The sequence below is a fragment of the Oncorhynchus keta genome, unplaced genomic scaffold (genome assembly GCF_023373465.1).
Source record: "Oncorhynchus keta strain PuntledgeMale-10-30-2019 unplaced genomic scaffold, Oket_V2 Un_contig_28345_pilon_pilon, whole genome shotgun sequence".
In the NCBI taxonomy this organism is placed as follows: domain Eukaryota; kingdom Metazoa; phylum Chordata; class Actinopteri; order Salmoniformes; family Salmonidae; genus Oncorhynchus; species Oncorhynchus keta.
In genome coordinates, this window is record NW_026285989.1 from 31,927 (window position 1) to 92,874 (window position 60,948).

The 60,948-nt window shown below is 44.3% G+C and overlaps 3 protein-coding genes, 3 long non-coding RNA genes and 1 pseudogene across 29 annotated transcripts; 3 read left to right on the forward strand and 4 right to left on the reverse strand.

The window, feature by feature from the left end:
• Positions 1-25,352: 25,352 nt before the first annotated feature.
• LOC127923100 (zinc finger protein 239-like) lies at positions 25,353-26,250 on the forward strand (annotated as a pseudogene).
• Positions 26,251-26,337: 87 nt separating this feature from the next.
• On the forward strand, positions 26,338-27,484 carry LOC127923101 (zinc finger protein 16-like). The gene is made up of 2 exons (XM_052507010.1): positions 26,338-26,345; positions 26,390-27,484. Exons 1-2 carry the CDS (start codon positions 26,338-26,340, stop codon positions 27,345-27,347), a joined length of 966 nt encoding a protein of 321 aa, XP_052362970.1. The 3' UTR covers positions 27,348-27,484.
• Positions 27,485-36,890: 9,406 nt separating this feature from the next.
• On the reverse strand, positions 36,891-37,686 carry LOC127923108 (uncharacterized). Of its 2 annotated transcripts, none has more exons than XR_008113341.1 (4): positions 37,642-37,686; positions 37,359-37,526; positions 37,135-37,302; positions 36,891-37,078 (listed from the first exon to the last, which is right to left on the reverse strand). It is a non-coding gene; the product is annotated as an uncharacterized LOC127923108 (long non-coding RNA). The 2 variants fall into 2 exon arrangements; XR_008113340.1 differs by lacking the exon at positions 37,642-37,686 and adding an exon at positions 37,585-37,635.
• Positions 37,687-37,735: 49 nt separating this feature from the next.
• Positions 37,736-40,243, forward strand: LOC127923106 (uncharacterized). 23 transcript variants are annotated; one of them, XR_008113327.1, is made up of 6 exons: positions 38,130-38,250; positions 38,288-38,361; positions 38,399-38,435; positions 38,473-38,694; positions 38,957-39,252; positions 39,290-40,243. It is a non-coding gene; the product is annotated as an uncharacterized LOC127923106 (long non-coding RNA). The 23 variants fall into 23 exon arrangements; XR_008113331.1 differs by lacking the exon at positions 38,399-38,435 and adding an exon at positions 38,767-38,803 and having other exon boundaries at positions 38,233-38,361; positions 38,547-38,657; XR_008113332.1 differs by lacking the exon at positions 38,399-38,435 and adding an exon at positions 38,767-38,803 and having other exon boundaries at positions 38,233-38,361; positions 38,584-38,694.
• Positions 40,244-40,558: 315 nt separating this feature from the next.
• Positions 40,559-44,871, reverse strand: LOC118383118 (zinc finger protein 420-like). Its single transcript, XM_052507011.1, has 4 exons — positions 44,704-44,871; positions 41,860-42,069; positions 41,559-41,775; positions 40,559-41,393 (listed from the first exon to the last, which is right to left on the reverse strand). The coding sequence occupies exons 1-4, from the start codon at positions 44,801-44,803 to the stop codon at positions 40,559-40,561; spliced, it is 1,362 nt and encodes a 453-aa protein (XP_052362971.1). The 5' UTR covers positions 44,804-44,871.
• Positions 43,550-44,630, reverse strand: LOC127923109 (uncharacterized). The gene is made up of 3 exons (XR_008113342.1): positions 44,586-44,630; positions 43,984-44,107; positions 43,550-43,832 (listed from the first exon to the last, which is right to left on the reverse strand). It is a non-coding gene; the product is annotated as an uncharacterized LOC127923109 (long non-coding RNA).
• An 871-nt stretch (positions 44,872-45,742) lies between the features above and the next one.
• On the reverse strand, positions 45,743-59,530 carry LOC127923102 (zinc finger and SCAN domain-containing protein 31-like). Its single transcript, XM_052507012.1, has 6 exons — positions 59,334-59,530; positions 58,668-58,878; positions 56,025-56,072; positions 51,874-52,026; positions 49,872-50,066; positions 45,743-46,038 (listed from the first exon to the last, which is right to left on the reverse strand). Exons 3-6 carry the CDS (start codon positions 56,068-56,070, stop codon positions 45,743-45,745), a joined length of 690 nt encoding a protein of 229 aa, XP_052362972.1. The 5' UTR covers positions 56,071-56,072; positions 58,668-58,878; positions 59,334-59,530.
• Between the last annotated feature and the right edge of the window lie 1,418 nt (positions 59,531-60,948).

A 60,948-nucleotide genomic window follows, 5' to 3' on the forward strand; every position in this document is an offset into this window, starting at 1 on the left:
TATACTGGGGGCTGAGTCTATATATAGTGTATACTGGGGCTGAGTCTATATATAGTATATACTGGGGACTGAGTCTATATAGTATATACTGGTGCTGAGTGTCCCAAATGCGCGCTATTCACCCTGAAGTGCACTACTTTCGACCATGGGCCCTATTCTGTAGGCACTACATTTGACTATGGGCCCTATTCTGTAGGCACTACATTTGACCATGGGCCCTATTCTGTAGTGCACTGCATTTGACCATGGGCCCTATGGGCTATTCTATTGAATACAAAATAAATCCATAGACTCCAGTAGAATTCAGTTGTGGATATTTTTTATACCTGATTAAACTCAGTAGAAGGGCTGGTTTCTATTGACATAAAATGTATTGTTATGTCATGATCTGGATGGAACCGGTGTTTTTTAGAATATTGTTCTGTTCCGGAACAGTATAGATCCCTTTCGTTGTCAGTTCTGGTTCTGTTCCTTGAAATTCCGGTTTTCTTTTCTGTTCCCTGAACTGGTTCCAACTCCTGGTTTAGAATATTTTAAAGTATCCATTAATTAAATAGTAAATGCTAACAAACTGTAATCTTCTTCTTCATCAAAGGTGGATGATGTTGGTAGATTGTCTTTATCCATGAAAAGTCAGTATTGTATCATGGTGATGATAAATCACAAGAATAAAAGATGCCAGACATTAATTGTTGGAATAATATAACATCACACTGCAGGCCTGTGTAGGATGATCTACATTACACACGGTCTCTTCTCTACTCGTTCATCTGCCCAGAGAAGAGGCTACTCTGGTGAATGTCTGTGATGAATAAAGAGTGGTGCTCGTTTAATAAAGTTAGATCAACGCTTAATAAAGTTAGATCAACGCTTAATAAAGTTAGATCAACGCTTAATAAAGTTAGATCAAAATCACATTTTCGAGCTCTACCCAGTAGATTTTGCGGTGACGTAGTGTCCCCATGAGTGACAGAACACTGAGCCAATCACGGAGCAACTAGAGAACATTACCAAACCCCTATGCTTCGTATTTTCCGCTGGCTGCCCCACCACCACAGAAGGCACTGAGCTGAAACACCTGCATTTTGGAGCTGCCTTACTCAAGAAAGCAAAACAAGAGACCAAGTTTGTACGTGGCTTTATTAACTCAATGTTTTATTTATGTATTTTACATTGTTTGCAAACTGAAATGTGACATGTATTTAATGCCAAAATAACATGCAAAACAGGCAACAATAAAAACAAATATATATACATACACATACAGTACCAGTCAAAAGTTTGGACACACCTACTCATTCCAGGGGTTTTCTTTATTTTTACTATTTTCTACATTGTATAATAATAATGAAGCCATCAAAACTATGAAATAACACATATGGAATCATGTAGTAACCAAAGAACTGTTAAACAAATCAAAATATTTCTTATATTTGAGATTCTTCAAAAGAACGCAGCACAACTATGCAGTTACCCATACCTGGGACTGGGCAAAAACTCCCTATTTTCAGACACAGACTAAAAAAAGTTATATATCTGTCAGATGGCCAAAACATGTACAACTTCAACAGCTGATATGACACTCACAAACATGTATCGCAGTGCTCCATTAATCCAGACCAGACACAGTCAGCAGGGTTAGGGGGTCATGGCAGCAACACACTAGCTGTATCCTATCCACATTAAGACTTCAGGTTTTCGGAATTTGATTTCAAAATAAAAGTCCCGGGATAAACTTTTTTGCAGCTTTGCATAGGACATAATGTTAAAATGATGTTCAAATAAAAATAATTAGTCCAGCAACACTGTATTATTCAGTGCCCCATGAAATGACACCATATGTACACTGAGTGTACAGAACATTAGGAACACCTTCCTTATATTGAGTTACATCCCCTTTTGCACTCAGAACAGCCTCAATTTGTCGGGGAATGGACTCTACAAGGTGTCGGAAGCCTTCTATAGGGGCGGCAGGGTAGCCTAGTGGTTAGAGCGTTGGACTAGTAACCGCAAGGTTGCAAGTTCAAACCCCCAGCGGACAAGGTACAAATCTGTCGTTCTGCCCCTGAACAGGCAGTTAACCCACTGTTCCTAGGCCGTCATTGAAAATAAGAATTTGTTCTTAACTGATCTTGCCTAGTTAAATAAAGGTAAAATTTAAAAAATGCAGAGCCATGTTGAATCAGTTGTGTGAAGTTGGCTGGGTGATGGAGCATTCTTTATCTACAAAGTAGAGGGGTTTGGTAATGCGTTTAGACACTTTTCCCCTATCCCTAGCGTTTAGACACTTTTCCCCTGTCCCTAGCGTTCAGACACTTTTCCCCCTATCCCTAGCGTTTAGACACTTTTCCCCCTGTCCCTGGCGTTTAGACACTTTTCCCCTATCCCTAGCGTTTAGACACTTTTCCCCTATCCCTAGAGTTTAGAGACTTTTCCCCTGTCCCTAGCGTTTAGACACTTTTCCCCTATCCCTAGCGTTTGACACTTTTCCCCTGTCCCACTTTAGACACTTTTCCCCTATCCCTAGCGTTTAGACACTTTTCCCCTATCCCTAGCGTTTAGACACTTTCCCCTATCCCTAGCGTTTAGACACTTTTCCCTGTCCCTAGCGTTTTGACACTTTTCCCCTGTCCCTAGCGTTTTGACACTTTCCCCCTGTCCCCTAGCGTTTAGACACTTTTCCCCTGTCCCTAGCGTTTAGACACTTTTCCCCTATCCCTAGCGTTTAGACACTTTTCCCCTGTCCCTAGCGTTTTGACACTTTTCCCCTGTCCCTAGCGTTTGACACTTTTCCCCTGTCCCTAGCGTTTGAACACTATTCCCCTATCCTAGTTTAGACACTTTTCCCCTGTCCCTAGCGTTTAGACACTTTTATTCCCGTTTAGACACTTTTCTCCTAGCGTTTAGACCCTTTTCCCCTGTCCCTGGCGTTTACACTTTTACCCTATCCCTAGCGTTAGACACTTTCCCCTATCCCTAGCTGTCCTAGCGTTTAGACACTTTTCCCCTATCCCTAAGCGTTTAGACACGTTTCCCCGTCCTAGGACACTTTTCCCTATCCCTAGCGTTTAGACACTTTTCCCTGGGCAGTCTTTTCCTGTCCTAGAGTTTAGAGACTTTTCCTGTCCTAGCGTTTAGACACTATCCTGGCGTTTGAACACTTTTCCCCTATCCCCGTTTGAACCACTTTCCCCTATCCCTAGCGTTTAGACACTTTCCCCTGTCCTGAGCCAGCGTCCTAGACACTTTCCCCCTGTCCCTAGCGTTTGAGACACTTTTCCCCTGTCCCCAGCGTTTTAGACACTTTTCCCCTATCCCTAGTTTTAGACACTTTTTCCTAAATTTTGATACTTTCCCCTGTCCCTAGCGTCTAGACACTTTTCCCTATCCCTAGCGCTAGACACTGTTTCCCTATCCCTAGCGTTTAGACACTTTCCCGTTTAGACACTTTTCCCCTATCCTAGCGTTTAGACACTTTTCCCCTGTCCCTCAGCGTTTTGACACTTTTCCCCTGTCCCTAGCGTTTAGACACTTTCCCCTGTCCCTAGCGTTTTGACACTTTTCCCTGTCCCCAATCGTTTAAGACACTTTCCCCCTGTCCTAGCGTTTAGACACTTTTCCCTATCCCTAGCGTTTAGACACTTTTCCCCTGTCCCTAGCGTTTGACACTTTTCCCCTGTCCCCAACGTTTAGACACTTTTCCCCCTGTCCCTAGCCCCGTTTGGAGCCACTTTTCCCCTATCCCTAGCGTTTAGACACTTTTCCCCTGTCCCTAGCATTTAGACACTTTTCCCCTGTCCCTAGCGTTTAGACACTTTTCTCTATATCACCCAACTAAACACAGGGTATTGACCCTTTTCTGCTATTACATGGGGGACTTTATTTTTTACGTTTCCGAATTCCGTGACCCGGAAGTACTTCATTAATGTTGCTGACGAGACGCTGATGTCGAGACGCAGGTGGATGATTGATTCTCTTGCGCTCTCACTGGATCCCATCAACCAAACAAGTAGCCAAATCCAATATCAAGTAGCCTACTGCTAACATTTTAAATTTGACTTGTACATTTGGTCTGTAAACTAACGCTTTCCGTTAATCGTTAGTGGTTGCCGCGGCCTGGCTTTGTTGTTATGCAAACTAGCCCTCCAATCCAACCCATTTGTGTAGCTTGCTAACTAGATTCAGTCAAGAGTTGAAGTGTGTCTTTTATTTTATATTTAGTCATCTATCATTGCATTGTGGGTAAAATATCTAGCGAGGAATAAGATAGCTGGCGACTAGCTAGGTAGTTAGCTAGCTAATAATCTTGATCAACCGTTGCTAAACTAATTGCCAACTTCGGTTTGTGTTAATCCCTGTTGGACGGGATGAGTTGTTCATATTTTAGCTACATATATATTTTGGAACTATCGCACGATCAAGGTTAGTGAAAACCAGAACTTGTTGAGGTCTCCTCTTAGATCCACCTCCAGCCCGACCATGTCTGAACCGGGATCTGGCTGTGGTGTTCCGGCCCAGAGTAGTCACAGCCTGGTCCAGAGACGGTGTCAGTGAAGCTGGAGGGACTGCGGTCAAACACTGGAACTCAATGTGATTTGAAAGAGGAGGAGGAGAGAGAAATCAAGGAGGAAGAAAACAGTGACTCCGGTGACTCGGGTAAATTCAAGCTAACAACATCTTTGTTTTAGAGTGCTATACAAATCAGGGATCAATGAGTTAACCAGCTAATTTTGATAAACAACCCCACATTACAGTAGATTTTCTGGTACATTAAGAAATCTATACTATATATGTGTTTTGGGTTGTTGAGTCGAATTAGACCAATATGAAGCTTGGAAGTTATTTCTGAATATTTAGGCAAGTTTGTATTTATTATGGATCCCCATTAGCTGCTGCCTTGGCAAAATGAAGGTAGTTACACAAAAACATTAAAATACATTCATAAGAGATTTCACAACATATGACGCGTGTGCCCTCGTGCCTCTACTCCACTACACACATATCTACAACACAAGATACATGTGTGTAAGCGTGTGATTGTCTATGATTAACTGCGTCACAGTCCCAGCTGTTCAATAGGGTGTATTTGTATCCGTTTTTTAAATTCTTTCAGTACCTGGAACCGTTCCGTATTTTATCTAACGGGTGGCATCCATAAGCCTAAATATTGCAGTTACATCACTACAACCTTCAATGTTATACTAAGTAATTATGTAAAAATTCCGGCAAATTAGCTGGCAACGAGCCAGGCGGCCCAAACTGTTGCATATACCCTGACACTCTGTGTGCAATGAACGACAAGAGAAGTGACACAATTTCTCCTCTCAAATATTGCCTGCTAACATGAATTTCTTTTAAATATGGAGGTTTAAAAATATATACTTCTGTGTATTGATTTTAAGAAAGGCATTTATGTTTGGGTACATTCATGCAACGATTGTGCTTTTTTTCGCAAATGCGCTTTGTTAAATCATCCCCATTTGGCGAAGTTGGCTGTCTTTGTTAGGAAGAAATGGTCTTCACACGGTTCGCAAAGAGCCAGGCGGCCCAAACTGCTGCATATACCCTGACTGCTCGCACGGAACGCAAAAAGAGAAATGACACAATTTCCCTAGTTAAAATAAATTCATATTAGCAGGCAATATTAACTAAATATGCAGGTTTAAAAATATATACTTGTGTTTTGATTTTAAGAAAGGCGTTGATGTTTAGGTTATAATATTATCATTGGTACAATGACAGTGCTTTTTTGCGAATGCCGTGCTGCCCTGTCAATTGCAATTTTTCGAAGTCCATTTTGTGGCACCTGAACAGTATTCAGGTGCGACAAAACTAGGGCCTGTAGGACCCGCCTTGTTGATAGTGTTGTTAAGAAGGTAGACACTAGGCCTGTAGGACCTGCCTTGTTGATAGTGTTGTTAAGAAGGTAGACACTAGGCCTGTAGGACCTGCCTTGTTGATAGTGTTGTTAAGAAGGTAGACACTAGGGCCTGTAGAACCTGCCATTGTTGATAGTGCTGTTAAGAAGGTAGACACTAGGTCTGTAGGACCTGCCTTGTTGATAGTGTTGTTAAGAAGGTAGACACTAGCCTGTAGGACCTGCCTTGTTGATAGTGCTGTTAAGAAGGTAGACACTAGGCCTGTAGGACCTGCCTTGTTGATAGTGTTGTTAAGAAGGTAGACACTAGGGCCTGTAGGACCTGCCTTGTTGATAGTGTTGTTAAGAAGGTAGACACTAGGGCCTGTAGGACCTGCCTTGTTGATAGTGTTGTTAAGAATGAAGAGCAGTGCTTTATTATGGACAGATTCTCCCATCTTAGCTACTGTTGTATCAATGTGTTTTGACCATGACAGTTTTACAATCCAGGGTTACTCCATGCAGTGTAGTCTCCTCAACCTGCTCCATTTCCACACTATTCATGACAAGATTTAGTTGAGGTTTAGTGAATGATTTTGTCCCAAATACAATGCTTTTGGTTTCTGATTCCTTGCCACCTATTCTGAAACTAACTGCAGCTCTATGTTAAGTGTTGCTGTCATTTCAGAAGCTGTGGTAGCTGACGTGTACAGTGTTGAGTCATCCTCATACATAGACACACTGGTTTTTACTCAAAGTCAATTAGACCATGCCAATATCAAGCTTAAAGTTATTTCTGAATATTCAGGCAAGTTAGCTGGCTAAACTCATTGATCCTGCTTTGTAGTATAAACCCTCAGGCTTTGAATGTGGGAGATGAGCACCACAACAAATGACTGTCCAGTAACTCACCAGTGTGCAATGCATTGTAATTGATCTTCTGTGTGATACAAAGCAACAAGCCCCTTGTAAAGTCTGTTTATTGCTCTGTTAATGTACACACTCCAGCTCACATCCCACCAAATTCATGTTGAATCCTGCATTTTTTTAAACCCAAAATCATTTGTTCCTCTTTCTGTTTCTTACCCAATATGTGTTCATATTCTTACAGGAAAGAGCTCCAACCCAGACTCAGACAGCAAGCCCAGTCCCACAGCATCAGGAAACCACAGACAGAAGCCCCAACCCTGCTGCAGTTTTATTTGTCCAACTCACCTCAAATCACACCAACCAACTCCCAAAATATATAAGACTTACCTTTGCCGTCAATGTGGGAAGAGTTTTCAGACACCAAGCAAAGCTAAAGGCTCATCAGAGTATGCACATTGGAGAGAATCCTTACCCCTGCTCCCAGTGTGAGAAGAGCTTCAATCATTCAGGAAGACTTAATGACCATCAAAGAGTACATACTGGGAGAAGCCTTACCACTGCCCTCTTTGTGGGAAGCGTTTCAGTCAGTTAGGAAACCTGAAGACTCATCAGAAAAATCACAAGCCTTACCACTGCTCACAATGTGGAAGAGTTTCAGTGAGAAAGTAAAAACTTACGGGACATGAGAGAGTACATAGTGGACAGAAACCTTACCACTGTACCCAATGTGGGAAAAGCTTCAATTATTATTCAGTACTTAAGGAACATCAAAGAGTACATACAGGGGAGAAGCCTTACCACTGCACACTTTGTGGGAAGAGTTTCATAAGCAACAAAACATAAGGAATCATCAGTTAAGACACATTGGAGAGAAACCTACATGTACTCCTCAATGTGATTGTCAAAGAGGAGGAGGGCGAACAGAGACACATTAAGGCAGAAGAGCGAGAAGTTGAGGTAGAGGGAGAGAGAGGTGAAGGAAGAGGCTACATAAGCTAACTCCATAGGAATTGCATTGCAGGGGGGGGTATAATGGATGGGGGCGGAACATGAAGTGCAGCTGGATGTATACGATACAGTCCCTTTCAAAAAACGAAACATATTTGGTCGCTTTGGATAAAAAAGCGTCTGCTAAATGGCATATATTATTATGTTGTTATGGTAGAGACAATTAATTATTTCCAACCTACTTTAACTGAGGAGACAGGTCCTACAGACAGGTCCTACAGACAGGTCCTGCAGCCCAATATTTCAACATTGTATTTTTCAATATTGGTCATAAAAGTTGTCTTATTAGCACAATAAAAGGTGGCCATTGATTAAAATGGAATCTTATGAATCTGTTATTGATGTTGAAATGCAGGCTTTTATGTTGAAGTTTTTTTTATAGAAATGTTTTTTTTTTTTTTTTGTGTGAAATAAGGTGTCAAGAATGTGTATTTTAATTGACCTGCCTGATAAAGTTAAGGTAAATACACACATTATATGAGAGTGATGTCATTGTTTGTGCTGCTGGCAGAACAAATGTCAAATTGTGGTTTGTAATGAGTCTGTGAACTCGTAGATCAAATAGCCAAAAGGGTGATAGAACATGAATCAATAGATTCTCCACTGGGTCGAACTGAGGCTCAATGTAAGATCAGAGACATGTTGGTAGATGTGTGGCAGAAGGGTTTGGATTCAGAGACCAAGGGCCGGCATTTATAATCCCTCTAAAGGAAGGTTGGAGGACCAAGATTCCAAGGTCAGACTGGGAAAGAAGAGGTGTCTCCCTCCAAAGGAAGGTTGGAGGACCAAGATTCCAAGGTCAGACTGGGAAAGAAGAGGTGACTCCAATACCAAATCGTCCCTTAAGCCCTGCACCCCATGTACTTGTGTAGATCTGAGAGGATTTGATAACACTGTAGAGGGGAGAGACCATTAAGAGACCATTGTTAATTGAATTCATCATTCCATTTGGTTGGCCTTCATGTGAATGGTTTGTGTCTGGACTCTCTGGTTTTCTTGTATTGTTCTAAATACAGTTCCTACGGTGCATTCAGCAAGTATTCAATACCCTTTGACTATTCCACATTGTGTATTACAGCCTGAATTCAAAATGGATTAAAGAAAAAATATTTCTCTCACCCATCTACACACACTAACCCATAATGACAAAATTGAAACCATGTTTTTAGAAATGTTTGCAAATTTAGTGAAAATGACATTTCAGATAAGCCTTCATTTAGTTTTCCATGTTGAATGTCTCAGTAGTATAGGACCAACACCGTGTAGCCTACTGAAAGGAGACAAACGTTCACTCTGCTATCATTACTCAGATAGACCTCCATTTAGTTTTCCATGTTGAATGTCTCACTAGTATAGGACCAACACCGTGTGTAGCCTTATAAAGTAGACAAACGTCGATTTAATATAAAACAACGGTTGGTGATGTATACAGCTACATTTCAGATACTTTATTTTGTACATTTTCAGCTAAAAAATTCACAGCTGACATTGCTAAGCTAGTTGTCATAGTAACGGCAGGTGTGTGGAGCGGTGGTGGAGGCTGCTTGGTAGTGTTGCTCGTGCTTCCTATCACTCAGAAGTTATGTAACAAGCTACGGTGACAACAACGCCCCGCCATGGACGTTTCCAATGCTTTGAATGACCAAAATCATAGTGTAAGAACACTTTTAAAGCCTCAAGGGATAAGATGATCTAACGTTCAAAACAACTTATTTTTTTTGGCTAGCCACTACAGTCAAATAGCTAGCCACTACAGTCAAATAGCTAGCCACAACAGTCCACTAGCTAGCCACAACAGTCCACTAGCTAGCCATTACAGTCAAATAGCTAGCCACAAGTCCACTAGCTAGCCACAACAGTCAACTAGCTAGCCACAACAGTCCACTAGCTAGCCACTACAGTCAAATAGCTAGCCACAACAGTCCACTAGCTAGCTGCAGCAGTCAGCTAGCTAGCCACAACAGTCCACTAGCTAGCCACTACAGTCAAATAGCTAGCCACAACAGTCCACTAGCTAGCCGCAGCAGTCAGCTAGCCAGCCACAACAGTCCACTAGCTAGCCACAACAGTCAAATAGCTAGCCACAACAGTCCACTAGCTAGCCGCAGCAGTCCGCTAGCTAGCCGCAGCAGTCCGCTAGCTAGCCACAACAATCCACTAGCTAGCCGCAGCAGTCCGCTAGCCAGCCGCAACAGTCCGCTAGCTAGCCGCAGCAGTCAGCTAGCTAGCCGCAACAATCCCCTAGCTAGCCGCAGCAGTCAGCTAGCTAGCTATGTAGCTGTTTAGCTTTCTAGCACATTCACTCATTTGTTTGTAAACAATCAAACAAGCTAGTTAGCTACCACATGTTCTTGTCAAACTGTCAATAGAGTAGACAAGTAACAGTCTAAAAACACTTGAGGGCAAATACATCTGATCTGTACGGTTCAGACACAAATCGCATTGCCAGGAATCAGATTTGTATCTGACTTCCAACCACCTATGAAGGTGGTTTGAAATGTGGCTTGAATTATCAGATTCCATGTGCTTTTTTTGGCTGTTCAGACTGCAGGAAAAATAACAGATTCTAGTCGGATATGCAAAAAATAGGATTTCAGTCAGTTCAAACTGCCAATGTGAACAAAGCTTTAGACCAGCAGCAGCCAAACATAGTAGGGAAGTGAAGACACAGAGACTGCAACAGAAGAGTAGATGATGGAGACACCAGACAAGACACAGAGACAGCAACAGAAGAGTAGATGATGGAGACACCAGACAAGACACAGAGACAGCAACGGAGGAGTAGATGATGGAGACACCAGACAAGACACAGAGACAGCAACAGAAGAGTAGATGATGGAGACACCAGACAAGACACAGAGACAGCAACAGAAGAGTAGATGATGGAGACACCAGACAAGACACAGAGACTGCAACGGAAGAGTAGATGATGGAGACACCAGACAAGACACAGAGACGGCAACGGAAGAGTAGATGATGGAGACACCAGACAAGACACAGAGACAGCAACAGAAGAGTAGATGATGGAGACACCAGACAAGACACAGAGACAGCAACGGAAGAGTAGATGATGGAGACACCAGACAAGACACAGAGACAGCAACAGAAGAGTAGATGATGGAGACACCAGACAAGACACAGAGACAGCAACGGAAGAGTAGATGATGGAGACACCAGACAAGACACAGAGACAGCAACGGAGGAGTAGATGATGGAGACACCAGACAAGACACAGAGACAGCAACGGAGGAGTAGATGATGGAGAGAGGTAACAGACAGCAACAGAGAAGACAGAGAAAGTGACAGAAGAGGGCAGATGGAGAGACACCAGACAAGACACAGACAGCAACTGAGAAGAGAGAGAACGTGACAGAAGAGGGCAGATGGAGAGACACCAGACAAGACACAGATAGCAACTGAGAAGACAGAGAACGTAACAGAAGAGGTCAGATGGAGAGACACCAGACAAGACACAGACAGCAACTGAGAAGACAGAGAACGTGACAGAAGAGGGCAGATGGAGAGACACCAGACAAGACACAGACAGCAACTGAGAAGACAGAGAACGTGACAGAAGAGGGCAGATGGAGAGACACCAGACAAGACACAGACAGCAACTGAGAAGACAGAGAACGTGACAGAAGAGGGCAGATGGAGAGACACCAGACAAGACACAGACAGCAACTGAGAAGACAGAGAACGTGACAGAAGAGGGCAGATGGAGAGACACCAGACAAGACACAGACAGCAACTGAGAAGACAGAGAACGTGACAGAAGAGGGCAGATGGAGAGACACCGGACAAGACACAGACAGCAACAGAGAAGACAGAGAATGTGACAGAAGAGGGCAGATGGAGAGACACCGGACAAGACACAGACAGCAACAGAGAAGACAGAGAACGTGACAGAAGAGGGCAGATGGAGAGGGCAACAGATAAGAGAACAGAGAAATTGTCATAAGAGGGTAGATGGAGAGAGAATATAGGTGGGTTGAGTACAGTAACAGTATTACTTCAAGCTGCTCTATAGATTCTAATTACACTGAACAAAAATATGAATGAAACATGTAAAGTGTTGGTCCCGTGTTTCATGAGCTGAAGTAAAATATCCCAGACGTTTACCGCAATCAGATTGGCTCATTAGACAAGCCAGAGTCTATGTTTGATGTCTTTTGGCCACATGCTGTAGAGTAAAGAGGAGATAGTTTTCCAGAGTAGAGAGACCCATAGTAGCTCCTGTAATTGGTCGTTTCTGCTGTGGCAGGTGGGAAGGTGCAAAATTACCTGAAAAATATCTAATCTCTCAAAGTTAATCTCAAAGTGTACCAAATTCATGCATTTAGCTGTTGAAATTCCTTATTTTTCTTGTCGGGGTAGAATGCCTCCGGACTCCCCTACTGGCTTTGGGCAAAGACCCCAATGTCTTCAAATCCTATATATTTATTAAATTAACCTTTATATAACTAGGCAGGTCAGTTAAGAACAAATTATTATTTACAATGACGGCCTACACCAGCCAAACCTGGGCCAATTGTACACCACCCTATGGGACTCCTAATCATGGTCAGTTGTAATACAGCCTGGATTCCAACCAAGGTGTCTGTAGTGACACCTCTAGCACTGAGATGCAGTGCCTGAGACCGCTGCGCCACTCAGGTGCTGCAGGGTAGCCTAGTGGTTAGAGCATTGGACTAGTAACCGAAAGGTTGCAAGTTCAAATCCCGAGCTGACAAGGTACAAAATCTGTCGTTCTGCCCCTGAACAGGCAGTTAACCCACTGTTCTGAGGCCGTCATTGAAAATAAGAATTTGTTCTTAACTGACTTGCCTAGTAAAATAAAGGTAAAATAAATAAAACTCTCTTCAACATCTGTCCACTTGGTGATACAGCATTATTAAATGCGTTTATATGGGCTTTTTTATTTCACCTTTATATAACTAGGCAAGTCATTTAAGAACTAATTCTAATTTACAATGATGGCCTACTGGGGAACAGTGGGTTAACTGCCTTGTTCAGGGGCAGAACAATCTAGCAACCTTTCGGTTACCGGCCCAACGCTGTAACCACTAGGCTACCTGCTGGTTACTGGCCCAACGCCTAACCACTAGGCTACCTGCTGGTTACCGGCCCAACGCTGTAACCACTAGGCTACCTGCTGGTTACTGGCCCAACGCTGTAACCACTAGGCTACCTGCTGGTTACTGGCCCAACGCTGTAACCACTAGGCTACCTGCTGGTTACTGGCCCAACGCTCTAACCACTAGGCTACCTGCTGGTTACTGGCCCAACGCTGTAACCACTAGGCTACCTGCTGGTTACTGGCCCAACGCTGTAACCACTAGGCTACCTGCTGGTTACTGGCCCAACGCTCTAACCACTAGGCTACCTGCTGGTTACTGGCCCAACACTCTAACCACTAGGCTACCTGCTGGTTACTGGCCCAATGCTCTAACCACTAGGCTACCTGCTGGTTACTGGCCCAACGCTCTAACCACTAGGCTACCTGCTGGTTACTGGCCCAACGCTGTAACCACTAGGCTACCTGCTGGTTACTGGCCCAACGCTCTAACCACTGGGCTACCTGCTGGTTACTGGCCCAACGCTGTAACCACTAGGCTACCTGCTGGTTACTGGCCCAACGCTGTAACCACTAGGCTACCTGCTGGTTACTGGCCCAACGCTGTAACCACTAGGCTACCTGCTGGTTACTGGCCCAACGCTGTAACCACTAGGCTACCTGCTGGTTACTGGCCCAACGCTGTAACCACTAGGCTACCTGCTGGTTACTGGCCCAACGCTGTAACCACTAGGCTACCTGCTGGTTACCGGCCCAACGCTGTAACCACTAGGCTACCTGCTGGTTACTGGCCCAACGTTCTAACCACTAGGCTACCTGCTGGTTACTGGCCCAACGTTCTAACCACTAGGCTACCTGCTGGTTACTGGCCCAACGCTGTAACCACTAGGCTACCTGCTGGTTACTGGCCCAACGCTGTAACCACTAGGCTACCTGCGGTATGTGTTAATTGTAGGTGTGCCCATGGGGCTGGGTGTCAGAAATGTCCGGTGAGAGAGAGCCAGATTGAGGTTTCCAGGGTTAGATTAGTGCAGAAGTTGTCATATGCTGAGGCAAGTGAAGGAAGTAGAGGAAGATGGGTCAAGGGGAGGGATCCCGAGAGGAGTGGTGTTAGTAGTAGATCTGTACCAGTACAGAGAGAGGGATCCTGAGAGGAGGGGTGTTAGTAGTAGATCTGTACCAGTACAGAGAGAGGGATCCTGAGAGGAGTGGTGTGAGTAAGTGGTGTGAGTAGTAGATCTGTACCAGTACAGAGAGAGGGATCCTGAGAGGAGTGGTGTTAGTAGTAGATCTGTACCAGAACAGAGGGAGGGATCCTGAGAGGAGTGGTGTAAGTAGTAGATCTGTACCAGTACAGAGGGAGGGATACTGAGAGGAGTGGTGTAAGTAGTAGATCTGTACCAGTACAGAGGGAGGGACTGAGAGGAGTGGTGTTAGTAGTAGATCTGTACCAGAACAGAGGGAGGGACTGAGAGGAGTGGTGTTAGTAGTAGATCTGTACCAGAACAGAGGGAGGGACTGAGAGGAGGGGTGTTAGTAGTAGATCTGTACCAGTACAGAGGGAGGGACTGAGAGGAGTGGTGTTAGTAGTAGATCTGTACCAGAACAGAGGGAGGGACTGAGAGGAGTGGTGTTAGTAGTAGATCTGTACCAGTACAGAGGGAGGGACTGAGAGGAGTGGTGTTAGTAGTAGATCTGTACCAGAACAGAGGGAGGGACTGAGAGGAGTGGTGTTAGTAGTAGATCTGTACCAGAACAGAGGGAGGGATCCTGAGAGGAGTGGTGTAAGTAGTAGATCTGTACCAGTACAGAGGGAGGGATACTGAGAGGAGTGGTGTAAGTAGTAGATCTGTACCAGAACAGAGGGAGGGATCCTGAGAGGAGTGGTGTAAGTAGTAGATCTGTACCAGTACAGAGGGAGGGATACTGAGAGGAGTGGTGTAAGTAGTAGATCTGTACCAGTACAGAGGGAGGGACTGAGAGGAGTGGTGTTAGTAGTAGATCTGTACCAGTACAGAGGGAGGGACTGAGAGGAGTGGTGTGAGTAGTAGATCTGTACCAGTACAGAGGGAGGGACTGAGAGGAGTGGTGTTAGTAGTAGATCTGTACCAGAACAGAGGGAGGGATCCTGAGAGGAGTGGTGTTAGTAGTAGATCTGTACCAGTTCAGAGGGAGGGACAACAAGTGATCCATGTTTCAGTAAGATTTGATTTTTATAATTTATAGCAATGGTTATTAACTGTACTGCAGGGATGGAAGATAAGTCGCAGAAAATTGAAGTTGTGGTGGCAGCTGCAGAGAAGTATTTGGTTGAATGACGTTTGACATCATAAGTGTTACAGGGTGTGTTGAGTGGTGGTGTCCTTTCAGGCTGTTGGCCTGAGCGACGACAACATAGATTTAGTGGAGTAGGGTGGTGGGTTTTTAATTAGTGTAGGGTTAGATGGTAGGGCAGTTGTTCATTTATTAACTTTAAAAAAAAGCAAACTATAAGGGTGTTATACTCCAGTCTAGTAGGTGGCGGTATTGCAACATGTGTCGGATGCCACCCGTCCGTTAAACCACATCGAAGAAGAAGAAGATCCCGTCATACAGATGTGTTTATACCATATAGAATAATACATTGAACGATTCTGATCGCTCCCACAGGATCTCATAATTTCCATTTACAGCCAAACAATTACAGAAAAGTAACTGTTCAGGTATTTACATTTTTAAATGTGACCTTGTAGTTGGGTTTGTAAACTATAACGCATTCCATGAATCTGCAGTGGTTTCCGCGGCCTGTCTTTGTTATTGTTTTTCCCAGCAAGTTAGCCATTAGTCAGCTAGATAGTCAGCTAGTTACAACCTCCAATCTGTTACTATCGCTAATGTTAGTTAGTTAACTACAGTTCAGGATAACGGTTTAAGTGTGACTTGCTTTTGGTAGCCAGCTAACGTCTCCTTGTGAGCAAAATGACTTAGCGAGGAATTAGCTAGCTAGCTAAATTAGCTGGACCAACCGTTGCTAATGGCGACCGATTTATTTAAAAAAAAAAAATCCCTGTTGGACGTTATGTGTTGTTAGCTCGTTTAGCAAACGTTACATGTTTGTGTTGTCTTTTCTGTAGCAATCACACGAAAGATCCATCTGTGAAAACCACCCTGAACTTGTTGAGGTCTCCTCTTTTAGATCCACCTCCAGCCCGACCATGTCTGAGCCGGGATCTGGCTGTGGTGATCCGGTCCAGAGAAGCTCACAGCCTGGTCCAGAGACGGTGTCAGTGAAGCTGGAGGACTGCGGTCAAACACTGGAACTCAATGTGATTGTGAAAGAGGAGGAGGAGAGAGAAATCAAGGAGGAAGAAAACAGTGACTCCGGTGAGTTCTGGCTGTCTTTTCCCACCAGCGCAGACTTTGCTGATATCTATTTTATCGAGGAGACATGTATTTACTATGATTGAGAAATATGGTGGTCTCACCTACTTAAGATGGATGCACTAACTGCAAGTCGCTCTGGTTAAGGGCGTTTGCTGAAGGACTAAAATGGAAAATGTCCAGACTTCCATCCTCTTTGACTTGAGTTCAGGCTGTGTTTCGTAGGGAGGGAGGACAGATTGCTTTATCCCCAAACATTATAATATTTTATATATTTATTTTGTGTTATCACTGTGTGATTCAAAGCAACAAGCCCCTTGTAAAAGCCTTTCTTTCAATGCCTCTGTTAATGTACCAGGCCTCTGGCTGACATCACAACATATTAAAGAGCAACTTAATTCAAAATCCACTTTCAATATTGACTAAAGAAAGTGTAAGTAGGATAATTTTGTCATAAACTTTATTCCAAAACAGTTGTGAGATTTGTGTAACTGAGGTCATCATGACACATGAGGGTTGTGTTTGGATTCCAATCGTGCCCCACCAACACAACAGTGGTAGACCTGATGACTGACAACGATGAGACAGCCTGTAGGGGAGGAGGTCAGAGACCTGACCATATGGTGCAAGGACAACAACCTCTCCTCAATGTGATCAAGACAAAGGAGATGATTGTGGACTACAGGAAAAAGGCGGACCGAGCCACGCCCCCATTCTCATCGACGGGGCTGTAGTGGAGCAGGCTGAGAGCTTCAAGTTCCTTTGGCGTCCACATCACCAACAAACTAACATGGTCCAAGCACACCAAGACAGTCGTGAAGAGGGCACGACAAAACCTATTCCCTACAGGAGACACAAAGATTTGGCATGGGTCATCAGATTTTTACAGCTATACCATCGAGAGCATCCTGACGGGTTGCATCACTGCCTCCTTTGGCAACTCTCGGCCTCCAGGCACCAGTCTGAGCCGGGTTGCATCACTGCCTGGTATGGCAACTGCTCTGAGACCTGGAACTCCGCAAGGCACTCAAGGAGGAGGAAAACAGTGTGACTGCTGTCTTTTCCACCAGCCAGTACATCACCGAGGGCCGGTTTAAAAGTCTCCTGCATCACCAGGGCCAAGTCTCCTGCCAGGACCTCTATACCAGGCGGTGTCAGAGGAAGGCCCTAATAATTGTCAAAGACTCCAGTTTCCCTAGTCATAGACTGTTCTCTGCTACCACACAGGAAGTAGTACCAGAGCGCCAAATCTAGGTTCAAGAGACTCCTAAATAGCTTCTACCCCCAAGCCATAAGACTCCCGAACAGCTAATCAAATGGCTACGCAGACTATTTGCATAGTCTGGGTAGCCATTCCCTTCTCCTAGCTGCCAGTGAAGAACCATCGGGTTTGCTACCAGTGAAGTGCACACTCTCACTCCACACATGGCTCTACCAGTCAGATATCTCAATTTTATTAGCCACATCGGGTAGGCTACCAGTGTGACACATCGGCTAGGTCCATTGAAGACCGACACATCGGGTAGGCTACCAGTGAAGACAACAGGTAGGCTACCAGTGAAGAGCTGACACATCGGGCTAGGCACCAGTGAAGAGCGACACGGGCTAGGCTACCAGTGAAGAGCGACACATCGGGCTAGGCTACCAGTGAAGAGCACACATCGGGCTAGGCTACCAGTGAAGAGCGACACATCGGGCTAGGCTATCGGGGCTGAAGACCACATCGGGTGAAGAGCGTCCACATCATCGGGCTAGGCTACCAGTGAAGAGCGACACATCGGGCTAGGCTACCAGTGAAGAGCACACATCGGGCTAGGCTACCAGTGAAGAGCGACACATCGGGCTAGGCTACCAGTGAAGACCGACACATCGGGCTAGGCTACCAGTGAAGACCGACACATCGGGCAAGGCTGCTAGCGAAGACCGACACATCGGGCTAGGCTACCAGTGAAGAGCGACACATCGGGCTAGGCTACCAGGCTAGGCTGTTATCGAAGACCACACAGGGGTAGGCTACCAGTGAAGAGCGACACATCGGGGTAGGCTGCTATCGAAGACCGACACATCGGGCTTCTACCCCCAAGCGAAGAGCGACACATCGGGCTAGGCTGCTGCTACACATCGGGCTAGGCTGCTAGCGAAGAGCGACATTCATCGGAAGCTAGGCTACCAGTGAAGAGCACCATCTAGGCTACCAGTGAAGAGCCAGATTCACTTATCGGACACATCGGGGCTACCAGTGAAGAGCAACACATCGGGGTACATCATCGGGTAGGCTGTTAGCGAAGAGCGACACATCAGGGTAGGCTGTTAGCGAAGAGCGACACATCGGGCTAGGCTAGCGAAGAGCGACACATCGGGCTAGGCTGCTAGCGAAGAGCGACACATCGGGCTAGGCTGCTAGCGAAGAGCACACATCGGGCTATAGTGAAGAGTGACACATCGGGCTAGGCTGTTAGCGAAGAGCGACACACGGGGTAGGCTACCAGGCGACACATCGGGGTAGGGCCAGCGAAGAGCGACACACGGGGTAGGCTGCTAGCGAAGAGCGACACGGGGTATATCGAAGAGCGACACATCGGGGTAGGCTGCTAGCGAAGAGCGACACTCGGGGTAGGCTAGCGAAGAGCACCAGGCATAGTGAAGGCTAGGCTGTTAGGGAAGAGCGACACATCGGGCTAGGCTGCTAGCGAAGAGCGACACATCGGGCTAGGCTGCGAAGAGCGACACATCGGGTAGGCTGTTAGCGAAGGATTCGGGGTAGGCTGTTAGCGGACACATAGGCTGCTAGCGAAGAGATGTTAGAAGAGACATTTCCGGGCTAGGTTTTGTGAAGAGTGTCACATCGGGCTAGGCTGCTAGTGAAGAGTGTCAATCGGGCTATGAGCAACATCGGGCTAGGCTGCAGGCTTCTGCGGATATTGAAGATTTAGAAGAAATTTCCATTTTTGGGGGTCGACAAGATGAGTACGAACAGGCTTCTGCTTTTACCTCCCCATAGTTCAAAGGTTGACCTCTTCTATTGGTCAGCTTGTTGTTCTGTGCGAGAAGTAAATATTCCAAACCAGACTCTGGGACAGTTGTGGGGTGATAGATCCCAAATGAATCCAACCACTGTACGTCAAAACACCCTTTAATAGCAATAAGGCTGATCAGAATGTTTATTTTCTCTTCACGTTATAAGCTCAGCAATGTCCACATGGCAGTAAATCACATCAAATTGTATTGGTCACATACACATGGTTAGCAGATGTTAATAATGCCAGTGTAGCGAAATGCTTGTGCTTCTAGTTCCGACCGTGCAGTAATATCTAACAAGTAATATAACAATTCCACAACAACTACCTTATACTTACAAGTGTAAAGGAATTATTAACTATATTTACATATAAATATATGGATGAGCGATGGCCGAACGGCATAGGCAAGATGCAGTAGAAGTAGAGTACAGTATATACATATGAGATGAGTAATGTAGGGTATGTAAACATTTATATAAAGTGACTTTGTTTAAGTGACTAGTGATACATTTATTACATCCAAATGTTAATTATAAAAGTGGCTAGAGATTGAGTCTGTATGTTGGCAGAAGCCACTCAATGTTAGTGATGGCTGTTTAACAGTCTGATGGCCTTGAGATAGAAGCTGTTTTTCAGTCTCTCGGTCCCAGCTTTGATGCACCTGTATTGACCTCGCCTTCTGGATGATAGCGGGGTGAACAGGCAGTGTCCGTGTGGTTGTTTTGTCCTTGAGGATCTTTTTGGCCTTCCTGTGACATCTGGTGGTGTAGGTGACCTGAAGGGTAGGTAGTTTGCCCCCAGTGATGTGTTGTGCAGACTTCACTACCCTCTGGAGAGCCTTTCGGTTATGGGCGGAGCAGTTGCCATACCAGGCGGTGATACAGCCGTACCAGGCGGTGATACACCGACCAGGCGGTGATACAGCCCGACTGGATGCTGGCGATTGTGCATCTGTAAACGTTTGAGTGTTTTTGGTGACAAGACGAATTTCTTCAGCCTCCTGGGGTTGAAGAGGCGCTGTTGCACCTTCTTCACCACGCGGTCTCTGTGGGTGGACCATTTCAGTTTGTCTGTGATGGGTACGCCAAGGAACTTAAAACTCTCCACCTTCTCCACTGCTGTCCCGCCGATGTTGATAGGGGAGTGTTCCCTCTGCTGTTTCCTGAAGTCCACGATCATCTCCTTTGTTTTGTTGACATTGAGTGAGAGGTTATGGCTGGGGATGCCGTCTGGACCTTTTAACACGTTTAAATGTTTTACTTACGTTGGCTGCGGTGAAGGAGAGCCCGCAGGTTTTGGTAGTGGGCCGTGTCAGTGGCACTGTATTGTCCTCAAAGCGAGCAAAGAAGTTGTTTAGTTTGTCTGGGAGCAAGACATTGGTGTCCACGACGGGGCTGGTTTTCTTTTTGTAGTCCGTGATTGACTGTAGACCCTAGACTGTAGTCCGTGATTGACTGTAGATACATTTTGTGTCTGAGCCGTTGAATTGCAACTCTACTTTTCTCTATACTGACGCTTAGCTTGTTTGATTGCCTTGTGGAGGGAATAGCTACACTGTTTGTATTCAGTCATCTTTCCGGTCGCTTTGCCACGATTAAAAGCAGTGGTTCGCGCTTTTCAGTTTTACACGAATGCTGCCATCAATCCACGGTTTCTGGTTGGGGAAGGATTTAATCGTCACCGTGGGTACCACATCACCGAAGCACTTGCTAATAAACTTGCTCACCGAATAAGCGTATACGTCAATGTTATTGTCCGATGCTATCCGGAACACATCCCAGTCCACGTGATCGAAGCAATCTTGAAGCGTGGAATCAGATTTGGTCGGACCAGCATTGAACAGACCTGAGCACGGGCGTTTCCTGTTTTAGTTTCTGTATATAAGCTGGGAGCAACAAAATGGAGTCGTGGTCAGATTTGCCGACAGAGGGCTTTGAATGCGTCACAGAAATTAGAGTAGCAATGATCCAGAGTGTTGCCAGCCCGGGTCGCGCATTCAATATGCCACTAAAATTGAGAGCCTTGTTTTCAGATTAGCCTTTTTTAAAATCCCCAGCTACAATAAATGCAGCCTCAGGATATGTGGTTTCCAGTTTACATAGTCCAATTAAGTTCTTTCAGGGCCATCAAGGTGTCTGCTTGAGGGGGTATACACGGCTGTGATTAGCATCGAAGAGAATTCTCTTGGTAGATAATACGGTTGGCATTTGATCGTAAGGAATTCTAGGTCAGGTGAACAAAAGGACTTGATTTATTGTATGTTGTTATGATCATACCACGACTCGTTAATCATACACCCCCGCCCTTCTTCTTACCAGAGAGATGTTTGTTTCTGTCGGTGATGCATGAAGAAACCGGGTGGGCTATAAGCTCAGCAATGTCCACACGGCAGCTCAAATGTTCCAAATTGTATTTAGCGTTTTATGGTTAAATAGTTGAAAATGTTGACTGCCTCCGCTCAGATTGCAAGGTGGGTGATGTTGCCGTGCGCAACAGTCATTGGCCTTTCTCTCCTGTCTGAATGAACAGCCTCTCCTGTCTGAATGAACAGCCTCTCCTATCTGAATGAACAGTCTCTCCTATCTGAATGAACAGCCTCTCCTATCTGAATGAGCAGTCTCTCCTGTCTGAATGAACAGCCTCTCCTGTCTGAATGAACAGCCTCTCCTGTCTGAATGAACAGCCTCTCCTGTCTGAATGAACAGCCTCTCCTGTCTGAATGAGCAGTCTCTCCTGTCTGAATGAGCACTCTCCTGTCTGAATCAGTCTCTCCTGTCTGAATGAGCAGTCTCTCCTGTCGGAATGAGCAGTCTCTCCTGTCTGAATGAGCAGTCTCTCCTGTCTGAATGAAGAGCCTCTCCTGTCTGAATGAAGAGTCTCTCCTGTCTGAATGAAGAGCCTCTCCTGTCTGAATGAAGAGCCTCTCCTGTCTGAATGAAGAGTCTCTCCTGTCTGAATGAAGAGCCTCTCCTGTCTGAATGAAGAGTCTCTCCTGTCTGAATGAAGAGTCTCTCCTGTCTGAATGAACAGTCTCTCCTGTCTGAATGAGCAGGCTCTCCTGTCTGAATGAACAGTCTCTCCTGTCTGAATGAACAGTCTCTCCTGTCTGAATGAACAGTCTCTCCTGTCTGAATGAACAGTCTCTCCTGTCTGAATGAACAGCCTCTCCTGTCTGAATGAGCAGTCTCTCCTGTCTGAATGAGCAGTCTCTCCTGTCTGAATGAGCAGTCTCTCCTGTCTGAATGAGCAGTCTCTCCTGTCTGAATGAATGAGCAGTCTCTCCTGTCGGAATGAGCAGTCTCTCCTGTCTGAATGAGCAGTCTCTCCTGTCTGAATGAACAGCCTCTCCTGTCTGAATGAAGAGTCTCTCCTGTCTGAATGAGCAGTCTCTCCTGTCTGAATGAACAGTCTCTCCTGTCTGAATGAGCAGTCTCTCCTGTCTGAATGAACAGTCTCTCCTATCTGAATGAACAGTCTCTCCTGTCTGAATGAACAGCCTCTCCTGTCTGAATGAACAGTCTCTCCTGTCTGAATGAGCAGTCTCTCCTGTCTGAATGAGCAGTCTCTCCTGTCTGAATGAAGAGTCTCTCCTGTCTGAATGAAGCAGTCTCTCCTGTCTGAATGAAGAGTCTCTCCTGTCTGAATGAAGCAGTCTCTCCTGTCTGAATGAGCAGTCTCTCCTGTCTGAATGAACAGTCTCTCCTGTCTGAATGAAGAGTCTCTCCTGTCTGAATGAAGAGTCTCTCCTGTCTGAATGAAGAGTCTCTCCTGTCTGAATGAAGAGTCTCTCCTGTCTGAATGAAGAGTCTCTCCTGTCTGAATGAAGAGTCTCTCCTGTCTGAATGAAGAGTCTCTCCTGTCTGAATGAGCAGTCTCTCCTGTCTGAATGAAGAGTCTCTCCTGTCTGAATGAAGAGTCTCTCCTGTCTGAATGAAGAGTCTCTCCTGTCTGAATGAAGAGTCTCTCCTGTCTGAATGAAGGGTCTCTCCTGTCTGAATGAAGGGTCTCTCCTGTCTGAATGAAGGGTCTCTCCTGTCTGAATGAAGAGTCTCCTGTCTGAATGAAGAGTCTCTCCTGTCTGAATGAAGAGTCTCTCCTGTCTGAATGAAGAGTCTCTCCTGTCTGAATGAAGAGTCTCTCCTGTCTGAATGAAGAGTCTCTCCTGTCTGAATGAAGAGTCTCTCCTGTCTGAATGAACAGTCTCTGGTATGACAGAATCAAGCCTTTAGACATTAATATTAATTATCCTTCATTATATTTGTCAAATATGACAGACTATGGTATTGACTAGCCTATCACCTACTTGACGTGTAGGATAATTATTTCTGTACATTGACATACACTTATGTTTTTCTTAACAGAAGAGCTTGTGTGTTTTTTTCTTCTTCAAATTAATTTTTGTCTATTTTGGTTAAGTGCCTTGGTGCCCTAGCAGATTGCCTTGGTGCTCTAGCAGATGGCCTTGGTGCCCTAGCAGATGGCCTTGGTGCCCTAGCAGATGGCCTTGGTGCTCTAGCAGATTGCCTTGGTGCTCTAGCAGATGGCCTTGGTGCTCTAGCAGATGGCCTTGGTGCCCTGGCAGATTGCCTTGGTGCTCTAGCAGATTGCCTTGGTGCTCTAGCAGATGGCCATGGTGCCCTAGTAGATGGCCTTGGTGCTCTAGCAGATTGCCTTGGTGCTCTAGAATATGGCCTTGGTGCTCTAGAATATGGCCTTGGTGCTCTAGAAGATGGCCTTGGTGCTCTAGCAGATTGCCTTGGTGCTCTAGCAGATGGCCTTGGTGCTCTAGCAGATTGCCTTGGTGCCCTGGCAGATTGCCTTGGTGCTCTAGCAGATGGCCTTGGTGCTCTAGCAGATGGCCATGGTGCCCTAGCAGATGGCCTTGGTGCTCTAGCAGATGGCCATGGTGCCCTAGCAGATGGCCATGGTGTCCATGGTGCCTAGCAGATGGCCATGGTGCCCTAGCAGATGGCCTTGGTGCTCTAGCAGATGGCCTTGGTGCAGCAGATGGCCTTGGTGCCCTAGCAGATTGCCTTGGTGCCCTAGCAGATTGCCTGGTGCCCTTGCAGATTGCATTGGTGCTCTAGCAGATGGCCTTGGTGCTCTAGCAGATTGCCTTGGTGCTCTAGCAGATGGCCTTGGTTAGCAGATGGCCTTGGTGCCCTGGCAGATGGCCTTGGTGCTGGCAGATGGGCCATGGTGCCATAGTAGATGGCCTTGGTGCTCTAGCAGATGGCCCTGCAGTGCCTCTAGCAGATTGCCTTGGTGCTCTAGCAGATGGCCTTGGTGCTCTAGCAGATGGCCTTGGTGCTCTAGCAGATGGCCTTGGTGCTCTAGCAGATGGCCTTGGTGCCCTAGCAGATGGCCTTGGTGCCTAGCAGATGGCCTTGGTGCCCTGGCAGATGGCCATGGTGCCATAGCAGATGGCCATGGTGCCCTAGCAGATGGCCTTGGTGCTCTAGCAGATGGCCATGGTGCCCTAGCAGATGGCCTTGGTGCTCTAGCAGATGGCCTTGGTGCTCTAGCAGATGGCCTTGGTGCCCTGGCAGATTGGGCACCTCTTGGAAGACCAAATGGCCCTGCCCCTAACATCAGGAAACTCCCGGCCTGGTGATCACTCCAGTCTGCCATTGTTTTGGGCAAATGGGGAATTAAGACGATGCGCACTTGTCAATATTCCAAAATTACGATTCGCGAACATCTTAGTGTCCCGCCTCGACCTGTTTTATAACATGATTTGCTATGAAACACTGCCAGACTTACAACTTTCTCGCTCTCCGTTACCAGAGTGTGTAAGAAACAAAACGGTACCGAAGCACATGTGTCGCCAGTGACTTGATAAGCTGATTGAGCTAAAGTGGCCTGCCTGATCAATGTACCTGCTTCATTGACAAACACAGAGATGGAACTTGGCTAGCTGGCTAGTGATTTTAGGAACTAATAAATGTTGTTGGTGAAGGGTATGGAACCCTGGTCTCTGGTGGGAGTCTTAAATGTGATTGGTGTAGGGGAGTTTTATCACTACACCAGGGCTCTACGCTAATTACAGATTTCTTGATTGATCTGAGATTATTTCGGACTATTTTGAGGAATTGGTAGGATATGTTGTTGCATTTTTAAGCCTAAAAGCCTTTGTTCCTCTTTCTGTTTCTTACCCAATATGTGTTTATATTCTCACAGGAAAGAGCTCAACCCAGACTCAGACAGCAAGTCCAGGCCCACAGCATCAGGAAATCATAAACAATGCAGACAGAAGCCCCAACCCTGCTGTAGCGACAGTTTTATTTGTCCAACTCACCTCAAATCACTCAAACAGACTCCCAAAATAAAGAAGACATACCTCTGCTCCCAATGTGGGAAGAGTTTCAGTCGGACAGGAGACCTAAAGAGTCACGAGAGATCACACAGTAAAAAAAAGCCTTACCACTGCGTTCAATGTGGGGAGGGATTCACTCAGCTTGGAAGTCTAAAAAGTCATCAGAGAATACATACAGGGGAGAAGCCTTACCACTGCTCCCAGTGTGGGAAGAGCTTTAATCGTTCAGGAAACCTTACAGAACATCAAAGAATACATACAGGGGAGAAGCCTCACCACTGCACCCAATGTGGAAAGAGTTTCAGTCGGGCAGGAATTCTAAAGAATCATAAGAGAACTCACACAGGAGAGAAACCTTTCCACTGCTCTGCTTGTGGGAAGAGTTTTACAAGAGAAGTAAGCCTAAAGAATCATCAAAGAGTACACACTGGAGAGAAACCTTTCCACTGCGCCACATGTGGGGAGAGGTTTCAGTGAGAAAGTAAATCTTAATAGACACGAGCGAGTACATAGTGAAGAGAAGCCTTACCACTGCACCACATGTGGGAAGAGCTTTAATCACTCAGGAAGCCTTAAGGAACACCAGAGAATACACACAGGGGAGAAACCTTACCACTGCACTGAGTGTGGAAAGAAATTCCGTTTTGCGGGAGATCTAAAGAATCACCAGAGATCACACAGTAGGGAGAAGCCTTACCACTGCTCTCTTTGTGGGAAGAGTTTCAATCAACCCGAAACCTAAAGAGTCATCAGCGAATACACATAGAAGAGAAGCCTACCAGTACTCTCAATGTGATTGTCAAAGAGGAGGAGGGTGAGAGGAAAATCAATGATAAGGTAAAGAGAGAAGTTGAGGAAAGTAATGGTGTAGTTGACTCCAGGTACATCAAGACTACCTGGTCGTGGGAGTTACCCTGTCCTCAATGTGGGAAGAATTTTAGTTCCTCAAGTAATCTAAAGAATCATCAAAGAGTACACACTGGAGAGAAACCTTTCCACTGCTCAGTATGTGGGAAGCGTTTCCGTGAGAAAGCACACCTTAAGAGACATGAGAGGGTACATAATGGAGAGAAGCCTTACAACTGCTTCGAATGTGGGAAGAATTTCCGTGTGGAAGAGACCCTACAGAAACACCAGAGAATCCACACAGGAGAGAAGCCTCACCACTGCTCTCTTTGTGAGAAGAGCTTTAATCATTCAGGAAGCCTTAAAGAACATCAAAGAATACATAGCGGAGAAAAGCCTTACCACTGCTCTCTTTGTGGGAAGAGCTTCCATCATTCAGGAACCTTTAAGAAACATCAGCAAAGACACATTGGAGTGAAACCTACCTGTAATCACAATGTGATTGTCAAAGAGAAGGATGATGACTGTACTCTCAATGTGATAGTCAAAGAGAAGGATGATGACTGTACTCTCAATGTGATAGTCAAAGAGGAGGATGATGACTGTACTCTCAATGTGATTGTCAAAAAGGAAGATGGTGACTGTACTCTCAATGTGATTGTCAAAGAGGAGGATGATGACTGTACTCCCAATGTGATTGTCAAAGAGGAGGATGATGACTGTACTCTCAATGTGATTGTCAAAGAGGAGGAGGATGACCCAGATACATCAAGACTACCTGATTCTGGTCGTTACCCCTGTCCTCAATGTGGAAAGAATTTTAGTTCCTCGAGTAATCTAAAGAATCATCAAAGAGTACACACTGGAGAGAAACCTTTCCACTGCTCTGCATGTGGGAAGAGTTTCAGTGAGAAAGCAAACCTTAAGAGACATGAGAGAGTACATGAGAAGGAAAGAGAGAAGTTGAGGAAGAGGAGAAAACTGGTATTGTAGTTGACCCAGGGACATCAAGACTACCTGGCCGTGGGAGTTACCCCTGTCCTCAATGTGGGAAGAGTTTCAGTTCCTTAGGTAATCTAAATAATCACCAAAAAGTACACACGGGAGAGAAGCCTTACCACTGCACCCAATGCGGGGAAGAGCTTCAGTGAGAAAGCAAACCTAAAGAGACATGAGATAGTACATAGTGGAGAGAAGCCTACCACTGCACCCACTGTGGGAAGAATTTCCGTGCGGCAGATACCCTACAGAAACACCAGAGAATCCACACAGGAGAGAAGCCTAACCACTGCTATTTTTGTGGGAAGAGCTTTGATAATTTAAGCAGCCTTAAGGAACATAAAAAATACATAATGGAGAGAAGCCTTACCACTGCACTCAATGTGGGAAGAGCTTCAATTACTCAGGAAATTTTAAGAAACATCAAAGAATACATATTGGAGAGAATCCTACCTTTATTCTCAATGTGATTGTCAAAGAGGAGGAGGAAGATGGAAAAGAGAGAGAAGTTGAGGTCGAGGAGGAGAAGTGAAGGAAGAGGATAGCAGTGTACAGTCTGAACAGGATCATGTCTGAGTGTGTATCATCTGGATACCTCCTCCTAATGTACTGCAGTGTGTATACCACCTCTGACTGCAGTGTGTATCATCTGAACAAGATACCTCCTAATGTACTGCAGTGTGTATCATCTGACACAAGACTGCAGTGTGTATCATCTGAACAAGATACCCCTCCTAATGTGCTGCAGTGTGTATCATCTGAACAGGATACCACCTCCTAATGTACTGCAGTGTGTATCATCTGAACAAGTGCAGTGTGTATCATCTGAACAAGATACTCCCTCCTAATGTGCTGCAGTGTGTATCATCTGAACAGGATACCACCTCCTAATGTACTGCAGTGTGTATCATCTGAACAGGATACCACCTCCTAATGTACTGCAGTGTGTACAGTCTGAACAGGATACCACCTCCTAATGTACTGCAGTGTGTATCATCTGAACAAGATACCTCCTCCTAATGTTCTGCAGTGTGTACAGTCTGAACAGGATACCACCTCCTAATGTACTGCAGTGTGTAGTCTGAACAAGATACCACCTCCTAATGTACTGCAGTGTGTACAGTCTGAACAGGATACCACCTCCTAATGTACTGCAGTGTGTACAGTCTGAACAAGATACCACCTCCTAATGTACTGCAGTGTGTATCATCTGAACAGGATACCACCTCCTAATGTACTGCAGTGTACAGTCTGAACAGGATACCACCTCCTAATGTACTGCAGTCTGAACAGGTACAAAGACAAGGTTGGTGATTTACTGCTACCTGCAGTTATGGAATGTTATCTCAGGACTATAAATTCATTGGTTAACTCCTTCTGCTGACCTGATGGAATTATAGCTCCTTCCTTAACCCACAGGAAGTCCCACCATTTTGACTACTTCAAAATGGTGAAAGTCCTCAATGGTGCTGCTCGTTAGACAATACAGTGGAAAAGCCTCACCACTGCTCTCCATTATATAAAATCTCTTATTCACTAAAGCATGTGATAAATATATCTGTATAGAAACTGCGTTCCAGGACACAGATTCATGCTCCGAGTTCATTTGACTGCGGGTTGTCGACAATGCAGCTTTTAAAAGCCAATTTCCGACCGTGTGAAAACATATGCAGCATTTACCACGAATAAGAAATACACGCGATAGTGGGAACCTTGCCTTTTAAAAGTCACATTGAATCCCAGCTTCTGTTGAGTCGTGGTAAAAACATTACATCTTTCTTCCATTTAGCAAAGTCTTTATCCAAAGTGATTTGTTCTGGAAGTAAAAGCACAGACGACACAAACAACAATATCTAAACGCATTAAAGGACCAATCCAAAGTTGAACCAATAACACAGGAGAAGCACCCTTGTACATTTGGCAATGGGATGATTCAGCTTATGGGCTGGACCTGGATCCCCCATTCATGAATGTACATATACCCGTAAAAACCACTATACCATTCACATTCATAGACAGATATTATGGACTGACCATTCATGATCTGCTATTTACTGACCATTCATGATCTCAAAATGATCTGCTATGGACTGACCATATGATCTCAAAATGATCTGCTATGGACTGACCATTCATGATCTCAAAATGATCTGCTATGGGCTGACCATTCATGATCTCAAAATGATCTGCTATGGACTGACCATTCATGATCTCAAAATGATCTGCTATGGACTGACCATTCATGATCTCTGAAATGGTCTCAAAATGATCTTAAATGATCTGCTATGGACTGACCATTCATTCTAAATGGGCATCTGCCATACAACTGACCATTCTCTAAATGATCTGCTATGGACTGACCATTCATGATCTCAAAATGATCTGCTATGGACTGACCATTCATGATCTCTAAATGATCTGCTATGGACTGACCATTCATGATCTCTAAATGATCTGCTATGGACTGACCATTCATGATCTGCTATGGACTGACCATTCATGATCTCAAATGATGATTTTAACCATGTTTTTAGGTTATACGGGTTTGTTTACATTTACAATGTTTCCAAACATTGGAGGAAAACAAGCTTATATTTTGTGGTTCTGATGGAGTGTGACAGTTGAAATAATCTTATGAGGGAATATAAAATGAATAGTTTAAGAATCAATAGGGATATACAGTATCATCATTTATATAAGTCATTTATATAAGTCTATAAAATGTATGTTACAACTGCAGATCCCCTTTAAACACTACAGTATCATACCATATGTACATATACCATTACAACTGCAGATCCCCCCTTTAAACACTACAGTATCATACCATATGTACATATACCATTACAACTGCAGATCCCCCCTTTAAACACTACAGTATCATACCATATTTACATATACCATTACAACTGCAGATCCCCCTTTAAACACTACAGTATCATACCATATGTACATATACCATTACAACAGTAGATCCCCCTTTAAACACTACAGTATCATACCATATGTACATATACCATTACAACTGCAGATCCCCCCTTTAAACACTACAGTATCAATATCATAACATATTTACAGTATCATACCATTACAACTGCAGATCCCCCCTTTAAACACTACAGTATCATACCATATGTACATATACCATTACAACTGCAGATCCCCCCTTTAAACACTACAGTATCATACCATATGTACATATACCATTACAACTGCAGATCCCCCCTTTAAACACTACAGTATCATACCATATTTACATATACCATTACAACTGCAGATCCCCCCTTTAAACACTACAGTATCATACCATATGTACATATACCATTACAACAGTAGATCCCCCTTTAAACACTACAGTATCATACCATATGTACATATACCATTACAACAGTAGATCCCCCCCTTTAAACACTACAGTATCATACCATATGTACATATACCATTACAACTGCAGATCCCCCTTTAAACACTACAATATCATAACATATTTACATATACCATTACAACTGCAGATCCCCCCTTTAAACACTACAGTATCATACCATATGTAAATATACCATTACAACTGCAGATCCCCCCTTTAAACACTACAGTATCATACCATATGTACATATACCATTACAACTGCAGATCCCCCTTTAAACACTACAATATCATACCATATTTACATATACCATTACAACTGCAGATCCCCCCTTTAAACACTACAATATCATACCATATGTACATATACCATTACAACAGTAGATCCCCCCTTTAAACACTACAGTATCATACCATATGTACATATATCATTACAACTGCAGATCCCCCTTTAAACACTACAATATCATAACATATTTACATATACCATTACAACTGCAGATCCCCCCTTTAAATTTACTACAGTATCATACCACTATATTACCATATGTACATATACCATTACAACTGCAGATCATCCCACTGGGCACAGACGTCAGTTCAACGTCTACTTTGAATTCATATTTGGTTGTGAATTCAATGTGAATTCAACAAAACATTTCACCATGTCATTGGATTTAGGTCCCCAATTCTTCATTTTATTAAATTCTCAAAACATTTAAATACTTTTTTTTCAAATCCAATCAGTTTTTCCACGTTGATTCAACGTCATCGCTTTTGACGTTTTTGGTTGAAATGACGTGGAAACGACGTTGATTCAACCAGTTTTTTTTTTTTGCCCAGTAGGATTATGACAGAATTCAACCATTGTTTTTTAACCTCAGGAGAAGGGCTGGTCTGGATTGACATCAGAAGTAAACTATATGAGTGTATTGTTGTGTCATCATCTGGATGTAACCTGTGTGTAAAAAAAAAATATTGCCAAGTATCCTCGAATTGAATTATAAATACAAACAGAACAAACTGTCTGTGTAATGCCTCTTCTTCATTGACATTGTATTATGTTGGTTGGCATGGCAACCACAACAATGCCTTTTTTGTACACTTTCAGGAAGGTCAGGTAAATGGCAAGAAGGAGAGGTTAGAGAAGTGTAATATTATCATAACGCAGGGTTCCCAAGAAGGAGAGGTTAGGGGAAGTGTAATATTATCATAAGACAGGGTTCCCCAACCCCAAGAAGGAGAGGTTAGGAGAAGTGTAATATTATCATAGGCAGGGTTCCCCAACCCCAAGAAGGAGAGGTTAGGAGAAGTGTAATATTATCATAAGGCAGGGTTCCCCAACCCCAAGAAGGAGAGGTTAGGAGAAGTGTAATATTATCATAAGGCAGGGTTCCCAACCCCAAGGAGGAGAGGTTAGGAGAAGTGTAATATTATCATAAGACAGGGTTCCCAAGAAGGAGAGGTTAGGAGAAGTGTAATATTATCATAAGGCAGGGTTCCCAACCCCAAGGAGAGGTTAGGAGAAGTGTAATATTATCATAAGACAGGGTTCCCCAAGAAGGAGAGGTTAGGAGAAGTGTAATATTATCATAAGACAGGGTTCCCCAACCCCAAGGAGGAGAGGTTAGGAGAAGTGTAATATTATCATAAGGCAGGGTTCCCCAACCCCAAGGAGAGGTTAGGAGAAGTGTAATATTATCATAAGGCAGGGTTCCCCAAGGAGGAGAGGTTAGGAGAAGTGTAATATTATCATAAGGCAGGGTTCCCCAACCCCAAGAAGGAGAGGGGCAGGGTTCCCCAACCCCAAGAAGGAGAGGTTAGGAGAAGTGTAATATTATCACAAGGCAGGGTTCCCCAACCCCAAGGAGAGGTTAGGAGAAGTGTAATATTATCATAAGGCAGGGTTCCCCAACCCCAAGGAGGAGAGGTTAGAGAAGTGTAATATTATCATAAGACAGGGTTCCCAAGAAGGAGAGGTTAGGAGAAGTGTAATATTATCATAAGACAGGGTTCCCCAACCCCAAGGAGGAGAGGTTAGGAGAAGTGTAATATTATCATAAGGCAGGGTTCCCCAACCCCAAGGAGAGGTTAGGAGAAGTGTAATATTATCATAAGGCAGGGTTCCCCAAGGAGGAGAGGTTAGGAGAAGTGTAATATTATCATAAGGCAGGGTTCCCCCAAGGAGGAGAGGTTAGGAGAAGTGTAATATTATCATAACGCAGGGTTCCCCAAGGAGGAGAGGTTAGGAGAAGTGTAATATTATCGTATGGCAGGGTTCCCCAAGAAGGAGAGGTTAGGAGAAGTGTAATAGTATCATGAGGCAGGGTTCCCCAACTGGCGTCCCACGGGTGGTTTTATTTGGCCCCTAAGTAAAATGTTTATCAGCTCCAAACTATTTTAATTTCAAATAAAATCTGTTCCCAAGTATTCCCACGCATAATAGAGAGAAACGTGATCGTATACAAATGTAAGCAAAGCTTGAAGTTGTTTTGTCAAACATCTGTTTGGGCTTCTTGCGGTCAATTTGCAATTATGTTTAGGCCCACAGCTGAATCTAGTTCATGATCCCTGTCATAAGGAGACGGATACTTGAAATACGGAAGGAGGAATGGAGGGGAAAAGAAAGGCAGAGGAGGTCAAAGAGAAAGAGAAGGAGGAAGAGGGGGGAAGAGGGGGAGCTTGAAGCGGTTTAAAAATGGTGGGGGGAAAAGGGAGATGGTTTGTTTGAAGTAGAATGACAGAAAGTGTAAGCAGAGTGAGCTGTATGCCGGATCAAACTCTGGAGGAGAAATGGAGGTGAATGAGGGTGAATTATATGAGGTGGTGAAGTTCTCAGAGCCTGAAGCTTGCAATGATGAGCCTGTTACTGTAGGAGTGATATAATGATGAGTCTGTTACTGTAGGAGTGATATAATGATGAGTCTGTTACTGTAGGAGTGATATAATGATGAGTCTGTTACTGTAGGAGTGATATAATGATGAATGTTACTGTAGGAGTGATATAATGATGAGTCTGTTACTGTAGGAGTGATATAATGATGAGTCTGTTACTGTAGGAGTGATATAATGATGAGTCTGTTACTGTAGGAGTGATATAATGATGAGTTTGTTACTCTAGGAGTGATATAATGATGAGTCTGTTACTGTAGGAGTGATATAATGATGAGTTTGTTACTCTAGGAGTGATATAATGATGAGTCTGTTACTGTAGGAGTGATATAATGATGAGTCTGTTACTGTAGGAGTGATATAATGATGAGTCTGTTACTGTAGGAGTGATATAATGATGAGTCTGTTACTGTAGGAGTGATATAATGATGAGTCTGTTACTGTAGGAGTGATATAATGATGAGTTTGTTACTCTAGGAGTGATATAATGATGAGTCTGTTACTGTAGGAGTGATATAATGATGAGTCTGTTACTGTAGGAGTGATATAATGATGAGTCTGTTACTGTCGGAGTGATATAATGATGAGTCTGTTACTGTAGGAGTGATATAATGTTGTGTCTGTTACTGTAGGAGTGATATAATGATGAGTCTGTGACTGTAGGAGTGATATAATGATGAGTCTGTTACTGTAGGAGTGATATAATGATGAGTCTGTGACTGTAGGAGTGATATAATGATGAGTCTGTTACTGTAGGAGTGACATAATGATGAGTCTGTTACTGTAGGAGTGATATAATGATGAGTCTGTTACTGTAGGAGTGATATAATGATGAGTCTGTTACTGTAGCAGTGATATAATGATGAGTCTGTTACTGTAGGAGTGATATAATGATGAGTCTGTGACTGTAGGAGTGATATAATGATGGTCAGGATAATGATGAGTCTGTTACTGTAGGAGTGATATAATGATGAGTCTGTTACTGTAGGAGTGATATAATGATGAGTCTGTTACTGTAGGAGTGATATAATGATGAGTCTGTTACTGTAGGAGTGATATAATGATGAGTCTGTTACTGTAGGAGTGATATAATGTTGAGTCTGTTACTGTAGGAGTGATATAATGATGAGTCTGTTACTGTAGGAGTGATATAATGATGAGTCTGTTACTGTAGGAGTGATATAATGATGTGTCTGTTACTGTAGGAGTGATATAATGATGAGTCTGTTACTGTAGGAGTGATATAATGATGAGTCTGTTACTGTAGGAGTGATATAATGATGAGTCTGTTACTGTGGAGTGATATAATGATGAGTCTGTTACTGTAGGAGTGATATAATGATGAGTCTGTTACTGTAGGAGTGATATAATGATGAGTCTGTTACTGTAGGAGTGATATGATGAGTCTGTTACTGTAGGAGTGATATAATGATGTGTCTGTTACTGTAGGAGTGATATAATGATGAGTTTGTTACTGTAGGAGTGATATAATGATGAGTCTGTTACTGTAGGAGTGATATAATGATGAGTCTGTTACTGTATCAGTGATATAATGATGAGTCTGTTACTGTAGGAGTGATATAATGATGAGTCTGTTACTGTAGGAGTGATATAATGATGAGTCTGTTACTGTAGGAGTGACATAATGATGAGTCTGTTACTGTAGGAGTGATATAATGATGAGTCTGTTACTGTAGGAGTGATATAATGATGAGTCTGTTACTGTAGGAGTGATATAATGATGAGTCTGTTACTGTAGGAGTGATATAATGATGGTCAGGATAATGATGAGTCTGTTACTGTAGGAGTGATATAATGATGAGTCTGTGACTGTAGGAGTGATATAATGATGAGTCTGTTACTGTAGGAGTGATATAATGATGGTCAGGATAATGATGAGTCTGTTACTGTAGGAGTGATATAATGAAGAGTCTGTTACTGTAGGAGTGCGAACCATCAGATCCTCCTCTCCACCCTCTCCGAGTTGGGCATCTCCGGCGCGGCCCACGCTTGGATTGCGTCCTACCTGACAGGTCGCTCCTACCAGGTGGCGTGATATAATGATGAGTCTGTTCCTCACCACGCGATATCACCACTGTGTCCCCAGGGCTCTGTTCTAGGCCCTCTGATATTCTCGCTATACACCAAGTCACTTGGCTCTGTCATAACCTGACATGGTCTCTCCTACTGTAGCAGACGACACACAATTAATCTTCTCTTTTACTGTGACCAGGTGATATAATCGATCTCTGCATGTCTGGCAGACATATCAGTGTGATGACGGATCACCACCTCAAGCTGACCTCGGCAAGACGGAGCTGCTCTTCCTCCCGGGGAAGGACTGCCCGTTCCATGATCTGCCATCACGGTCTGACAACTCCATTGTGTCCTCCTCCCAGAGCGCTAAGAACCTTGGCGTGATATAATGATGTCTGTTCTCAACTAACATAAGGCGTGGCCTGTTACTGTAGGTTCATGCTCTACAACATGAGAGTACGACCCTGCCTACAGGAAGCGGCGAGGTCCTAATCCAGGCACTTGTCATCTCCCGTCTGGATTACTGCAACTCGCTGTTGGCTGGGCTCCCTGCCTGTGCCATTAAACCCCCTACAACTCATCCAGAACGCCGCAGCCCGTCTGGTGTTCAACCTTCCCAAGTTCTCTCACCACCCTCTCCTCCGCATCTCTCCACTGGCTTCCAGTTGATTGCATCCTACAAGACCATGGTGCTTGCCTACGGAGCGTGAGGGGAACGGCACCTCACGCGCTCACCCTCCCCCAGGCTCTGATCAGGCCCTACACCCAAACAAGGGCACTGCGTATACATCCACCTCTGGCCTGCTCGCCTCCCTACCACTGATGGTCTCTCCTATCATTGCTATCAGCCCACAATTAATCTGTTCCTTCTGGCCCCCAATGGTGGAACAAACTCCCTCACTCTGCAGGACAGCGGACAATCACCACCTTCCGGAGACGGAAACCCCACCTCTTTAAGGAATACCTAGGATAGGATAAAGTAATCCTTCTTCCCCCCTTAAAAGATTTAGATGCACTATTGTAAAGTGGCTGTTCCACTGGATGTCATAAGGTGAATGCACCAATTTGTAAGTCGCTCTGGATAAGAGCGTCTGCTAAATGACTTAAATGTAAATGTAAACTGTAAATGCATGGATTTGGTGCATTTTGAGATTAGAACATTGAGAGATTAGATATTTTTCAGGTAACTTGTACCTGCCACAGCAGACACTGCCAGTACTAAATAACAGTAGCTACTGTGGGTCTCTCTACTTTGAAACACAAGTCTACAGTGTATTGCCAAGAAAACTCCATACCTCAACAACTTCAAACACACTCTGACCTGTCTAACGAGACAAACTGATGAAAGAATCCCACAGTCCCCAAACACACTCTGACCTGTCTAACGAGACAAACTGATGAAAGAATCCCACAGTCCCCAAACACACTCTGACCTGTCTAATGAGACAAACTGATGAAAGAATCCCACAGTCCCCAAACACACTCTGACCTGTCTAACGAGACAAACTGATGAAAGAATCCCACAGTCCCCAAACACACTCTGACCTGTCTAACGAGACAAACTGATGAAAGAATCCCACAGTCCCCAAACACACTCTGACCTGTCTAACGAGACAAACTGATGAAAGAATCCCACAGTCCCCAAACACACTCTGACCTGTCTAACGAGACACACTGATGAAAGAATCCCACAGTCCCCAAACACACTCTGACCTGTCTAACGAGACAAACTGATGAAAGAATCCCACAGTCCCCAAACACACTCTGACCTGTCTAACGAGACAAACTGATGAAAGAATCCCACAGTCCCCAAACACACTCTGACCTGTCTAACGAGACAAACTGATGAAAGAATCCCACAGTCCCCAAACACACTCTGACCTATTCTAACGAGACAAACTGATGAAAGAATCCCACAGTCCCCAAACACACTCTGGACCTGTCTAACGAGACAAACTGATGAAAGAATCCCACAGTCCCCAAACACACTGCTTACCTGTCTAACGAGACAAACTGATGAAAGAATCCCACAGTCCCCAAACACCCTCTCATTCTCACATACAGTACCAGTCACAAGTGTGGACCACATTCAAGGGGTTTTTCTTTATTTTTACTATTTTCTACATTGTAGAATAATGGTAAAGACATCAAAACTATGAAATAACACATATGGAATCATTTGTAGTAACCAAAAAAGTGTTAAGCCCTCCTCTGTCCCTTAGTCTTCTATGCATTACTGTGTGTACATGTGATTTTGGAGACCCTTCTGGCAAAGTAGTATTTTATAGATTAGAACACAATATCCCAGAATCCCCAGCTCTCATTGTTAGTCCCTGCTGAGACTTTGCGGCAACTAGTGACAACCCAACAGAGTCGGGATGTTTGAGACATGATAAGATTGAAAATGATTCAATTACATTTTTTGCAACAATGTCTCCAGAACAGGTACAAAAAAATATTACACACTGGGTATAATTCTCATTTTTAGATTGTGATATAAAAAAAATCACCTTGTCAGCAATGTCAAGGTAGGTAGCTAGCTAGTTGATGATAGCTACGGTGAATTATTCTAAAGTCATGGTGAGTAGAGACATCATGTCAATAGGTACCAGTCATGGTGAGTAGAGACATCATGTCAATAGGTACCAGTCATGGTGAGTAGAGACATCATGTCAATAGGTACCAGTCATGGTGAGTAGAGACCTCATGTCAATAGGTACCAGTCATGGTGAGTAGAGACATCATGTCAATAGGTACCAGTCATGGTGAGTAGAGACCTCATGTCAATAGGTACCAGTCATGGTGAGTAGAGACATCATGTCAATAGGTACCAGTCATGGTGAGTAGAGACCTCATGTCAATAGGTACCAGTCATGGTGAGTAGAGACATCATGTCAATAGGTACCAGTCATGGTGAGTAGAGACATCATGTCAATAGGTACCAGTCATGGTGAGTAGAGACATCATGTCAATAGGTACCAGTCATGGTGAGTAGAGACATCATGTCAATAGGTACCAGTCATGGTGAGTAGAGACATCATGTCAATAGGTACCAGTCATGGTGAGTAGAGACATCATGTCAATAGGTACCAGTCATGGTGAGTAGAGATCATGTCAATAGGTACCAGTCATGGTGAGTAGAGACCTCATGTCAATAGGTACCAGTCATGGTGAGCTACATAGAGACATCTATGTCAATAGGTAAAGTCATGGTGAGTAGAGACATCATGTCAATAGGTACCAGTCATGGTGAGTAGAGACATCATGTCAATAGGAACCAGTCATGGTGAGTAGAGACATCATGTCAATAGGTACCAGTCATGGTGAGTAGAGACATCATGTCAATAGGTACCAGTCATGGTGAGTAGAGACCTCATGTCAATAGGTACCAGTCATGGTGAGTAGAGACATCATGTCAATAGGTACCAGTCATGGTGAGTAGAGACATCATGTCAATAGGTACCAGTCATGGTGAGTAGAGACATCATGTCAATAGGTACCAGTCATGGTGAGTAGAGACATCATGTCAATAGGTACCAGTCATGGTGAGTAGAGACATCATGTCAATAGGTACCAGTCATGGTGAGTAGAGACATCATGTCAATAGGTACCAGTCATGGTGAGTAGAGACCTCATGTCAATAGGTACCAGTCATGGTGAGTAGAGACATCATGTCAATAGGTACCAGTCATGGTGAGTAGAGACATCATGTCAATAGGTACCAGTCATGGTGAGTAGAGACATCATGTCAATAGGTACCAGTCATGGTGAGTAGAGACATCATGTCAATAGGTACCAGTCATGGTGAGTAGAGACATCATGTCAATAGGTACCAGTCATGGTGAGTAGAGACATCATGTCAATAGGTACCAGTCATGGTGAGTAGAGACATCATGTCAATAGGTACCAGTCATGGTGAGTAGAGACATCATGTCAATAGGTACCAGTCATGGTGAGTAGAGACATCATGTCAATAGGTACCAGTCATGGTGAGTAGAGACATCATGTCAATAGGTACCAGTCATGGTGAGTAGAGACATGTCAATAGGTACCAGTCATGGTGAGTAGAGACACCATGTCAATAGGTACCAGTCATGGTGAGTAGAGACATCATGTCAATAGGTACCAGTCATGGTGAGTAGAGACATCATGTCAATAGGTACCAGTCATGGTGAGTAGAGACCTCATGTCAATAGGTACCAGTCATGGTGAGTAGAGACCTCATGTCAGGTTTAAATGTATTATTGTCATAATGCATATTGTGTCATATCATGCCATACATAATCATATCATCCTGTCAATTCATATCTGACATTAAGATACTCTACAGAAACTTTATTGAGGTTGTATCTTACAGACTGAATAGCTAGTGGTTAGTTTGGTGATACAACTTCAGAGTTTCTGTAGAGTATCACTAAACTAACCACTAGCCATTCAGTCATGGTGAGTGATGTCTAATGGCACATTTAGAGTACAATTACATGGATGCATGTAGGGGGGGGGACTTTTATTTTGAAAAAAACTTGTCCTCAATGGGAGCAGCAGGTAAAACCAGCAGCAGGCTCGACTATATCTCAATTCATCATTCCCCGATTCCTCTTTCTCTTCGTCTCCTCCTCAAAATGGAGAATAAAGTCAGAGAGGAGGGACCTCGGAACTTCTCTTCTAGTGGGTTTACAGTAGAATGTATGCACACATGACTGTAAGCTTTGGCGTCTGATGGCATATATTATTATTATTATTACAGCAGGAATCAAAGACAGTCTTTTCCTATCTCCCGTCAAACTAGACGGTAGTCTCTTTCATATGTTTCTGTTGGTGTGTCTTTAGTGCTTTGGGTACAATGAACCCTTTCCCACACAGGCTACAGACGTACGGCTTCTCCCCTGTATGGAACCTCCTCATGTGCACCTTCAGACTCCCAGAGGTGGTGAACCCCTTATCACAGACAGTACAAGGTACGGTCTCTCTTTAGTGTGCTTGATCTGATGCACTCTCAAGTTCCCAGATTGGGCGAAACTTTTCCCGCATATGGCGCAGACAAAGGGTTTCTCTCCGGTGTGTGTTCTCTGGTGACTCTTTAGATCCCCGTCCCGTAGGAACATTCTCCCGCAGTATGAGCAGCAGTACTTCTTTTCCAGGCTCTTGTAGTGCATTCTCGCGTGCACCTCCAACCTCTTCATGTCAGGGAAACTCTTCCCTTTTCGCACATGTGATGGCGGACCTCTGCCATGTGTATCCTCTTGTGTTTCTTCAGGCTTTCGCTTCTGGCAAAACGTTGGCCGCACACAGAGCACTGGTGCGGTTTTTCCTTGGTGTGGATCAGTATGTGGGTCGCCAGGAGGTTTTCTGAGTGAAGCCCCTCCCACAGTAGGAGCAGTGGAGGAGGTTCTCCCCTGTGTGGATTGACCGGTGGGTCTTGAGGGTGTAGAAGTGGGTGAACGTCTGGCCGCGTGGTCACAAAGGTACGGTTTCTTGTTATTGTGCGTCTGCTTGTGCTCCCTGTACTCCAACAGGTTGCCAAAGCTCTCTGGGCACTTGGAGCAGTGGTACGGTTTCTCTCCCGTATGGGTGCGCTGGTGAGTCTTTAGGTCCTGCAGCAGAGTGAAGGTCTTCCACATGGTTGGCAGATGTGCTTGGTCTTCTCTCCTGTGTGGATCGTCACGTGAATGTTCAAGTCGTCGAGCTTCAAGAAACTCTCCTCGCAGACAGAGCACTGGTGGGGTTTTTCTGTGCTGGCGCCCTCTCCTGTTTCAATGACAACATTACAAGACAGAGGATAAATTAATTGGTGCACCGTAGCAGAAACAAAGCGTTTCTTAATGGAAAAGATCTGGTAGACCATCCCTGTTTCTGCCTGTTTGCTTCAGTGTGGTTTCTAGTAAACATGACGGGTGTGTGGGTCTCTCTTACCTTTGTGGATCACCTGGTGTCTCTTCAGGTCCTGGTATCGCAGGAAACACTTCCCACAGACGGAGCACTGGTGGGGTTTTCTTTCCACTGTGCGTCATTGTGTGTGTCTTCAGGCTGCTGGCTGCAGTGAACCTCTTACCGCACTGGGAGCAGAAATATGGCTTCAACTCCTGGTCAGGATCCCCTGGACTGTCAGGGTCAGAGCTGGTGCCCTCTCCTGTTTCAATGACACCATTAGAAGGGTTTAACACAGGAGGAAAATGATAAGGATAACGCAACTCCAACCTGGTGTTCCTCTCACCTTTATGGGTCACCAGATGTCTTTTAAGGTCGTAGGGTCGAAGGAAGGCCTTGCCACAGACGGAGCACTGGTGGGGTTTCTCTCCGCTGTGGATCTTCATGTGTGCCTTAAGCCTGAAGGCTGCGGTGAACCTCTTACCACACACAGAGCAGGGGAACGGTCTCTCCGGATCTGCTTCCCCTGGACTGTCTGCGTCAGAGTTGTTGCCCCCTTCAATGACAACATTTACAGGGGTTAAAATGCTGCACTATCAATTAAATGACAGTTTATTACAGACTAATACACATATAAATACCCAGCTAATTCATGGAAAGAAGCACTGGTGTGGATATGTTTATGTTTCTTCAAGTCACCTGTGTTCCAGCAGAGATCTCAGGGTCCTTGTTCATTACTGCAAAGTACTGTTGCAAAATGTTTTGCAAACGGAAAACAAGTGTATTATTATTGGATAGTCCCTCCCACTTCGGGCCCATTTGTTTCTGTTTGGTTCCTAATGAATATGACCCAAGTGTGTGAGCATAGACTTCAGGGGTGTATTCACTAGGAACAAAAATGGAAGCAAACAGAACAAAATGGAGAAGGAACCTACCTGAATTTGTCCAATAGAATTTTTGCACAAAAATGTTTCCCTTTCCATTGCAAAACGTTTTGCGACAGTGAATCAGTGTGTTTGCGTCTCTCACACCTTTGTGTATCTCCCGGCGCCTCCCTCTCACCTTTGTGTCTCTCTCTCACCTTTGTATCTCCCAGTGTCTCTCTCTCACCCTTGTATCTCCCGGTGTCTCTCTCTCTCTCTCACCTTTGTGTATCTCCGGCGTCTCCCTCTCACCTTTGTGTCTCTCTCTCTCACCTTTGTATCTCTCGCTCTCACCTTTGTATCTCTATCTCCTTGTATCTCTCGCTCTCACCTTTGTGTATCTCCTGGCGTCTCGCTCTCACCTTTGTGTATCTCCCAGCGTCTCTCTCTCTCACCTTTGTGATCTCCGGCGTCTCTCTCTCTCACCTTTGTGATCTCCTGGCGTCTCTCTCTCTCACCTTTGTGGATCTCCCGGTCTCTCTCTCTCACCTTTGTGTATCTCCCGGTGTCTCTCTCACCTTTGTGGATCTCCCGGTGTCTCTCTCACCTTTGTGGATCTCCCGGTGTCTCTCTCTCACCTTTGTGGATCTCCCAGTGTCTCTCACCTTTGTGTATCTCTCTCACCTTTGTATCTCTCTCTCACCCTTGTATCTCCCGGCGTCTCCCTCTCACCTTTGTGTCTCTCTCTCTCACCTTTGTATCTCTCGCTCTCACCTTTGGTATCTCCCTGGCGTCTCGCTCTCACCTTTGTGTATCTCCTGGCGTCTCGCTCTCACCTTTGTGTATCTCCTGGCGTCTCGCTCTCACCTTTGTGTATCTCCTGGCGTCTCGCTCTCACCTTTGTGTATCTCCTGGCGTCTCGCTCTCACCTTTGTGTATCTCCTGGCGTCTCGCTCTCACCTTTGTGTATCTCCTGGCGTCTCGCTCTCACCTTTGTGTATCTCCTGGCGTCTCGCTCTCACACCTTTGTGTATCTCCCGGCGTCTCTCTCTCTCACCTTTGTGGATCTCCCGGCGTCTCACTCTCTCACCTTTGTGGATCTCCTGGCGTCTCTCTCTCTCACCTTTGTGATCTCCTGGCGTCTCTCTCTCACATTTGTGTATCTCCTGGTGTCTCTCTCACCTTTGTGTATCTCTCTCACCTTTGTATCGCTCTCTCACCCTTGTATCTCCCGGTGTCTCTCTCTCACCCTTGTATCTCTCGCTCTCACCTTTGTGTATCTCCTGGCATCTCGCTCTCACACCTTTGTGGATCTCCCGGTGTCTCTCTCTCACCTTTGTGTATCTCCTGGAGTCTCTCTTTCACCTTTGTGGATCTCCCGGTGTCTCTCTCACCTTTGTGGATCTCCCGGTGTCTCTCTCTCACCTTTGTGGATCTCCCGGTGTCTCTCTCTCACCTTTGTGGATCTCCCGGTGTCTCTCTCACCTTTGTGGATCTCCCGGTGTCTCTCTCACCTTTGTGTATCTCCCGGTGTCTCTCTCTCACCTTTGTGTATCTCCTGGAGTCTCTCTCTCACCTTTGTGGATCTCCCAGTGTCTCTCTCTCACCTTTGTGGATCTCCCGGTGTCTCTCTCTCACCTTTGTGGATCTCCCGGTGTCTCTCTCTCACCTTTGTGGATCTCCCGGTGTCTCTCTCTCACCTTTGTGGATCTCCCGGTGTCTCTCTCTCACCTTTGTGTATCTCCCGGTGTCTCTCTCTCACCTTTGTGTATCTCCCGGTGTCTCTCTCTCACCTTTGTGTATCTCCCGGTGTCTCTCTCACCTTTGTGTATCTCCCGGTGTCTCTCTCTCACCTTTGTGTATCTCCCGGTGTCTCTCTCTCACCTTTGTGTATCTCCTGGTGTCTCTCTCTCACCTTTGTGTATCTCCTGGTGTCTCTCTCACCTTTGTGGATCTCCTGGTGTCTCTCTCACCTTTGTGTATCTCCTGGTGTCTCTCTCACCTTTGTGTATCTCCCGGTGTCTCTCTCACCTTTATGTATCTCCCGGTGTCTCTCTCTCACCTTTGTGGATCTCCCGGTGTCTCTCTCTCACCTTTGTGTATCTCCCGGTGTCTCTCTCACCTTTGTGGATCTCCCGGTGTCTCTCTCACCTTTGTGTATCTCCTGGTGTCTCTCTCACCTTTGTGTATCTCCTGGTGTCTCTCTCACCTTTGTGGATCTCCCGGTGTCTCTCTCTCACCTTTGTGGATCTCCTGGTGTCTCTCTCACCTTTGTGGATCTCCTGGTGTCTCTCTCACCTTTGTGGATCTCTTGGTGTCTCTCTCACCTTTGTGGATCTCCTGGTGTCTCTTGAGGTCCTGGAACAGCAGGAAACACTTCCCACAGACGGAGCACTGGTGGTGTATCTCCCCACTGTGAGACTTCATGTGAGACTTTAGTAAAGGCGCTGTGGTGAACCTCTTGCCACACTCTGAGCAGAGGTACAGTCTTTTAGGGTCCTATGGTAACGGCTTCTGCCCCTGTTCGGGATCCCCTGGGCTGTCTGGGCCCGGTGGCGCTCACCCTGCTTCAATGACCACGTCACAGGTTTTAGAACACATCGAGACAGAAGCAAGAACAGCAGAACACATACAGTAGACTTACACCCTATGGTAACTGTCCTCTGAGCCTCTATAACCACACCCTATGGTAACTGTCCTCTGAGCCTCTATAACCACACCCTATGGTAACTGTCCTCTGAGCCTCTATAACCACACCCTATGGTAACTGTCCTCTGAGCCTCTATAACCACACCCTATGGTAACTGTCCTCTGAGCCTCTATAACCACACCCTATGGTAACTGTCCTCTGAGCCCTATAACCACACCCTATGGTAACTGTCCTCTGAGCCTCTATAACCACACCCTATGGTAACTGTCCTCTGAGCCTCTATAACCACACCCTATGGTAACTGTCCTCTGAGCCTCTATAACCACACCCTATGGTAACTGTCCTCTGAGCCTCTATAACCACACCCTATGGTAACTGTCCTCTGAGCCTCTATAACCACACCCTATGGTAACTGTCCTCTGAGCCTCTATAACCACACCCTATGGTAACTGTCCTCTGAGCCTCTATAACCACACCCTATGGTAACTGTCCTCTGAGCCTCTATAACCACACCCTATGGTAACTGTCCTCTGAGCCTCTATAACCACACCCTATGGTAACTGTCCTCTGAGCCTCTATAACCACACCCTATGGTAACTGTCCTCTGAGCCTCTATAACCACACCCTATGGTAACTGTCCTCTGAGCCTCTATAACCACACCCTATGGTAACTGTCCATAATCACAACCAGTCGGACAGTACTGTTTCCGCTGAATTCAACGATGCACCGTTCTGTCATTCCGAACACGATCCTGGGGCTTTGTGCGAAGGTCACGTTCTGAGCCCAACGAGCCACACAGGACGTGTCTTCCCGGCAGAGAGATGTTTCTCTCACCTTTGTGCCCCACCTGGTGTCTCTTCAGAACACACAGCCACAGGAAACGCTTCCCGCAGACGGAACACTGGTGGGGTTTGTCTTCGCTGTGGATCTTCAGGTGGATCCTCAGGCTGGTGGGCGAGGTGAACGTCTTGCCGCACTCCGAACAGCGGTACGGTCTGTCCGAGGTGACTGCTTTAATGACAACATCACAGAGGTTAAACCGCCGCAGTACACAAAGGAGAGAACAGCACCACCAGCGCATACAGTATTAGGCATATATGGGCAAATACATTTTAACTGAATGGAGACAGATTTTTTTTAACGTAAAATGTATGCTCTACAAAAACAAACAAAAAACATTGATTTTTAACAAACATACAACTTTATGCACAAGGACTACGTTTACACTGAACATTTGACCCCCCAAAAAAACACATTTACTGGAAGAACTATGAGGGAGTTTGGTAGGAGTTGTGAGGGAGTTTGGTAGGAGTTGTGAGGGAGTTTGGTAGGAGTTGTGAGGGAGTTTGGTAGGACTTGTGAGGGAGTTTGGTAGGAGTTGTGAGGGAGTTTGGTAGCGGAATTTCAGTGAAATCTCCCTCAGTTTATTTACTGTGACCTGGTTTTCTTAAAGACACTGCATAAAGAACTGCGTGTCAGTTTATGACAGGACACATTGAGCTTGAAGGAAGTGAGTGGAGTGGATTTACACCCGGTAACAGATCTCTACAAAAAGGGTGTAAATATGCAACATCCTCCTCTACATATGTGGGTATTATTCTACACACGGGCAATTATTTAAATCTGCTCCTCTGAGCAAAACCACATTTGGTGTATAATGAACTATACTCCACAGGACTGTATGGTACTATAATGAACTAGAATCCACAGGACTGTATGGTACTATAATGAACTATACTCCACAGGACTGTATGGTACTATACTGAACTATACTCCACAGGACTGTATGGTACTATACTGAACTATACTCCACAGGACTGTATGGTACTATACTGAACTATACTCCACAGTACAGGACTGTATGGTACTCTAATGAACTATACTCCACAGGACTGTATGGTACTATACTGAACTATACTCCACAGGACTGTATGGTACTATAATGAACTATACTCCACAGTACAGGACTGTATGGTACTATAATGAACTATACTCCACCCAGTACAGGACTGTATGGTACTATAATGAACTAGAATCCACAGGACTGTATGGTACTATAATGAACTATACTCCACACGAATGTATGGTACTATAATGAACTATACTCCACAGGACTGTATGGTACTATAATGAACTATACTCCCCAGGACTGTATGGTACTATACTGAACTATACTCAACAGGACTCTATGGTACTATAATGAACTATACTCCACAGGACTGTATGGTACTATAATGAACTAGAATCCACAGGACTGTATGGTACTATAATGAACTATACTCCACATGACTGTATGGTACTATAGTGAACTATACTCCCACAGGACTGTATGGTACTATAATGAGCTATACTCCACAGTACAGGACTGTATGGTACTATAATGAACTATACTCCACATGACTGTATGGTACTATAATGAACTAGAATCCACAGGACTGTATGGTACTATAATGAACTAGAATCCACAGGACTGTATGGTACTATAATGAACTATACTCCACAGGACTGTATGGTACTATAATGAACTATACTCCCCAGGACTGTATGGTACTATACTGAACTATACTCCACAGGACTGTATGGTACTATAATGAACTATACTCCACAGGACTGTATGGTACTATAATGAACTATACTCCACAGGACTGTATGGTACTATACTGAACTATACTCCACAGTACAGGACTGTATGGTACTATAATGAACTATACTCCACAGGACTGTATGGTACTATACTGAACTATACTCCACAGGACTGTATGGTACTATAATGAACTATACTCCACAGTACAGGACTGTATGGTACTATAATGAACTATACTCCACAGTACAGGACTGTATGGTACTATAATTAACTAGAATCCACGGGACTGTATGGTACTATAATGAACTAGAATCCACAGGACTGTATGGTACTATAATGAACTATACTCCACACGAATGTATGGTACTATAATGAACTATACTCCCCAGGACTGTAGTACTATACTGAACTATACTCCCCAGGACTGTATGGTACTATACTGAATTATACTCCACAGGACTGTATGGTACTATAGTGAACTATACTCCACAGGACTGTATGGTACTATAATGAATTATACTCCACAGTACAGGACTGTATGGATGGTACTATAATGAACTATACTCCACACGACTGTATGGTACTATAATGAACTATACTCCACATGACTGTATGGTACTATAGTGAACTATACTCCACAGGACTGTATGGTACTATAATGAGCTATACTCCACAGTACAGGACTGTATGGATGGTACTATAATGAACTAGAATCCACAGGACTGTATGGTACTATACTGAACTATACTCCACAGGACTGTATGGTACTATAATGAACTATACTCCACAGGACTGTATGGTACTATACTGAACTATACTCCACACGACTGTATGGTACTATAATGAACTATACTGCACAGGACTGTATGGTACTATAATGAACTATACTCCACAGGACTGTATGGTACTATAATGAACTATACTCCACAGTACAGGACTGTATGGATGGTACTATAATGAACTAGAATCCACAGGACTGTATGGTACTATAGTGAACTATACTCCACAGGACTGTATGGTACTATAATGAGCTATACTCCACAGTACAGGACTGTATGGATGGTACTATAATGAACTAGAATCCACAGGACTGTATGGTACTATACTGAACTATACTCCACAGGACTGTATGGTACTATAATGAACTATACTCCACAGGACTGTATGGTACTATACTGAACTATACTCCACAGGACTGTATGGTACTATAATGAACTATACTCCACAGGACTGCATGGTACTATAATGAACTATACTCCACAGGACTGTATGGTACTATAATGAACTATACTCCACAGGACTGTATGGTACTATAGTGAACTATACTCCACAGGACTGTATGGTACTATAATGAACTATACTCCACAGGACTGTATGGTACTATAATGAACTATACTCCACAGTACAGGACTGTATGGTACTATAATGAACTATACTCCACAGGACTGTATGGTACTATAATTAACTATACTCCACAGTACAGGACTGTATGGTACTATACTGAACTATACTCCACAGGACTGTATGGTACTATAATGAACTATACTCCACAGTACAGGACTGTATGGTACTATAATGAACTATACTCCACAGGACTGTATGGTACTATAATGAACTATACTCCACAGTACAGGACTGTATGGTACTATACTGAACTATACTCCACAGGACTGTATGGTACTATAATGAACTATACTCCACAGGACTGTATGGTACTATAATGAACTATACTCCACAGTACAGGACTGTATGGTACTATACTGAACTATACTCCACACCAACACTACCTTACAGAGCACCAACACTACCTTACAGAGCACCAACACTACCTTACAGAGCACCAAAACTACCTTACAGTGCACCAACACTACCTTACAGAGCACCAAAACTACCTTACAGAGCACCAACACTACCTTACAGAGCACCGGGTGAGAGAGGAGCGACGCCGGTGTTTGAGGAGCGACGCCGGGTGAGAGTGAAAGCGACGCCGGGTGAGAGAGGAGCGACGCCGGGTGAGGGAGGAGCGACGCCGGGTGGGAGGGGAGCGAGCGCCGGGAGAGAGGAGCGACGTCGGGTGAAGAGGAGCGAAGCCGGGAGAGAGAGGAGCTAAACGCCGGGAGAGAGGAGCGATGCCGGGTGAGAGGGAGCGACGCCGGGTGAGAGAGGAGCGCGTCGGGTGAGAGAGGAGCGATACCGGGTGAGAGAGGAGCGACCCCGGGTGGGAGAGGAGGAGCGTCGGGTGTTTGGGTGTCTCTCTTACCTTTGTGGATCATCTGGTGTCTCTTCAGGTCTGTGGATCGTAGGAAGCGCTTCCCACAGAAGGAGCACTGGTGGGGTTTCTCTCCGCTGTGTCTCTGCATGTGAGTCTTCAGGCTGCTTGGTGCAGTGAACCGCTTACCACACTGGGAGCAGAGGAACGGTCTCTCTTTGTCTGAGCTGGCACCCTCTCCTGTTTCTATAACAACATCACAGGGGTTAAACAGGAGTCCCTGGACACAGCCCTTAGCCGTGGTATATTGGCCATATATCACAAACCCCCGAGGTTCCTTATTGCTGTTATAAACTGGTTATCAATGTAATTAGAGCAGTAAAAATACATATTATGTTATACCTGTGGTATACGGTCTGATAAACCACGGCTGTTAGCCAATCAGCATACAGGGCTCGAACCACCCAGTTTATTATACTGTATACAACACTATGCATTGGTATGTAGGAAGGTAGAAAGGGAAGATGACTCCTCTTGGACCCCTTTCAATGTAAACTGATCAGGAGTTATTTGGTTAGGGGGCACAGTTTAGTACATACAAGATTGACAACTATAAGCAGTCACTCAGCCCTCTGGGCCCTTCTCAAAAGTAGTGCTCTATATAGGGAACTGGGTTCCATGAAACTGGTCTCTGATGTTCTGATCAGGGATTACCTGGTTGGGTCCTGTCCCCAACCTCCTTAGTCATCTGAAACTGGTCTCTGATGTTCTGATCAGGGATTACCTGGTTGGGTCCTGTCCCCAACCTCCTTAGTCATCTGAAACTGGTCTCTGATGTTCTGATCAGGGATTACCTGGTTAGTCCTGTCCCCAACCTCCTTAGTCATCTGAAACTGGTCTCTGATGTTCTGATCCGGGATTACCTGGTTGGTCCTGTCTCCAACCTCCTTAGTCATCTGAAACTGGTCTCTGATGTTCTGATCAGGGATTACCTGGTTGGTCCTGTCTCCAACCTCCTTAGTCATCTGAAACTGGTCTCTGATGCTCTGATCAGGGATTACCTGGTTGGGTCCTGTCCCCAACCTCCTTAGTCATCTGAAACTGGTCTTTGATGTTCTGATCAGGGATTACCTGGTTGGTCCTGTCCCCAACCTCCTTAGTCATCTGAAACTGGTCTCTGATGTTCTGATCAGGGATTGCCTGGTTGGTCCTGTCCCCAACCTCCTTAGTCATCTGAAACTGGTCTCTGATGTTCTGATCAGGGATTACCTGGTTGGTCCTGTCCCCAACCTCCTTAGTCATCTGAAACTGGTCTCTGATGTTCTGATCAGGGATTACCTGGTTGGTCCTGTCCCCAACCTCCTTAGTCATCTGAAACTGGTCTCTGATGTTCTGATCAGGGATTACCTGGTTGGGTCCTGTCCCCAACCTCCTTAGTCATCTGAAACTGGTCTCTGATGTTCTGATCAGGGATTACCTGGTTGGTCCTGTCCCCAACCTCCTTAGTCATCTGAAACTGGTCTCTGATGTTCTGATCAGGGATTACCTGGTTGGTCCTGTCCCCAACCTCCTTAGTCATCTGAAACTGGTCTCTGATGTTCTGATCAGGGATTACCTGGTTGGTCCTGTCTCCAACCTCCTTAGTCATCTGAAACTGGTCTCTGATGTTCTGATCAGGGATTACCTGGTTGGTCCTGTCCCCAACCTCCTTAGTCATCTGAAACTGGTCTCTGATGTTCTGATCAGGGATTACCTGGTTGGTCCTGTCCCCAACCTCCTTAGTCATCTGAAACTGGTCTCTGATGTTCTGATCAGGGATTACCTGGTTGGTCCTGTCCCCAACCTCCTTAGTCATCTGAAACTGGTCTCTGATGTTCTGATCAGGGATTACCTGGTTGGTCCTGTCCCCAACCTCCTTAGTCATCTGAAACTGGTCTCTGATGTTCTGATCAGGGATTACCTGGTTGGTCCTGTCCCCAACCTCCTTAGTCATCTGAAACTGGTCTCAATATACTGTAGCTCCATCTGGATGTTTTGATCAGGGATTAATTACCTGGGTTGGTCCTGTCCCCATCCTCCTCCTCTCTGTCCCCAACCTCCTCCTCTCCGTCCTCCTCCTCCTCCTCTCTGTCCCCAATCTCCTCCTCTCCATCCTCCTCCTCTCTGACCCCCTCCTCCTCTTCTTCTCTTTTAACAGTAACAAGTCCTGTAAAATGTCAAACCAAAAGATCTAAAACACTTTATAATATAAATGCCTCCCATCAGTACTCCACCAGAGGGAGCTCTAACTTGGTTCCCTGTAGAATCAAGAGCTCCTTGGGGAGGGGACACATTCTGGTACTCTGCTGCAGTTCTGTGAAACTGAACATGTAAAGTGTCACTTATGGAAATATCTGTAAAGTAACGTAACGGTGTGATTAGGGGTAAGCTATTCTTTCAAGAGGTGACTCTTAAAACGAGCACCTATGTGCTGTTAATTGTTCTAAGTTGTTGTATATATATTTTGTAATTGATGATAATGTTGTTTTAAATTGCATTGAGAATAATGTGTAAATCAGGCCCATCTCACAGGACCACAGTGGAAATATGTTGTGTCATGTCATGTTGTGTCATGTTGTGTCATGTCATGTTGTGTTATGTTGTGTCATGTTGTGTCATGTCATGTTGTGTCATGTCATGTTGTGTCATGTTGTGTCAGGTCATGTTGTGTTATGTTGTGTCATGTTGTGTTATGTTATGTTGTGTTGTGTCATGTCATGTTGTGTCATGTTGTGTCATGTCATGTTGTGTTATGTCATGTTGTGTCATGTTGTGTCAGGTCATGTTGTGTCATGTTGTGTCATGTTGTGTCATGTCATGTTGTGTCATGTTGTGTCAGGTCATGTTGTGTCATGTCATGTCGTGTCAGGTCATGTTGTGTCATGTTGTGTCATGTCGTGTTATGTTGTGTCATGTCGTGTTATGTTGTGTTATGTTGTGTCATGTCGTGTCATGTTGTGTCATGTCGTGTCATGTTGTGTCATGTCGTGTCATGTTGTGTCATGTCGTGTTATGTTGTGTCATGTCGTGTCATGTTGTGTCATGTCATGTTGTGTCATGTTGTGTCAGGTCATGTTGTGTCATGTCATGTCGTGTCAGGTCATGTTGTGTCATGTTGTGTCATGTCATGTCGTGTCATGTTGTGTCATGTCGTGTTATGTTGTGTTATGTTGTGTCATGTTGTGTCATGTCATGTTGTGTCAGGTCATGTTGTGTCATGTCATGTCGTGTCAGGTCATGTTGTGTCATGTTGTGTCATGTCATGTTGTGTCATGTTGTGTCATGTCATGTTGTGTCATGTTGTGTCATGTCATGTTGTGTCATGTCATGTTGTGTCATGTCGTGTCAGGTCATGTTGTGTCATGTTGTGTCATGTTGTGTCATGTCATGTTGTGTCATGTTGTGTCATGTCATGTTGTGTTATGTTGTGTCATGTTGTGTCATGTCGTGTACGTGTCGTGTCATGTCATGTTGTGTCATGTTGTGTCATGTCATGTTGTGTCATGTCATGTTGTGTCATGTTGTGTCAGGTCATGTTGTGTCATGTCATGTCGTGTCAGGTCATGTTGTGTCATGTTGTGTCATGTACTATATTGTCGTGTTATGTTGTGTCATGTCATGTTGTGTCATGTTGTGTCATGTTGTGTCATGTCGTGTCATGTTGTGTCATGTCGTGTTGTGTCGTGTCATGTATGTTATGTTGTGTCATGTCGTGTTATGTTGTGTCATGTCATGTTATGTTGTGTCATGTCGTGTTATGTTGTGTCATGTCATGTTATGTTGTGTCATGTCGTGTCATGTTGTGTCATGTCGTGTCATGTTGTGTCATGTCGTGTCATGTTGTGTCATGTCATGTCGTGTCATGTTGTGTCATGTCGTGTCGTGTTGTGTCATGTCACGTCGTGTTATGTCGTGTCATGTTGTGTCATGTCATGTTGTGTCATGTCGTGTCAGGTCATGTTGTGTCATGTTTGTCATGTTGTGTCATGTCATGTTGTGTCATGTTGTGTCATGTCATGTTGTGTCATGTTGTGTCATGTTGTGTCATGTCATGTCATGTTGTGTCGTGTCATGTCGTGTTATGTTGTGTCATGTCGTGTTATGTTGTGTCATGTCGTGTCATGTTGTGTCATGTCGTGTCATGTTGTGTCATGTCGTGTTATGTTGTGTCATGTCGTGTCATGTTGTGTCATGTCATGTCGTGTCATGTTGTGTCATGTCGTGTCGTGTTGTGTCATGTCATGTCGTGTTATGTCGTGTCATGTTGTGTCATGTCATGTTGTGTCATGTCGTGTCAGGTCATGTTGTGTCATGTTGTGTCATGTTGTGTCATGTCATGTTGTGTCATGTTGTGTCATGTCGTGTCGTGTTATGTTGTGTCATGTTGTGTTATGTTATGTTGTGTTGTGTCATGTTGTGTCATGTTGTGTCATGTCATGTTGTGTCATGTCATGTTGTGTCATGTTGTGTTATGTTATGTTGTGTTGTGTCATGTTATGTTGTGTCATGTCATGTTGTGTCATGTCATGTTGTGTCATGTCGTGTCATGTCATGTCATGTCGTGTCATGTCATGTCGTGTCATGTTGTGTCATGTTGTGTCATGTCGTGTCGTGTTATGTTGTGTCATGTTGTGTTATGTTATGTTGTGTCATGTCGTGTCATGTCATGTTGTGTCATGTCATGTCGTGTCATGTCATGTCGTGTCGTGTCATGTCATGTCGTGTCATGTCGTGTCATGTTGTGTCATGTTGTGTCATGTCGTGTCGTGTTATGTTGTGTTATGTTATGTTGTGTCATGTCATGTCGTGTTATGTCATGTCATGTCGTGTTATGTCATGTTATGTTGTGTCATGTCATGTTGTGTCATGTCGTGTTATGTCATGTCATGTTGTGTCATGTCGTGTCATGTCGTGTTATGTTGTGTCATGTCATGTCGTGTCATGTCATGTTGTGTCATGTCGTGTCATGTCATGTTGTGTCATGTCATGTCGTGTTATGTTGTGTCATGTTGTGTCATGTCATGTCGTGTCATGTCGTGTCATGTTGTGTCATGTCGTGTCATGTTGTGTCATGTTGTGTCATGTCATGTCGTGTTATGTTGTGTCATGTTGTGTCATGTCATGTTGTGTCATGTCATGTCATGTTGTGTCATGTCATGTCGTGTTATGTCATGTCATGTTGTGTCATGTTGTGTCGTGTCATGTCGTGTTATGTTGTGTCATGTTGTGTTATGTTATGTTGTGTTGTGTCATGTTGTGTCATGTTGTGTTGTGTCATGTTGTGTCATGTTGTGTTGTGTCATGTTGTGTCATGTCATGTTGTGTCATGTCATGTTGTGTCATGTTGTGTTATGTTATGTTGTGTTGTGTCATGTTATGTTGTGTCATGTCATGTTGTGTCATGTCATGTTGTGTCATGTCATGTCGTGTCATGTCATGTCATGTCGTGTCATGTCATGTCGTGTCATGTTGTGTCATGTTGTGTCATGTCGTGTCGTGTTATGTTGTGTCATGTTGTGTTATGTTATGTTGTGTTGTGTCATGTCATGTTGTGTCGTGTCATGTTGTGTCATGTCATGTTGTGTTATGTTGTGTCATGTTGTGTCATGTTGTGTCATGTCATGTCGTGTCATGTCGTGTCATGTTGTGTCATGTCATGTTGTGTCGTGTTATGTTGTGTCATGTTGTGTCATGTCGTGTCGTGTTATGTTGTGTTATGTTGTGTCATGTTGTGTCATGTTGTGTCATGTTGTGTCATGTTGTGTCATGTCATGTCGTGTTATGTTGTGTCATGTTGTGTCATGTTGTGTCATGTCATGTTGTGTCATGTTGTGTCATGTTGTGTCATGTCATGTTGTGTCAGGTCATGTTGTGTCAGGTCATGTTGTGTCATGTCATGTTGTGTCATGTCATGTTGTGTCAGGTCATGTTGTGTCAGGTCATGTTGTGTCATGTCATGTCGTGTTATGTTGTGTTATGTCGTGTTATGTCATGTGTCGTGTCGTGTTATGTCATGTTGTGTCAGGTCATGTTGTGTTGTCTTGTCTTCAGCTGGAGCAGACAACTACTTTTAATTACCTAATCAATTTAAAATCAATCAATATTCACATAATAAGGTCTTGGGATAATACATCTAGTCTATTCCCTGGCTAGTGTACTTATTACCTGGGTTGGCCACACCTCCTCCTTCCTGGTCCTCCTCTTCTTCCATATCTACTGGAACAACATCAACATCACACATATTGGCCTGTGTCCGGAATGACACACTATTCCCTATATAGTGCACTATATGCTACTACTACTATGCTACTATGCTACTACTATGATACTACTACTACTACTACTCTGAACTATAGCAGACCTGGGTTCAAATAGTATTTGAAACCATTCAAATGCTAATCTGTGCTTGATTGAGCTTGCCTGGAGCAATTGAACAAAATGGGATAGTCCCAAAAGTGTCACCCCGCCCCCCTGGCTATTTGGCCCTCCAGGCAGGCTCAACCAAACACTGAAGGATTTGAATGTTTTAAATGATTTTTTATATATTTTTTAAACTAGATTAGGATGTAACCTCCCTTTCTAAAAACTCCTATTAGGATGTAACCTAGTAACCTAAAACTCCTATTAGGATGCAACCTAAACTCCTATTAGGATTTAAACTAGCTCTCTAAAAACTCCTATTAGGATGTAACCTAGCAACCTAAAACTCCTATTAGGATGCAACCTAAACTCCTATTAGGATGTAACCTAGCAACCTAAAAACTCCTATTAGGATGTAACCTAGCAACCTAAAACTCCTATTAGGATGCAACCTAAACTCCTATTAGGATGTAACCTAGCAACCTAAAAACTCCTATTAGGATGTAACCTAGCAACCTAAAACTCCTATTAGGATGTAACCTAGCAACCTAAAACTCCTTTTAGGATGCAACCTAAAACTCCTATTAGGATGTAACCTAGCAACCTAAAACTCATATTAGGATGCAACCTAGCTCTCTGTAACTCTAGGCAGCATTATGCCTTCTCCCTACAGTTTTCAGCCCTCATGTTTTAATGTTGAGAAACATCAATAATCATTGCTTGAGATAAGGCTTTCAAAACAAATGGCCCTTATCTTTCATCGGTGAGAAAGAATCCTTCAAATACTGTAGCAGTTACAGATCCATACAGCCTTCATCCTACTAAACTACACTGTAGTAGTTACAGATCCATACAGCCTTCATCCTACTAAACTACACTGTAGTAGTTACAGATCCATACAGCCTCCATCCTACTAAACTACACTGTAGTAGTTACAGATCCATACAGCCTCCATCCTACTAAACTACACTGTAGTAGTTACAGATCCATACAGCCTTCATCCTACTAAACTACACTGTAGTAGTTACAGATCCATACAGCCTTCATCCTACTAAACTACACTGTAGTAGTTACAGATCCATACAGCCTTCATCCTACTAAACTACACTGTAGTAGTTACAGATCCATACAGCCTCCATCCTACTAAACTACACTGTAGTAGTTACAGATGCCTCCATACTACTAAACTATACTGTAGTAGTAACAGATCCATACAGCCTTCATCCTACTAAACTACACTGTAGTAGTAACAGATCCATACAGCCTTCATCCTACTAAACTACACTGTAGTAGTTACAGATGCCTCCATCCTACTAAACTATACTGTAGTAGTAACAGATCCATACAGCCTCCATCCTACTAAACTACACTGTAGTAGTTACAGATCCATACAGCCTCCATCCTACTAAACTACACTGTAGTAGTTACAGATCCATACAGCCTCCATCCTACTAAACTACACTGTAGCAGTTACAGATCCATACAGCCTCCATCCTACTAAACTACACTGTAGCAGTTGCAGATCCATACAGCCTTCATCCTACTAAACTACACTGTAGTAGTTACAGATCCATACAGCCTTCATCCTACTAAACTACAATGTAGAAGTTACAGATCCATAAAGCCTCCATCCTACTAAACTACACTGTAGCAGTTACAGATCCATACAGCCTCCATCCTACTAAACTACACTGTAGTAGTTACAGATCCATACAGCCTCCATCCTACTAAACTACACTGTAGTAGTTACAGATCCATACAGCCTCCATCCTACTAAACTACACTGTAGTAGTTACAGATCCATACAGCCTCCATCCTACTAAACTACACTGTAGTAGTTACAGATCCATACAGCCTTCATCCTACTAAACTACACTGTTGTAGTTACAGATCCATACAGCCTCCATCCTACTAAACTACACTGTAGCAGTTACAGATCCATACAGCCTCCATCCTACTAAACTACACTGTTTGTAGTGGCAGATCCATACAGCCTCCATCCTACTAAACTACACTGTAGCAGTTACAGAACCATACAGCTATGGAGTCTCCATCCAACCAAACTACACTTCCACTACACTTCCAGAGTTACACTTACACACAGGTGTTCGGAGCATGCTATAGACAGCTAATTGGCTATAGACAGCTAATTGGCACAGGTGGTCGCCTCTTGTATTCCATCTGTTTTCCATAAACAAGCGCTGTAAGTTGAAGATATGGCCGTATGGGAACAATAACCCTATCAAGGTGTGTATCAATTTAACCTTTTGTTTTTTTGTTGAAAATTATAAAAAGGTCCTTATCCTTCCAAAACCGTACCGCAAGCGACTCGTGTTAATATTCAGATTGAGCGAATGGGCTCTTAACAAAACTCCCCCTGTACAGAAGACGCCTTCACCCAATGTCGGGGTCTACATCCAGTGGCAGGTGTAGGCATCTTAGACTCACCCGAGTCAACGTTACCGTATTCCCTCTCCTGTTCTACTCCCCGTTCTCTTCCTCGGTTCTTCTCTCATCCTCCTCTTCCTCTTTTTTGACAATCACATTGAGCTCCAGTGTTTGACTGCAGTCCTCCAGCTTCACTGACGCCATCTCTTGACCTGGTTGTGAGCTTTTCTGGGCCGGACTCGGTTCAGTCATGGTATGCTAGAGGCCGATGCTTTAATAAGAAAGGAAAATAGATATGTTCATGTAATTAAAATAAAATATAAAACAATAAAATATATATAAATCACAATGGGAGGAACCGACTTTCATGCCAGGGAAAGCGCTGCAGATAAATAATTAGCTGAAGGCCATTTCACCAATCTCCATGTTTGTATAGGCTAAATGGTGACGTAATGTACGACCGCGCGAAAGAATGTAGTCTTTCTACGTACAGTGTTTTCACTCCGACATAATTCATTCATATGGAGTTCCTCCCCTGGACTGTAATGGATTTTTATCGATAACGTTCCTGGCCAGAACAACAACCGAGACAGCCCAACGGACCGTGGCTGTCTACTACCTCACTGTTCAACATCTTCCACATCGCCGACCGACAATAAACGTTAACTGTAAGTTTCAGCGTCTGGTTATAGTTTAAATTACTATAATCAAAACATGACAGATTACCTGATATCACTGGTCTTTTATTGTTTGATTAGACTCTGAGCATGGAGAATCGGATGAGCCAGTACAGTAAACTTCCGCCTGCGCGCAGGATGGGAAAGGGCGTCATGTTCACGGGCGTCATGTAAGCGCAGGGGTCGGCCATCACACCGACTGATTCACAACCCTCCTCCCAGTTTATCAATAAAAGACCAGCGATTTCAGGTAATCCGAAAATGCTTTCATGATCATATAAACGACAGACAAGAGTTGAACAGTACAGTAAACGTTTATTGTCAATCGGTAATGTGGTAGATTGCAGCTGTTGAATAGTGTCAGTTTTGTCCGGCTTGCAGCGGTTGTTGTGGTTTCCGTCTGTCATGTTTATTATTATTTATTTTTTTACTCAGGGTCGTTATCGATACAAGCCATTACATAGGTGAGGACTCAAAATGAATGTATATCTGAGTAAGAGTATGGTACTGTGTAAAAAAAAGTGCTGATTAGTTAAATACCCCTTATTGTTCTACTGTAGCGCTTGTTGCACAAGCAAGAAAACGGACTCATCACACCGTGACAAATATAATGAAAAGAGGATACCGAGTCAGTATGTGTGTATATATATATATATACTACCGTTCAAAAATGGGGAGTCACTTAGAAATGTCCTTGTTTTCCATGAAAACATACATGAAATTAGTTGTAAAAATTAATAGGAAATATAGTCTAGACATTTACAAGGTTATACATAATGGTTTTTAATTTAAATAATAATTATGTCCTTCAAACTTTGCTTTCATCAAAGAATCCTCAATTTGCAGCAATTACAGCGTTTGCAGGCCTTTGTCATTCTAGTTGTCAATCTGAAGAGATTTCACCCCATGCTTCCTGAAGCACCTCCCACAAGTTGGATTGGCTTGATGGGCACTTCTTATGTACCATACGGTCAAACTGCTCCCCCAACAGCTCAATAGGGTTGAGATCCAGTGACTGTGCTGGCCACTCCATTATAAACAGAATACCAGCTGACTGCTTCTTCCCTAAATAGTTATTGCATAGTTTGGAGCTGTGCTTTGGCTCTAATTAAGCGCCGTCCACAGGGTATGGCATGGCGTGGAACAATTGAGTGATAACCTTCCTTCTTCAAGATCCCTTTTACCCTGTACAAATCTCCCACTTTACCACCACCAAAGCACCCCCAGACCATCACATTCCCTCCACCATGCTTGACAGATGGCGTCAAGAACTCTTCCAGCATCTTTTCATTTTTCTGAGTCTCACGAATGATCTCCTTTGTGATCTGAATATCTCAAACTTAGATTTGTCTGTCCATAACACCTTTTTTCCAATCTTCCTCTGTCCATTGTCTGTGTTCTTTTACCCATCTTAATCTTTTATTTTTATTGGTCAGTCTGAGATATGGCTTTTTCTTTTCTGGGTTCTGGCTGCCGTGTTCATACCATGTCTGAACTGGGTTCTGGCTGCCGTGTTCATACCATGTCTGAACTGGGTTCTGGCTGCAGTGTTCATACCATGTCTGAACTGGGTTCTGGCTGCAGTGTTCATACCATGTCTGAACTGGGTTCTGGCTGCCGTGTTCATACCATGTCTGAACTGGGTTCTGGCTGCAGGTTCGTGT

Bases quoted from the DNA above. Each gene is read 5' to 3' on its own strand.
- LOC118383118 (XM_052507011.1), bottom strand. From the start codon at position 44,803: ATGAAGTCTCACAGTGGGGAGATACACCACCAGTGCTCCGTCTGTGGG. The intron at 41,776-41,859 runs GTGAGAGGAACA...TCATTGAAACAG, and splicing joins ACATCTGGTGACCCATAAAG to GAGAGGGCACCAGCTCTGAC. The intron at 41,394-41,558 runs GTAAGAGAGACC...TCATTGAAACAG, and splicing joins ACACCAGGTGATCCACAAAG to GAGAGGGCGCCAGCACAGAA.
- LOC127923102 (XM_052507012.1), bottom strand. From the start codon at position 56,070: ATGGAAGAAGAGGAGGACCAGGAAGGAGGAGGTGTGGCCAACCCAG. The intron at 52,027-56,024 runs GTAATAAGTACA...GACATTTTACAG, and splicing joins AGGAGGTGTGGCCAACCCAG to GACTTGTTACTGTTAAAAGA. The intron at 50,067-51,873 runs GTAATTAATCCC...ATGTTGTTATAG, and splicing joins TGGGGACAGGACCAACCCAG to AAACAGGAGAGGGTGCCAGC.